At 41.2% G+C, this 72089-nt stretch overlaps 1 protein-coding gene across 1 annotated transcript; it reads right to left on the reverse strand.

Annotated features, from left to right (window-relative positions):
- Positions 1-22602: 22602 nt before the first annotated feature.
- On the reverse strand, positions 22603-34016 carry LOC122043014 (protein DETOXIFICATION 27-like). Its single transcript, XM_042603441.1, has 6 exons — positions 33701-34016; positions 33087-33628; positions 32912-32998; positions 32772-32828; positions 32372-32610; positions 22603-22793 (listed from the first exon to the last, which is right to left on the reverse strand). The coding sequence occupies exons 1-6, from the start codon at positions 33971-33973 to the stop codon at positions 22759-22761; spliced, it is 1233 nt and encodes a 410-aa protein (XP_042459375.1). The 5' UTR covers positions 33974-34016; the 3' UTR covers positions 22603-22758.
- Positions 34017-72089: the final 38073 nt, after the last annotated feature.

Here is a 72089-nt window from a genome sequence, read left to right on the forward strand (position 1 = left end):
GGAATGAACAGAGAACTGCACAAATCCTAATACACAGCAAATTTCAAAGACTGTTCTATTCATGCCAATTTAGTAGCACCACTCATTCTGATACTATCAAAGCTATCTCATCCAAAATCAAGAAAAGTATAAACATAACATTAAGATCATTGTTTCATTGACCTAACTTCCCAAGCAACCTAACAACCAGGAATTATCTTATACTCAAAAAAAGACCAAAATCAATAATCCTTCTTCATGTTCAATGCTACAAAGATTTGCTACTAAGAACTTATGAACATAGCTTTTCTTCACGTTCTGTTAACAAAGCATACTATTCTGCAGTAAACTATAACATCAACCTTAAAATTCAAAGCTCCACTGAACTCAAAACACCATTCAATCCTCCAAATAACTTCTCGATCAGGCATTTGATCAAACAGGTATTATGCAGGAATCTCACAGCCTCAACAACATAAAAGAAATCAAATCCAAATTCGTTCCTAGCCATGTGAGAGCCATGAAAATCGCGAACAGAACCCCACTTATAAATCCGAATCCTCACCTTATCGAACTGGTCACATAAACGTAAACCAAAACAAACAAATTCCATTTCCTTTCTTTGAGGTACACGGCAACAAGCCAAAAACCAAAAACTTCACAGCAAACTTCGAAAGCAAGAAGAACGAGAATCCGGAACTACTCCTACTGCAGGTGAGTAGCAACTTACCTTCGTTTCCTTGATTCACAGCCGAAGGAGGAACTTCTAATTCTTCTAGGGCTTGCGGCGAGCTTGAAATCTCGGTCTTCTTCGCGCCTTCGAGTTCTCTTCGACGAGGAGACCTCGAATCTGTGAAGAATCGACGGAGAGAAGTGCTCATCGGCCGCCGGAGACGAAGCCCTAGCTTCGTTTTCCTTCGCTCGGGCAGAATCGGCGCCGACGCCGTTCGTGAGGGAGAAGAGGAATTTTGAGAAAAACTTAATTTCTCTCTTAACTTATCCCTTTTTATAACCTAGGGTTATTTCTGTTATCAATTATACCTTAAATATTTGTCGCTGCCTATTTAATTAGCAACGATCGCTATCCCAGTTGGTCCGTTGGGCTTTGCTTGAAGTCATAGGTTTGGGCTTCGATTCTTGGCCACACCCCTTTTTCTCCGATTTATTTTAAACATTCCATCTACTGCATATATACAATTCGCTCCATATAAGTTTAACAAAACGAACGTAGCCCGTCTGGTCGGCTGTGTCAGGTTACAACCTTGTTCGGGTCCGAGCTCTTGGGTTCAAAACCCGGCTTCAACATATATATTTTTGTCGAAACTTACTTCGCTTAGTAAAAATACCAAACGACCTCCAAAAATTCCATAAAAATACTCTAAAAATTTCTAAAAATCTCTAGAATATTTCTATAGCATTTCTAGATTTTTATAAGAACTTTTAGGACTCCAAATCATGAAATTTGGGGTGTTACACCAGACCGATCCACACTCTCCTGGATCGGTCTTAGTGACCGATCCACACTTTCCTGGACCGATCAGAATCCTCTCTGATCGGTCCACAAGACTGATATCAGAATTTCTGATTTTCCTCTCGAAATTCAGAAACTCCTAGAAAATTCCAGAAAATTCCAAAAATTGTAAAACTTTGAGGATACATTCCTCATAACATATACTATAAAGAAAAAATAGTTTTCTATGAAAATAACTTCCATTTTCAAATCTTGATACAAAGTTCAAAAGATTTTGAAATAACTCAAAGTTAATCAATCTTTGTATCAACTTACTCAACGATGAATGCTATCGCTAGAAAAGCTTCATCAAGGTTTTTCAAATCAACTTTAAAATGATTTTAAACCCTTTAATTTGGGACCACAATCTTAGGGCTAAATGTACATGACTTGTACACAAGCTTTCCCTATGATCCCCAATTTCGAATTAAGCTCATCTAGGTACAAGAACTATGCACCTTGATCCTAACTCATGATCCTAATATCTCACACACATCTAAGGTGTATCAAACACATCCAAGTCAATTTTGATGTGAGATATGAGTTTAGGTCATCTTAGGCTAAGTTCTCATGCATTTTCTAAACAACAATTTGATCTCCATATCAAATTGTGTTGTTGTCCTTAAATCAAATTAATTGATTATAAATGCAAGAGATGATGACATGACATAAAATAGTATCATAAATGGAACATGTGCCAATGTCATGATGTCATGGCATAAAGTGTGAAACTCTAACTAAAGCATGACATATAAATAACCTAAGCATTATCATGACATTTCAAATGATACTAAATTAAATATGATGTCATGACATGACATATGACAAACAATATATGGCAAATAACATGTAAAGGTATAGGAAATATCTAATTCTAGCCTTAGTTGCCATTTTTGATAATTTTGATCATTTTGCCATAGGTTCTATATTCCTAAGTGTAATAGGCCTAAAATCATATACCAAGGATGTTTAAATCACTATGTGCCAATTAGATTGACTCTAGAAAATTCCTCAAATTTGATTGGCACATTCTAATCACCTTAGGAATAATTCTTAATTTCATTTTCAAGGCTTGATTATACCTTGAAAAATCCTAAAGTGCCACTTTTTGCCATGATTAGGTTAACTACCTATTCAAGTAAGGTTGGCACACCCTAACTAATCTAGCGTGATGAAATCTTGCTCCTAGGAACCCAATACCTATTGGAGCTCATTGGGTTCACTAAATATTCACTAGGGATGACTTCTCTAGCAACCCTCCTAATGACCCTCCTAGGCTTTGAAGCCTTTGTCATTTGGGACTCATCAAGATCAACTCTAGGGGTGACTCCCCTTGTGACTTTGGTGTTGTTCTTCCTAGCCCTAGGTTTTGTTCCATAATCGAATGGAACATTATGATAATTGGGCTTGACTACTTGGAACTTAGGTTTGTGACCCAAACCTTTCTTGTCCTTGGACTTGGGTTTTTGACCCCTAGACCCTAGAGTCAAATCCTTAAGAGCCTTTTCTGGAGAGTCAAGTCTTGACCTCAAGACTAGATTTTCTTTCTCTAATACCTCAAGCTTTAATTTATCCTTTTTCTTTGAGGTATTCCTAGGCATGTGTCTAGTTGATTTGGGATTTCTACCTAGGTTCTCCCTAACCTTAGATGAGTTAATCCTAGGATTGACATTTCTAGTGTTGTCCTTACTTAGGCTAACATGTTTAGCACCTAAGCACATATATTGATTCCTATAATTAACATGCTTATCATTCTTGACAATAGCAATAAGGCTACTAGCATGCATCCTACTAGAATTGCAAGAATGTGCCTTAGAGATTACCTTAGGGTTTGCCCTAGCTCCCCCTATACATGTGCTCGATCTCTTATCCTTGTGAGGTTGCCTCCCCCTCGGACATTGGCTCCTAAAGTGTCCCCTTCGCTTGCATTGGAAGCACACCACGTGCTCCTTGCCCTTGCATATCGGGACTCCGGCTTCCTTGACTTTTGGTGCCGGTGGAGTCTTCCTAATCCTCCTTGGACACTTACTCTTGTAATGTCCATACTCCCTACACTCAAAGCACATTATGTGTAATTTATTTGAAATTGAAATGTTTGAGTTACCTAGGGTTGAGGATGGATGAAGACTTTCTTCTTCATCCCTTCCGGAGGTAGAAGCTTCTTCCTCTTGCTCCATTCTTGAAGAAGAACTCTCCTCCTCTTCTTCCTTAGATGTTGAGTAGCCCTCAACTTCTAATTCCTCTCCTCCATGATGTGAGCTACTTGGCTCACTTGACTACTCTTCATGACTTGAAATGGAGCTTCCCTCATGGAGCTTGGCCAAATTGTTCCACAACTCCTTGACATTGTTATATCCACCTACCTTACACAAAATGTCATTAGGTAATGAAAATTCAAGAGTTTTCGTTACCTCATCGTCGATTGTGGATTGGTGAATTTGCTCCTTCGTCCACTTTTTCTTCTCTAGAGTTTTTTCGTCTTTATCTACCGGATGGGTAAACCCTACTTGCACACAACTCCAATGAACTAGGTCAGTCATAAGAAAGTACTTCATCCTTATCTTCCAAAACGCGAAGTCGTCGCGATCGTAGAAGGGTGGAATCGTGACGTCTTCTCCAAGTTGATCCATTCTCTAGCTTGTGCTCCCCCGGGTGTTAATCCGACGAAGAGCAACCTTGCTCTGATACCACTTGTTAGGATCGTCGTACTCAGCTAGAGAGGGGGGGTGTGAATAGTCGACCCCAAATTGCTCGTTTCTTCCTACGGTTAGGGTTAGCGCAGCGGAAATAACTAAATAGAAACGCAAAAAGGAAAGATCAAACCTCAAACTCAAACTCGACGATGTAACGAGGTTCGGAGATGAAACTCCTACTCCTCGGCGTGTCCGTAAGGTGGACGAAGCCTATCAATCCGTCGGTGGATGAAACCCCGGAAAACTAGCTAATATAAACTCCTTCTGGGTGGAGAAACCTCACCACAATAACTCTTGCAACAGCAAGATAGAAGTACACAAAATACAAAGAAGCACAAGACAATATGAATGTAAAACAAACAAGCTTGCCTTCTCGTCTGGAGATCCGTTGATGAAGCAGCAGCTTCACGGATGCCAGCAGCAGGGAAGCTCACGCGAAGTTTCAAGAAGTATGAGCTCAGCAAAGCTCGCAGAAGAAACCTGGAAGAACTTGCAGAAGCAAGAAGAACAGCTTGTAGAGTCGCTCGACTCTTTATATAGCTGAACCTGCAAACCTGTGAAGGCAGAAGAAGACACAGAAGACCGAGATCTAGCCGTTGTCACTCACAACGGCTAGTCCTGGATCGATTAGGCTCCAACCTGATCGGTCCACACTGTCCCTGATCGGTCTTGGGGACCGATCAGGCTATGTGCTGATCGGTCCAGGAGGAGTCTGATCGGTCCCTGGACCGATCAGCCTTTCTCCTTCTTCTCTTCTGTTTGCTTCCTGATCGGTCTTCAGACCGATCAGATAATCCACAGAATCATTCTGTTTGGTTACTGATCGGTCACCAGACCGATCAGCCCTATCACTGGATCGGTCCCCAGATCGATCCAGAGCTTGGTTTTTCCCAATACCAAGTCCCAAGTCTCCCACACCAACATCCGGTCAACCTTGACCTGTTGGTACATCATGCTTAGCATCCGGTCACTCCCTTGACCTGCTAAGACTCCCCACCAAGTGTCCGGTCAATCCCTTTGACCCACTTGGACTTTTCTTTTCGTGCCAAGTATCCGGTCACTCCCTTGACCTACTTGACCTTCTCAACACTAGATGTCCGATCATCCTTGATCAATCTGGATTTTTCCTTGCCCGGCTTCACTCACCAGGACTTTCACCTAGCTTCACTCACTAGGGTTTTCACCTGGCTTCACTCACCAGGATTTCTAATCTGCCCGGCTTCACTCACCAGGACTTTCCAACTGCCTGGCTTCACTCACCAGGACTTTCCCACTGTCTGGCTTCACTCACCAGAACTTTCACCTAGCTTCACTCACTAGGGTTTTCACAACTGCCTGGCTTCACTCACCAGGACTTTCCCACTGTCTGGCTTCACTCACCAGGACTTTCCCACTGTCTGGCTTCACTCACCAGGACTTATCCGTCTGCCTGGCTTCACTCACCAGAGAATGAGCTACCGAGCCCTCTCTGACCACAGTTCGGGGAACGAGCTACCGAGCCCTCTCCGACTTCCATCCGGTCCAGAGAACGAGCTCCCGAGCCCTCTCTGACCACAGTCTAGAGAACGAGCTACCGAGCCTTCTCCGACTTCCCATGTGCCAAGCTTCCATACTTGGACTTCTCCGTGCCAAGTCTCCATACTTGGACTTTTCCTATGCCAAGCTCCCTGCTTGGACTTTTCACCATGCCAAACTCCCTGCTTGGACTTTTCACCATGCCAAACTCCCTGCTTGGACTTTTCTCGTGCCAAGCTCCCTGCTTGGACTTTTCCGAGTCAGGTCAACTCACCTCAGGTCAACTAGGTCAACCTTGACCACGGGTTGCACCCACAATCTCCCAAGCTTGTATCCTTGTAAAACATCAAGATACAACTTTTCTATTCACGTCAAACATTGTCAAACATAACTCGTCAAACATCAAAACACAACTCAAGTCAAGTCAACTCGAGTCTGGTCAACCAGGTCAACCTTGACCTAAGGTTGCACCAACAATTACAACGTGTTGTAATACATGTTGACCTATTATCGTTCCAGATCTGATTAGTTCTGCTTTGTTTTAATAGATTAGGATTTACAAAATTCAAAAATTGTTTTAAAAATTGACTATTTCAAATTCTAGGTTAAACCTGTTTTCAAAACTTTCCTACTTTTAGAATTTCAAAACAATTTTAGCCTTAGATTAGAAAAATCCCCTTAGAAATCATGTTCCCTTAGGAATAGTATTTGAGCATCTCACCAACACCCTAGGTTTACCTTGCTTGTGATTGACAATCATAGAATGGGGTGAGATGTATAGGCCAGTTGCCTGGACTCAAGGTGCTTATGTCAGTGCATCGATATAAGTCTAGGCGTTAAATACAAAACATATATTAATCAAGTTAAGTTATTCAGTTTAGTCAACCACTAACTGATTACAATGAACTTAACTTGACTAACCAAGTGAAAGCTACTATCTTCTGATAGTTAGTAAGTACCTAATTGGTTAGACAGCTGTTTTAGATGTCAGGTTTAGGGGGAGGATTAAATCAACACTTAACACTAAAATTATTTTATCCACCTTAAACATAATATCATTTCTAAATTTCTTAGTCTTGAGATTGAATTTAAGTTTTCAAATTTAAAAGTTTTTACAAACTTAGTCAATATTGAAAAGTAGATTTTTCAAACTTAGTTTTGAAATCCTTAATTTTGAAAACTTATGTTTCAATTTTTGAAAACTATCTTTTATAAAACTAAGTTCTTCAATTGGATTTTATAAACTAAGATTTTAAAAATTGAATCTGTTGCAAACTTAATTTTAAAAAGTAAATTTTTCAAAACTCAGCTTTGAAACTTTGGTTTTGAAAACTCTTGTTTAAAAAATATTTCAAAGTTAAAACTTACTTTGAAAATTTAAACCTTGATCTTAGAACTTTGGTTTTGAAAACTCATGCTTGTAAAGTGTTTCAAAGTTGAAACTTATCTTTGAAAATAAAAAAAAAATTGAAAATTTGGAACTTAAACACTTATGTTTGAAAATTAGACTATCTAAATTTAGCCTTCTCAAACTTATAATTGAATATTAGCCTTTAAAATTTGTTTTTCTCTTAAGTTTGCAAATTCATGTAACTTTGCAAAAGTTATCTTTCAAAATGTACTAAATACTATATTATGTTGCTAAATTAGCTACTTTTCAAAACTTAGCTATTTTTCTAAAAAACTAAAACAAGTTTCCAAAAGATTAAAACTCCCCCAAGTTAACTTGACATCAATAAATTCTTCTTCACTTTGCTTGTACTCTATATTGTTGATTATGTCCTTATTTGATGAATGTCAAAGGGGGAGGGATAGGTGGCAAAGTTAGAGTAACCAAATGTAAATTTGAAAAACTAACTTAAAATCTTAAAAACCTCAAAAATCATGCTTGATTTTTGCATATGTTTTAACTAACTTAATTAGGTTGTCATTCTATCAAAAAGGGGGAGATTGTTGATGCGGTTAGCACTAACGGTCTAACTCAGGTTTTGACGAATGACAAATTAAGTTAAGTTAGGTTTGTCGTTATCTAACACCCTGATCGAGTGTGCAGGCTAAGTCCAGACAGGTCGACGGGATGACCGGATGTCTGGCACGAAGTTCAAGTGGGTCGACGGGCTGACTAGACGCTTGACGAGAAGTCCAGGTAGGTCGACGGATTGACCAGATAGCTGGCGAGACGTCTAAGCGGGTCGACGGGCTGACCAGACGCTTGGCGAGAAGTCCAGCTAGGTCGACGGGCTGACTAGATAGCTGGCGAGAAGTCCAGACAGGTCGAAAGGCTGATCGGACGTCTGGCAGGTGAGTAAAGGTAAGTCACTAGAAGAGAGTGACTGTGAGGACACGTTCCCGGGAAGGGAACATTAGGCGTCGATCCGGCTTAGATCCATTTCGGATATCGAAGTCAAGATCGTGACTAGATTCCGGTCTCAGAAAGACGGAATCTAAGTCATACCTTTTATATTGAACTTATAAACTGTACTAACACTTTGTTTTGCAGGATATACATTATCTATTTGCCTCGGACTAACCTTGTTTTGCAGAAAAGGTGTTCCCTAGAAAAATGTGGTCCGGGCGCCAGGAGGGGATCCTAGCACCTGGAGGTCCGGGCGCCCGGAAGGGATCCGGGCGCCCGGGAGGCAATTTTATCTTGAACGCGTCGTCGCCACATGGAGCTCACTGGTTGGACCTGCCACGTCTTACCAAGGCGCCCGGAAGGGATCCGGGATGCCCCGAGCCTCATATAAAAGGAGGGTTAGGGGTGGAGCTCAAAACAACAACTGACAAGAAATTCTTCTACTGCTTGCTCTGCTGCTCTGCGCTCCTGCGACGCTAACAAAGCTCCGACAACACACTCTTCCCTTTTTGGTTTAATTTTTTATTGGTATTGCTTTCATTCTCATTAGCATTCCTGTACTAGTTTGTAATAATTATCGAATTGCTGGTGGATTGCCTAACAAAAGCACTCGACGAGTGCGAGCCTTGGAGTAGGAGTCGACACAGGCTCTGAACCAAGTAAATTGAACGGTGTTAGCCTTGCTTTCTTCTTGCTTACTCTATTTCCGCTGTGCGTTTATACTCGAACGAATTTTTTCGATATTCACCCCCCCCCCCCCTCTATTGAATCTTACGGTCCTACAGAGTGTTGTCCTGGAATTGCTTTATACTAGAGCTATGCAAAATCCTGGAATTACTTGTATTGCATAAGTTTGTATTGTATAAGTTAAATTATGAGACTATAAGTTGGTTATATTACTTGTATTTTATGTAGATTTATATGAATAAATCTAAATCAGAAGTCTGGAATTCTGGAATTGAGTTGTCCTGGAATTGCTTTATATTAGAGCTATGCAAAATTCTGGAATTGCTTGTATTGCATAATTTTTTATTGCATAAGTTTTATTTCTTAGACTATAAGTTGGTTATATTGCTTGTATTTTATGTAAATTTATATGAATAAATCTAAATCAGAAGTCTGAAATTCTGGAATTTAGTTGTCCTGGAATTGTTTTATATTAGAGCTATGCAGAATTTTAGAATTGCTTGTATTGCATAAGTTAAATTCTGAGACTATAAGTTGGTTATATTGCTTGTATTTTATGTAGATTTATATGAATAAATCTAAATCAGAAGTCTGGAATTCTGGAATTTAGTATTGTCATGGAATTACTTTATATTAGAGCTATGCGAAATTCTGGAATTGCTTGTATTGCATAAGTTTGTATTGCATAAGTTGGTTATATTTCTTGTATTTTATGTAGATTTATATGAATAAATCTAAATCTGGAATTGATAAGTTTTGTTTAATTTTTCTCTTGCAGCTAGGTACATAACTCGGCCAATTCGTGAGGCTTGAGATTTTTTTTGCAAGGAGTGAGCTTTGTTAGGTTGCATGTAGAATGCCTTGCTAATGTGTAAAAGTCATATGGATAACAGTACTGGAAAACATGTGATTTATGGTTTGATACTTTTGTTAGTTTGATGAGTACAACTCATTTTGTATATTTTGTAATATATGTGGCTACAAGATGATTTATGGACTTTTATTTTGGATTTAATGTAGTAAATATTTAGTTTTGTATTGGTTGTTTGGTATTATCATGTTACAACATGAACATTAAAAACAACGGTTCGAAACGTTGTAAAAAATATGTAAACCACAACGGTATTTTTTTTTTGTGAAAAGTGATTAAAGACACTAGTTTTATCCATTGTTAAAACATATTAAAAATTATATACTACAATAGTTTATAACTGTTGTAAAGTACAAAACTAAATAACCTCGGAGAATCAGTAACAAACCAAGACTCGATCCGGTACGCGCTCAACGCCTTTCCTAGGTCTCCAGAATGAGCGTCCTTAGTAAATGCATACTACATCTCTAAGGACTTTGAGGTAAGTAGTTTAGAAAATTTATTTTCTACATTTGAACTTCACGAATCTCGAATTGCAGAGCCTAAACAATTAGAGAAGCCAAATCTCAATATTGCCCTACAAGCCGAAAAGGACGATCCCGATTCTGAAGCGTCGATCGATGGAACTAAAGCGGTGTTATTGGTAAGGAAGTTAACTAAATCTATTAAAACTAACAAATTTAGATCGCAGTCAAGAAAGTATCAACGTAATAGAATGACGGTCCGTTGTTACAACTGCAATGAAGAAGAGCACATCAAGGATAACTGCCCAAAAATAAAGAAAAGGGACAAGGAGAAGTCTCAAAGACCGGTGTCCTCGAAGTGCAAGAGTCTAAAGGCTACATGAGATGAATCGTCATCCTCGGAATCAGAAGTTGAAGCATTCTCAGGAGTAGCATTGATGGCCAACCATCTTTTCGAAGAAACCAGTTCGGAGATGAGCATAGATGAAGGGAGAGGATCATTAGAAGAAGAAAGCTGCGATGAAGGGGGAGCATCAGAAATAGAGGTAAGTCAGGTACGTACACTAACTCACAAGCAGTCTTTTCAATTCATTAAAGTACTCACTAAAGACTTAGTTAAATTAGAAAAAGAGAATAATGAGTTGAAGTTAAACTTAGCAAAAGCATGCTCACTAGAAATGTACGATAATTTAAAATTAGAGAATGAGAAATTGAGAAATTGAAAAATGATTATGCATGCTTAAATAAATTCCCAAAATCAAAACTCAAGTTATATGAAAAATTAAACTGGTACATCAGAAAACATTAGGGACAACTTAGAAAAATTTCCAGAAACATTGTACCCCCTAAATTCTTGATTAATCCAGTAGGAAGGAACCTTTACTGGGTTCCAAAATCTTTTTTAGACTAAATTTTTTTAGTTAAAGCTTTCGGTGAGAAAATTAAACGTTAAAATTTCTTTATGAGACTTTGTCTAAGGAAGTGGTTGTTGCTTCAATAATCAAGAAGGTCTAGTGTCTCGCCACGACCTAGAAGCCAAAATATTGAAATAAAATATTTAATTAACTTTCTGTTAAAGTATTAAAATTAGAATTAAATAATACTTTAAAAAAAAATTTCAAACATTTTTTTTTAATTCTTCAAAAATATTTTTACACTTAGAAAAATATTTCATGCATAAAATTTTTACTTAGAAAAATTCTCAAACTTGTTTAAAAATTGCCTAAGTTAAAATTTTCTTCTACTTATTTTAAATCTTATTTAAAAATTTTGTTTACTTAGAAATTATTTTGAAAATGATTTCGTTTAAAAACTTGAACTTTTCCTTAGAAAACTTCTACTTGAAAATTAAGACCCAATTTTTTTGCTGTGATCAAAGGGCTCCCATAGGAATAAGTTTAGGGAGAAGGAACAAGTTTAGGGAGAGTTAAGTTTAGGGAGAGGTGTTGTAAATTCTATTATTACAATCTTGATGCTTAAACTGTTAGTTTAGTAATTTCTATAAAATTACTGTTTTGTCTATTTTTTCCCTAACTTGAACTTGGGTTGATGCACATCAAAAAAGGGAAGATTGTTGGACCCCAAGGTTGTTTTGATGTGATCAACCAAGTTAGGTTAGGTCATGTTTGTTATTTGATCCTTGTGTGCAGGAGCTTAGGAGCACAGAAAGTCGAGCGAAAGACGCAACTAGCGAGAAGGACAACACGGGGAGGGAGCCAACGGGCTCGGTGCGTCCGGAGGACGAAAGAGCTACTGAAGAGTACACCGATGGACGAGAAGAATGTGCACGGCGTTCGAGGAACGAGAAGCGGGTCGGAAGCCTGCTCGAGGAGAAGGCCAGAAATTGGATTCAGGTGAGCCCTATTTCGGTTGGCCACAATCACCCAAGTGATCAAAACTTCGGAAGCCTTCGTGAAGATAAAGAAAAGCTGAAGAAACCATTGGAGGCACCCTCAACAGTGTTGAAGGCGCCCTAAACGTTGAAGGCACCTTCAACACTGATGAAGGCGCCTCTAACATTGAAGGCGCCTTTAATGTTGTTGAAGGCGCCTTCAGTCTGGTCAACTCGACCGTTTGCGCGCAGATAAAGTTTTATCTGCTCACCTCGGCTAGAGACGCCCTCAACCTCGTTAGAGGAAGCCTCAAGGCTCGAGATAAGTTTTCCAGAAGCTATATAAAGGCCCCTGGAGCTAGGAAATTATCATTCAACTCTGTATTAAGTTCCTAGAAACTTCTGAGCATTTTTAGTGTGTAAAAAAGGCTTCTTCGCCTATAGTGAAGGAGACATTCTAGTAGAGTTGTTCGACTGTCTTAGATTAATAACCTTCTTGGTTGTAACCAAGTTAAATTTCTTGTTTCTCTTTTATTATTGTTATTTTATTTTATTGTTGCTATTATTTTAAAGTTGAAAGTTTTGAAAAGGGTATTTTTTTTATTGCAGGTAATTCACCCCTCCCCTCTTGCCAGCCCTGCTGCATCGACATTATCTACTACTGCAGCCGAGTATATAGCAATGGGCGAGTGTATAGCACAACCATTATAGATGATGAATACATTAAAAGACTTTAACTTAGAATATAAAAATATAAAAATCCATATTGATAATATTAATTCAATCAACTTAACAAAAAATTCAGTGCATCATTCAAGAACCAAACATATTGAAATAAAATATCATTTTATTAAAGATCACGTCTCCAAAGGAGACACTGAGCTCAAATATGTTAAGTCTAAGTTAAATTTGGTTGACATTTTCATCAAACCACTCCTTGAAACTGAATTTAGCAATGTACGATGACAACTAGGAATGTGTTCTATAAAATAGGACCACTGTATTTTGTGTTTTCTTTAAAAATTTTAAAACTTCTAAGGAAAACTCTTTACTTTTATTTTCTTAAAATTCCTAATTTCTTATATTATTAAAATTAATTTTAGTCTTAGTCTAGATCAGATCCATAGAAAGTATGTTCCTATAGACCTATGACTTAAACATCTCACAAACACACTAGGACTCCCTTGATTGTATATTTCAGAACTTAGAACGGCGTGAGATGCATAGGCCCTTTGCCTGGACTTAAGATGTTTATATCAGTGTATTAACACAAGTTTGGGCGTAAAATACCAAATAGAACAGTGATCAAGTTAAGTAATCCATTTTAGTCAAACACTAACTGGATAAAATTACTTAACATGACTAACTAAGTGAATACTCCTATCTTCTGATAAGTAGTTAGTAACTACTAGTTAGACATGTAAAGATAATTTCTAGATGTTTATATTTTTCAAATAATATCATGTCCAGGGGGAGGATATTTGAAAAACAATTTCAAACTCTATTTTTGAACTTAAAACTATTTTAAAAATTCTTATTTTGAAAATCTTAAGGTTTTGCATTACTTCAAAACTTTATTATGAAACTTTAAACTTTAAACCTCAAAGTTACCTTAAAGATTTTTGAAAAATCTTTAGCTTGCTAAAATCTCTGATACCTTGGAAAGATTTTGAATAGTTTTTTTTTCCAAACCTTTTAAAACTATAGATGAAAATAACTCTTAGAAATTTAAAAATATTTTCAAATTATACTTTGAATTTTCTTATTCTGAAATTCTTCAAAGCTTATTATTTTAGAAATATATTTTGCAAAGTACTTTCCAAACTACTATTACCCTATTTAGTATATTTGGAAATTACCTTGAAAGTTTCTTAAAAGTTATCTAACCTTTAACACTTTCGTAAAAGTTAACTTTTAAGACCTAGTATCAAACTTCAAAATTTTGAAAAATATTTTAACACTGAGCATATTTTGTAAAATGCTCTTTCACTTAGCAAACTCTATTAAACTACTTTACAAACATTATATTTCCAATCTAGTTTTTCAAATAATTTGTATTTGAAAAAGTTAAAAATTCTTTATCTCTTTCCCCCAATGATCCTGAAAGTTTTTTTTTTTTTTACCAAAGTTCATTACTTTCACTAACTGCTTTACTTGACTCATTTATCTACTCATGTTTTTTGATGAATGTTAAAGGGGGAGAGTTAGGGTTTAAGCTAGAAAATAAAAGAAAATAAGAATAACTTAACCCTAAAATGATTAAGAGAACAAAACAAACTATCTCTTAAAAATCATTTTCTGTGCTTATTTTGCATATTTTTTCCTAACTTAACCCAGATTATCATTGCATCAAAAAGGGAGAAATTGTTGGTGCAGTTTACACTAATGGTCTAACTCAGGTTTTGATGCATGACAAATGAGTTAAGTTAGGTGTTTTGTTGTCTAACTATTTTATCTAGTGTGCAGGAGTTAATCCAGATAGGTCGACTGATCGATCGGATATCTGGTGGGAAGTCCAGATAGGTCGACGGACTAACTAGATATCTGGCAGGAAGTCTAGATAGGTCGATAGACTGACCGAATATCTGGCAGGAAGTCCAGATAGGTCGACAGACTGATAGGATATCTGGCAAACTAGTAAGTAAAGGTAACTCACTGAGGAGAGTGACTAAGTGAGGATGCATTCCGATTGGGGGGACAATAGGCATCGGTCTAGGTTAGGTCCATTTTGGATCTCTAATCTGGGACCTTGACTAGTTCTAAGTCCTGGGAGGACAGGAACTAATTACTTCTCATTATTATAACTATGTTAACTTTGTTTTACAGGGTAGATGTTTTAGATTTGGACTAACATCTTTTTGCAGGACAAAAGAGAAAAAATCTTCGGATGAATAATACTCGAAGGCGCCTTCAAGGATGATGGAAAGCGCCCTCGAAGGCACCTTCAGAGGCTTTGAAAGGCACATTCCACAGGATTAACTTTGGACATCATCGTGGATAAGAGCCGGGACGATCGAGATCAGATTTATTATGTTAGAGGCACCTTCAATGGTTATGGAAGGCGCCCTCCAAGCCCTTTATAAGGATGCTCGTCCAAAGCTTCAATAACAACATTGATACGAGCTTCTACGCATCCAAAAAGGCTTTCCGATTGCTCTGAACTCCTGCTATGACTCTGCTACAAAGCTGCTGCACCTGACTACTGCTCCGAAGAATTTAGATCACAGCCGGCAAACCGACACACGAGCTCGTTTACATCAAAAGTGTTGGTAACGAAATTATTTACCTGTACTTAATTATTGCAAAAGAATAAGTGCAATGTGTTGCACTTATTCCATCTTTCTGTACTCAATTGCCTCTTCCAGAGGTATCGGAAGAGGTATTTAGTAGATTACCCATTGATAGGTCCGCGGGACTTGGGTCTTGAAGTAGGAGTCGTCGAAAGCTCCGAACCAAGTAAATCACCTATGTTTTTCTATGTCATTCACTTGCAATTTCATACATATTTTTCACTGCACATACTCGTGTTTTTTAAAACGATAAAACAAGTTTTTGAAAATCATGTGATTCACCCCCCTCTAACGTGCGTATTGATCCAACAGTAAGTTATATAGGCATTTAGACCATTAACAACACACATTTACTTGCATTTCTCATATTTGATTTATATTATCACACTCCTTTTTCTTATTTTATTATCATGCTACTTGTTTTGTTCAGAGATCTTCTCCTCTTTGTGTTTTTATTGACAGGGTGTGATAAGAAGTGAAATTGGACAAAGAACGCCTGACGGAGAACTCCTAAGACTCAGGAAAGGGACAGATCGTGCCTTGAGGCATAACCGTGCCATTCTTCCCAGTGATTCACATGGGCATGCCATGCTAAATGGCACGGTCGTGTCACTCTCATAGAAGCTCACAAGGGCAAACCGTGTCAAATGACACGGCAGTGTCTCCCGTCCCAGAAGGTCACACGGGGCAGGCTGTGCCAAACGACACAACCTTGCTTCATTAGTTTAGCCAAGCTCATGATCTGGTCGTGCCTACCAGGCACAATCGTGCCTTTTCATTCACCATGTGCATGGGTTGGTCTTGCCGAAAGGCACGACTGTGCCTACCTAGGGCAAGGGTCACACAACCCTACCTATAAAAGGGGATTTTCCCCCTTCTTCAAGGATCTTTGGTTTGGGGCTCCACCTCCTTCCTTGTGAAAGGATTTTCCCCTCTAGGGGAAATCTTAGAGACTCCGTTTTTGTCAATCCGCACGATCTATCTACCTCCAGAGCAAGGAAATATCTCGAAGACACCAACAAACTCTGTGATAAGCATTTCTTCTCCTCTATCTTCTGTTTAAAGTTGTAAGAATGTTTTGTTTTGTATTTTTGGTTTGTTATTCCTTTGCAATGGAGTACATCCTTCTTGTTGTAGAACTAGGGAGTAGTTATGATGTGAATTGATATAAAACTTTTTGAATTTACCCATCTTTTATTTCTATGACATGTTTGTGCTTGGTTCTTGTTCAATTGAATGCATGTGTGAATCCTTATTGTTAACACTTGTTGTTTAATTTGATAAATGTATGGATTAGTCATCGTGTAGTAGGAATACTCGAGATTGTATGACCAAGGGTTCCTTAGTGACAGAGGATAACTATTAAACTAGATATCTTGGGTGTTCCCTCGAAATAGTGGTTAAATCCATACAAGGGGGACTCTAAGTAGTGTTTAATGGGGTTCCCCCTCCCCCCCCCCAAAAAAAAAAAAAAAAAAATTATATGCTAGGAGGTGATACAGTAATTTAGATCAATGTTATACTCCCCTTGATCAAAGTGACGATTGACGCTCGACAGTGAAGGCAAGTTGGCAGCGACACACAGGTTCGCTGGCTACCCCTGGTGGCAGCGAGCATAGCAGTGTGCGAGTTGCTTGGAGAGGGAGACGATTGACAACGACATTGAGAGAGAAGAGGGGAGAGCCAATGAGATGGCGCAACGCTCGTGAGGAAGGAACAACATCGACATCACAAAGAGCGTGTGGGCATGGGAGAGGGAGAGTTGAAGCTAGATTGCCGGAGCTCGGTTGGAGATGTCCGTGGAGACAGCGTGTCGACAAGGGAGGTGATTTGTCCGAATATGAGGTCAGATGTGCGCGGCGACTACTGCGCGAAAAGCAGCGCCACGGCGCATATACACGAGGGAGGAGAGGTCGGCAGGGGTGCGAGGTGCCGACAGTGGAGCACTGGGGTAGTTAGCACGATGACAGCCGTAAGGGCATCACACGTGCGTGATGGGGAAGGCAACGGAGAGGTGAAAATAGTAGAAGGCAATATATTCAATTAACTCTCATTTTAATTAGATATTCTAAACCGATTTTACATCTTACCCATTTATTCCTATAAAACATAAAAAGATTTGTTTAAAATCTAGAAAAATTTTATTAATTTCTATAAATTCATATAAACATATTTTCCTCTTAATTTCTCACCAATATCAATTTACTTTTCCTAAATAAATTTAATTAGGTCCAATTTTAATTATTTTAATCTATACATATATTTTTAGTATTTTACATATATTATAGGATGATTCTGCTTTCCTCCAGGAGCTTAGCAAAATGCCCTGGCATTATTCATCGGCACCATCATATCTACTATATTATTCACCGTTATAGTCTGATATGATGCTTTTGATTCTTTTGCTGAGGTAGTTCTCAACTTCAGCTTTATAATTTTTGAATGTGTCAAGTAACTTTGACTTTTCATAGATGAGATATGGATAATCACAATACGAAAAATCATCTGAATTTTATAAAATACGGTTAATCATTCCAAGCAGCCATAGGAAATAGCTTATAAATATTTGTGTGTATAAATTCGAAGATGTTTGAGATTCGGTTGGCTTCAAATTTCTTTTATTGGTTTGTTTCTCCTTTATACAATTCATACAATCTTCTAAATTAGTCTAAAATTTTGACTAACACAAATCTATCTATTCTCCACCTAGATATATGACCTAATCTCTTGTGTCATAATATACACAAATGCTCACTAACTAATTTTCTCTTTACACCTCATGTACTTAATCGCAAGAATTCATTAAATGAAGCAATGGCATCAATAAAGTAACGATTATCATAAACAAATAAATAATCAATTCTATCGACTTAGCAATTTGGTTATCCAATAGTCGAGTCTATTAGTCGATTAGTAAATATATTATGCACTATTTGTACAATAGTCAAGTCCGTCAGTCAATTATGAAACCTCGCTACAAGAAAACTGATATTTAACAATGACATATTTCATCGCTAACATATCCATTTTTGTCAATAACAAATATTTACGACGATAACTTTTCATCGCTAGAATCATCGTTATAAGGTTGTTGTAAACACTTAATAGCGACGAATATTTTATGTTTCATCGCTAATATGTTAGCGACGTGATGAACTCGTTGCCAAACCATGTTAATTCGTCTCCAAAATGTTAGCGACGAATTAATATAATTCATCCCTAATGTAATTGTTTGCGACGAAATATAATTAATTCGTCGAGACGATTTTTTTAATTTGCCGCTAACCCAAATTTTACCGCAAACGTTTATGATATGGAACGATACACTTGAGTGGTTAGCGATGAATTTGTATGAAATCATTGCTAACGTGTAATATTAACGACGAAATAATATCTATATTCGCCGCTAATAATACATGTTAGCAACGAATTACCACAAATTCGTCGCTAAACCTCATTTTTTTTTAAAAAAAAACTTTTTTTTTATTTTCAATCATATCCTGTATACAAATTTACAAACTTACACAATCATCACAACTCTAACAATAATATTCACAACAATCACAACTATAACAATAATATTCACAAACTTATACAAGTACTAACTCTAACAACAAATTTACAAATAAACTCACAAACAACTCATTCTTCTTCAAAGTATAAGTTCACAACTCTAGCAGCATTTACAATCCAGAGATGCAAATATTCAACATCAAAGTCTAACAATAAGTAACATAACAAATAAAGTACACAACAAGTAACAAGTTCAAAACATCAAGTTCACATCCAAAAATCCGCAACATCGACATCTACAAGAAATAAACTTCACAACATCATGTATATATCCAAAAGTCCATAACACCAAACTCTAAAATCGAGGAGGAGGAGGAGGAGGTGAAGCCAAAGATGAATCATGGATCAAGGAATCTAATGCTCCAGGTGCCAATCGATTAAGAATTTGTTCAAACATATCTTGTCTTAATTTTACTGATGCTAACTCATCTTAGGTGCTTGCTAATTGAACTTTGGTGTTTGCTAACTCTTTTTGGGTGGATTCAAGTTCTTCATGTAATGCGGTGTTAGTTGATCTGGATGATGAGATAGCATTTGAAAAAGTGGACCTAACTAGCTTTGGCTCATTTCCAAGTCCTCTAATGTATCCCGAACGAGTACCGAGGACTTAATACAAGTTTCAGTATGTTTTAAGATAGTATATGATTGTTTAATAATTAGTAACTACGAAAATCCTAGAAAAGAATAACAAGTAGCAATAATTAATAATTATAGAAGCAACTCTTAGATTGGAAGGGAAAATAGAGAAGTTATAAAAATGTCCCAAATAATATTAATGTTTAAATCTAAGTAAATAAAAGAATCAATCAATTAATGCAAGCAAATAACAGTATATGAAACAAAATTAAAAGAAAGGAAAATTGACTACAACAATATGTTATTTCTTCCATATTGGAGGTGATATTTGAATTGAAATTTATAAGAGACAAATAATATAACAACTTAGAAATAAGTGAATAAGTGAACATTGATGCAACAAAGTTATCCCATTCAGATATGAAACAAATTCAAGGGAAAAAACACACTAGTTGAAGATCAATCAAGCACCAAGGATCCATCAGATGACAATCAAAGAGGGAGGTGAAGAGAAATGGTTCACTTCTCACTCTTATTTGAAGAAATTTGAGAATGGAGTGGATTGAGTGCCCACTAGTTTGGATAGGAAAGTTAGGCTCTAAGCATGTGTAAATCTGATCCCTTCAAATGCCGGCAGCGTCAACCAACTACTTTGATGCTAAGAATCTCAAACACGTCTTCCTTTTAAGAAAATGACATAATAATAAACATAAATTCATAGTAAATATGTTATTTTAACGACCCTCCTAGTGCCAGTCCCACGGATATGGAGGGAGGTCCATGTAAGTACACAGGTCATAGGCGCATGATGGGATAAATCACAGGTCGTCAATTCCTGAGAATCGATCCTGGCCATTACATCAAAAATGTCATGCACCCACCATATTGACCATATCTCGACATGTGAATTTACAATGCATTACAGTACTAGTGAGTTCTATTGACCTTAATCCTGCACATGTAGGTACCAAATGGATTTCCTTGCCCTCCCTTATTAATATAGCTAGATTGTCCTAAAGCAACTCAAAACATGTCATTGAATCTTTAAAAAAAACAACTGGAGCGTAGATGAAATACATGGCCAAACATAAACCATAGGAACTATGAAAACAGTAGAAGAAATTCAAGGCATGTGAAGGGATGGACATGTAAAGGATTTAGTGAGCATAGAAGTGAAATGAGTATTTATCATCTTTGATTCAAAATTTAAGAGCAAGATAATTAATTTCTGTAAAATGAATAACAAGACAAGCACACTGCTAACAAGATCAATCATATGGAGAGAAAAAATTAACTTATTTGCACACATAAGATATGTACAACATGATTTAATTATTTTGTCAACAAAAAGCTTAACATAATTCATCAACTATGCTAAGGTGAGGAATTTAGCTCTACACTGAGAACTTGACTTCTTAAGTTTTACATCCAATTCGTCCTTTTAACTTCTCCATCTTATTCGGCCATTTGAGGTCTTTATACAGCTTGTATTCTTGAGCTTTATGTTCAGTAATGATCCCGGGCCAATATGTTCATGATCCCGATAATGGTCCCTCTACGATCGATCATAATCCTCGTCTAGTAGCAACCAAGCGGTTGGCATCAATATCTAACAATTAAATTGGAATTGAAAACTGCAATCATAAAATGACCCCTCTATTTAAGAGATTGTGATTACAATCTCTTCATGTCATAACTTTTTATTTTCAGTACTATATTATACCAGGTCGCTCTCTAGGGGCTCGGAACACAGGGAAATCTAAGAACTTGAAGAGAATAAATACAAGTTTGAATGAGCACCAAACTGAAGTAATTGTGTGTGTAATTTCAAGATGGGACTGTGTGGACACACGCCCGAGTAAGTGCAATTATATGGAGAGAAAATATATATAGATAGCAGTACCTTTTCGCAGCGGCGTCAGGGGAGAAGGAGAGATCACGCACCCTAAACCCTAAAATCTAATCGCGGCAGCGTCGGAGGAGAAGCAGAGAGCGCACGGAGGAGAAGCAGAGAACTATCGTGGCAGTCTCGGAAATAGGGCACGGGTTAACGGCGAATCTGGAACTTTCGCCGTTAATCCTAATTATTAGCGGCGACAATAGAAAATTAGCTGCAAATATATTAGCGGCGATTATTCTGATTACAGTTTCGCTGCTAATAATACGGGTTAGCGGTGAAAGTTTCCAGGTTCGTCGCAAATAAATAGGAATTAGCTGGCCGTTAATACTAAACTTTTAGTGACGGATATACTAAACACGTAGCAAAATTAATGACCTTACGAAAAATTAAATTTTTAATATTATTATTAACAACAAACTTATATTTCACTGCTAATAATCCAATTTAACTATAAACTATAATTTCGTCGCTAATATTTCATCACTATTTTACTATTTTCTTATAATGCCTATTATGCATTGTCCAATCGGCCAATCAACTACTAAATCAACTATGCATGGTTCATTCACAACTAATACCTCAGTCAATTGCTCCTAATAAATCATGATGTCCATTTATACAAATTTAGGAGGAGGAGGAGGATTATTATTGTGTAGTTATCTTCCATATCTAATTAAGAATTAAAAATTTTAAAATTTACTTTATCGAAAAGAAAGATTCATGAATTTTTAATTTGGAGATATATATATATATATATATATATATATATATATATATATATATATATATATATATATATATATATATATATATATATATATATTAAAAAATATAAATTCCAAAAAAATCTACCATACCCATAAATACAATTTTAATAGAAAAAAAAAAATCATAAATTTCATATATATCAAAATCAACCAAGCCGCTATTTTATTATTGCAAAATAAACATATTCATAATTAAGAAATCATCATATCATGCAACATAATCTTCCAGAAACATATTCTTAATTATGTTTTATGTTAAAAAAAAATCTTCAAAATAAAACAGATTCTTAATGATTATTAAACATGGAGACTTTGATACCACTTGTTATAACAAGATTATCCTTTTATGAATATAATTGTTAGATATAAGTATGGAAGCGTACTTGAATCAATACGGTTTGGTCTCACAGAATAGGAGGGTTAAAAACCTAATCGTGTGATCAATTGGCCATAACCCCCTTATTTATACATATAACCATTAGGTCATCCTTTGATCTTTTCTATTTTAACTCATCATAAAAATAAAAATTACTCAAATTATTTACACATTAATGGGTAATACTCTATCAGATATATTAAAACTCAAATATTTAAAATTTTACTCGATCACTTTTAATTGAACTTAATCAAACATATTATTTCATATATAAATTTAACAATATAGATTAATGATTCAACATTAATTTCTTCCACTTTAGGGAGATGACAACATTGAATTCATGGCTTACTCGAGCTGTTGCTTGCTGCTATACTTCTTCATTCTTGAGCTTGCTCTCAGAGCCTGCACATTAAACAAATTTTTGAAAACTAAATAAAAAATTCTTTTTTTCAATGAATAGAGAGCTAAAATATGAAAAATGATTTTCACCTCTTTTTCCCAGTCACATCTGTTGGATATTGAGGCCTTAAATGGACCAAAACGATTTAGAGGAAGGAAGCCATCAATTGTTGAAAGTCGTAATTGACTTCAAAATTGAAATCTACGATTCGCGTAGATAGATTTAGACTATTAATTTGCTCAAAACCGATTAAGGGTGAATGAGAAATTAATGTTTAAAGTCAGCCCAAAATAACATTTATTATTCATTAATAAAATACATGGGAGAATAGTCCCACATCGGAAATTCTCGATGTGTATTCTCTACTTATTAATGAAGATGTGTTAATGGAGTTAACACAAAAATAAAAGGACAGGTTACCCCTTAGCCCAGGGCGAGCAGCGTGCGAAATGGGCGTTTTGTATGCGCACTTTGCACTTTGCACTTACGCATCGTCGCAAGGAGCATTGAGGAGCTTAAATTTATGCTCCAGGTGACATTGCAGTGCCTACGTGGCACTCGGGTGACGTGACATCCTCGTGGGCAAAGGGAGATGTGATCAACGTTGATCAAATAGGTATGATGGATCGCTTGTGATGCGATCTAGAGCGTTGGATCGCAAAGAGTAACGATCTGACGGCCTTGGATGAGACTTGATCTGAAGCATCGAATTAATGGATCCAGATCCGATGGCCGATGACAATAGGCGGGATCTGAGGGTCACAACTCCTCAGATCTGATGGATGAGATTGAAGTGGGCTTGGTGAAGGGTTACAACCCTTCAGAATGGATGATCTAGATCGATTCAGCCCAAGGAACACATCCACTCACCCAAAGGACAATCAACCTCTTCTTTCAGTATAAATAGAACCCTCCAGATGATAGAAAATTCACTCAATTCACTCAATCCTCTCTTCTCTTCCTCAAGCATTCATCTCATCTTGTGCATTCAAGAGTCCAAGAAGTCTACTAGAAGGTTCGCTGGTCTCGGAAGTCGGAGTGCTACGATTCCGAGACGTTCGTCGTCGTTGTATCTTGGGAACGAATTGCAACAATCCGTTAAGCACCGTAGTGGAGCAATATCGTTTACAGAGATAGTGTCGAACACTAGCCTCGACGATCAGTTTGCATACTCCAGAAGCTACCCGGGGATCAACAGAAAATATATTATATCAACTGATATTACTAACTAATCAGACGGACTCACTGCCATTCCGACAACCATTCCGCACGGAGAAAAGCCAGAGAAATTCACCGGAACCGACTTCAAAAGATGACAGCAGAAGATGTTGTTTTATCTAACAACGCTAAACTTTGTACGGTTTTTGCACGAAGACACGCCAGCCGCTACGGAAGGTAGTAAGGCTGCTAGCGATGCGTGGTCTCACGGAGATTTTCTATGCCGCAATTATATACTCAACGCCTTGGACAACACGTTATATAACGTATATTGTTCTCTGGAGACGGCGAAATCTTTGTGGGAATCCCTTGAGAAGAAATACAAGACCGAAAATGCTGGATTGAAGAAATTCATCGTCGGTCGGTTTTTGGATTTCAAGATGGTGGACTCAAAAAGCGTCTCATCTCAAGTCCAAGATATGCAATTAATACTGCATGATATGGACGCCGAAGGCATGAAGTTGAACGAGACATTCGCAGTTGCTGCGGTAATTGAGAAGCTCCCTCCGTCATGGAAGGATTTCAAGAATTACCTAAAGCACAAGCAAAAGGAGATAGGGCTGCAAGACCTGATCCTGAGGCTACGAATAGAGGAGGATAATCGAAAGTTATCCGACTCCAGAGGAACCAAGCGGACTATAGACGAAATGTCCAACCTGGTCGAGCCGAACGCCAAAAAGCTGAAGCAGTTCAAAAAGAAGGCTCAAGCTAAGAAGTTCAAAGGCTCCTGCTACAACTGTGGAAAGACATGACACCTATCCAAGGACTGCAGACGCCCAAAGAAGCCAACCAAGGGGCCAAAGGATGTTGCGAATTATGTCGCAACCTCTCTTGAGGACTTGGATCTCACTGCGGTTGTATTTGAAGCCAACTTGGTGGATACCAACCCGAAGCAGTGGTTCATTGATACTGGAGCAACTCGTCATATCTGTTCCGATAAAGCGATGTTCTCCAAGTATACTCCAATAAATGGCAGGAAGCTCTATATGGGTAATTCCACGACGTCGCCAATTGTTGGACTCGGAAAGGTTGTTCTGAAGATGACGTCCGGAAAGGAGCTAACACTCATTGATGTACTCCATGTTCCCGACATTAGTAAGAACCTAGTTTCTGGAGCGGCATTGGTCAAGGCCGGATTTAGGCTAGTGTTCCAGTCAGATAACTTTGTACTTACGAAGAATGGTGTCTTCGTAGGAAAGGGGTACCTAGAAAAGGGTCTATTCAAAATGGTTGTAATGCCTGTACTCCGAAATTTTGATGGTAATAAAATAAATGCTTCTAGCTATGTTGTTGAGTGTTTTAATTTATGACATGATCGACTCGGACATGTGAATAATAATACTCTCAAACGTCTCGTCAAATTAAATTTATTACCAAACGTCAATGTTGACGGAACACACAAATGTGAAGTGTGCGTGGAAGCGAAAATGACGAAACTACCTTTTCATTCGGTGGAAAGGACAACAACTCCTCTAGAGTTAATACTGTTGGTTGCTACTCGGAAAACCTAGAGGTTCCACTGTACAAAAATTTTGTACAAAGATCTGAACCCTTTCCTAGCTACCATGTGTTCTTTTAAATTAAATTTTGGATCGCCTGCGGAACTTAACACGTTTGATCCAAAACTTAATCTATTTGTTCTTTTAGGTTTAGACTTGGATCTCCTGCGGAACTTAACACGTTCGACCCAAGTCTCCTTAAGTTATTAATTCCATTAAATATTAATTTCCATAATTGGTTCCCAGTACTGACGTGGCGAGGCACATGACCTTCTTGGATATGGGAGCAACCACCACCGACTAGACAAAACCTTTTATAGAAAGCTAATATTTAATTTCCTAAAATAACTTTAGGTTAACCAAAGAGAATAATCAAATCACAAGGAAAAGAAAAAAAAATAAAAGAACACAACATCGAAAAACATATTCGAAATTCTAGAACGTAAGCCTCTTGTATTTGGTATTATTTCCATAAATAACTAGTATGATGCGGAAAGAAAAATTACTAGTAATACCTTGTAGAAAAACCTCTTGATCTTCTACCGTATTCCTCTTCTAACCTCGGATGTTGTGTGGGCAACGATCTTCCGAGATGAGAAACCACCAACCACCTTCTCCTCCTAGCTAGGTTCGGCCACAAAGGAAAAGCTTCACCAAGGAAGATAATCAAAACACTAACCAAGCTCCAAGAGATACTAGCTTTCTCTCCTTCTTCTTCTTCTTCTCCGAGTAGTATCCGGCCACCACAAGAGCTCCAATAGAAAAGGGAGATTCGGCCACCACAAGAGAAAGAGAGGGAGAGGATGACCGGCTACACCAAGGAACAAAAGAGGGAGAGAAAATAATAGAGGTTGTTACTCATGAAGTCACCCTCACCCCTTCTTTTATATTCCTTGGCCTAGGCAAATTAGGAAATTTAATTACAATAAAATTTCCTTAATTTCCTTGACATGATTTAATTGAGAAAAATAAAATAAAATTTCCCAATTAAATCTACATTGGCCGGCCACATCATTGGAGAACAAATTGGACAAGTTTCAATCAACAATTAAAACTTCCTAATTTATTTCCGGAAATTTTAAAATTAAAATTTCTCTTTAAAAATCTCTACATGGTTAATAAAAGAAATTTCTATAATTTTAATTTTATCAACATGTGAATAATTTTTAAAGAGAAAATAAAATATCTCACCAATCTACAAATAAGGAAAGAGATCTAATCTCTTCCTTTAATCTTTTGTAAATTTTACAAGAGAGATAATTTAATTTTAATTCTCTTTAATAAATTATTTCTTCCACATAATAAAAATTAAAATTAAAATTAAAATTATTTTTAATTTATTTTGGCCGGCCCTACTAGTTTGGATTCAAGCTAGGGCCGGCCACCCAATCTTATACCTAGGCCGGCCCTAGCTTGATTCCCAAGCTAGCTTGGCCGGCCCCATTGGGTGGGTATAGAAGGTGGGTATAGGTGGGTATAGTACTCTATAAATAAGAGGCTACGATAGGGACCGAGAGGAGGAATTGGTTTTGGTCTCCCGATAAAATTAAGCATCCCGTGTTCGCCCCGAACACACAACTTAATTTTATCAATAATAATTCATTCCACTAGAGAACTATTATTGAACTACCGCACCAATCCCAAATTACATTTTTGGGCTCCTTCTTATTATGAGTGTGTTAGTCTCCCTGTGTTTAAGATATCGAATGTCCACTAATTAAGTGAGTTACTGACAACTCATTTAATTAATATCTTAGTCCAAGAGTAGTACCACTCAACCTTATCGTCATGTCGGACTAAGTCCACCTGCAAGGTTTAACATGACAATCCTTATGAGCTCCTCTTGGGGACATTATCAACCTAGTATCTCTAGGACACAGTTTCCTTTTATAATCAACAACACACACTATAAGTGATACCATTTCCCAACTTATCAGGCTTATTGATTCATCGAACTAAACCTCACCCATTGATAAATTAAAGAAATAAATATCAAATATATGTGCTTGTTATTATATCAGGATTAAGAGTACACACTTCCATAATAACCGAGGTCTTTGTTTCTTTATAAAGTCAGTATAAAAGAAACGACCTCAAATGGTCCTACTCAATACACTCTAAGTGTACTAGTGTAATTATACAGTCAAGATAAACTGATACCTAATTACACTACGACCTTCTAATGGTTTGTTCCTTTCCATTTTGGTCGTGAGCTACTGTTTATAATTTATAAGGTACTGATAACATCATCTTCTGCATGTGACACCACATACTATATTATCTACAGTATAAATTAATTGAACAACTACAACTAAATGTAGACAATTTGACCAAATGTGATTCTTTATTCATAATGAATGTTTACAAAGCTTAGGCTTTCAGTATACACTCCAACAAATACATAGTGATCTATGTGACTTGAAATTTGTGCAAACTAGAGGAGGTAAAAAATATTTTATTACTTTTATCGATGATTGCACAAAGTTCTGTTATGTCTTTCTTTTAAGAAGTAAAGACGAAGCCCTAGAGGCGTTCAGAACCTATAAAACAGAAGTTGAAAACCAACTTGACAAACGAATTAAAATAATTCGAAGCGATAGAGGTGGAGAATATGGTGCACCGTTTGATGAATTTTGTACAGAATCTGGCATTATCCATCAAACAACGGCGCCTTACTCACCTCAATCAAACGGTGTTGCCGAACGTAAAAATCGGACACTAAAAGAAATGATGAATGCCTTGTTGATAAATTCAGGCTTACCTCAAAACTTGTGGGGGGAAGCAATATTATCGGCAAATCACATTCTCAACAGAATCCCTCATAAGAAAAATGATAAAACTCCATATGAACTATGGAAAGGCCGCGAGCCATCGTACAAATACCTGAAAGTGTGGGGGTGCTTGGCAAAGGTCGAAGTACCTAAACCAAAGCAAGTAAAGATCGGACTTAAAACGTTCGATGCGATATTTGTCGGATATACCCATAATAGTAGTGCATATCGTTTCCTAGTTCACAAATCAGACATTCCTGATATACATGTGGGAACAACCATAGAATCTCGGAATGCGATATTCTTTGAAAACGTATTCCCAAATAAAAAGGGAAACGTTGAAAGTGATAACAACGGAAGTTCAAACAAAAATGACGTTACCGAACTTAGCTGTTATAAAAGGACTATTGACGATCAAAGTGAAGAGCCACGTCGTAGCAAACGGGCTAGAGTTGAGAAATCGTTCGGGCCAGATTTCATGACTTTCATGTCAGAAATGGAACCAAGAACATTAAGTGAAGCTCTCTCTAGACCCGATGCTCCAATGTGGAAAGAAGCTGTCAATAGTGAAATTGAGTCTATCATGAATAATCATACTTGGGAATTAGTAGACATTCCTTCTGGTAATAAACCATTAGGTTGTAAGTGGATACTAAAACGTAAGTATAAAGCTGATGGACCAATTGACAAGTATAAGGCCAGACTTGTATCCAAGGGGTACAAGCAAGAGGAAGGCCTTAATTACTTCGATACATACTCACCGGTGACAAGGATTACGTCCATACGAGTGCTAATAGCCATTGCAGCACTGTATGACCTTGAAATACATCAAATGGATGTTAAGACTGCGTTCTTAAATGGTGAGTTGGAAGAAGAAATTTATATGGAGCAACCCGAAGGGTTCATGACTCGGAAATGAGAAAAGGTGTGTCGACTTGTTAAGTCGTTGTACGGACTTAAGCAAGCGCCTAAACAATGGCACGAAAAATTTGACAAAGTAATGCTGTCAAACGAATTCAGAATAAATGAATGTGACAAATGCATTTATGTCAAAAACACACCTGAAGGCTATGTAATTCTCTGTCTATACGTAGACGACATGCTAATAATGGGCAGTAATCATGATGTAATCATGACTACAAAGAAAATGTTGACCAGAAATTTTGATATGAAAGATATGGGTCAAGCAGATGTTATATTGGGAATTAAAATTCTCAGGACATCAGAAGGGATAGTTTTAACACAATCCCATTATGTAGAATCTGTATTGAAAAAATTCAATGCGTACGATCTCTCTACAGTGAAAACACCTATGGATCTAAGTCAGCACTTAGCGAAAAGCCATGGTGAGACCATATCGCAGTTGGAATATTCTCGGATAATAGGCAGTTTGATGTATCTCACAAACTGCACACGTCCGGATATTGCCTGTACGGTCAACAAACTGAGTCATTTTACGAGTAATCCAAACGACACCCATTGGAAAGCATTGATGCGAGTTCTCAGATATTTGAAATATACTATGAACTATGGATTACATTATGGAAAATATCCCGCTGTGTTGGAAGGATATTGTGATGCTAATTGGATATCAGATACAAAAGACTCCAAATCCACTAGTGGATACGTATTCACGATCGGTGGGGGAGCAGTATCTTGGAAATCCACTAAGCAGACTTGCATTGCTCGGTCAACTATGGAATCCGAGTTTATAGCACTAGACAAAGCAGCTGAGGAATTTCTTGGAAGATATTCCTAGCTGGGTGAAACCTGTGCCTACCGTACTAATCCACTGTGATAGTCAATCGGCGATTGGAAGGACACAGAGTAATATGTATAATGGAAAGTCACGACATATACGTCGTAGACATAATACCATTAGGCAGTTGATCTCGAATGGAGTGATTGCAATCGACTATGTTAAGTCCAAAGATAATTTGGCAGATCCTCTAACGAAGGGGTTGAGTCGAGATCAAGTATACTGCTCATCAAGAGGAATGGGATTAAAAAATCTACAACTAAAAACGACTGTAGCGGTAACCCAACCTTGTTGACTGGAGATCTCAAGATCTTGGTTCAATGGGACAACGAAGTTACAGAAGTTGTGGTCCAGCACATTAGATAGTTTATCTCTATCCCAATCCTAGGATGAATTTGTGCTGTCCTACCTCATGTAGTGAGGTTAAGCTTATGCTTTTAGTGACTTCTATACCTGATAAGGTGGAGTATGGTAGGATACTCTTGATAGAAGTGTCACCTATGTGAGTGTGAAGACAGGCCGCTTCAATGAAACACTCATGAATCCAAGATGGTATCCATGGCCGAAACGGAACCAACCATGAGAACCTAAAGTAGGTGAGATAGATCTCTGTGTGGGTGTTATTGTCTAAGTATACACCAACAGCTGAGCAGTTCAAGACATCACGTTCACTGCGCAGCCTAGTATACTCGATAGCATTTCACTACGGAAGGTTCAAAGCCACAAGCTACCTCTCCCGATGCAGTGACTTATCGATTGGACTCTTGTAAAATGTCAGCATGCATACACGCACTGCATTAATTTCCATTCATGTGAGGGATTGTTGGATATTGGGGCCTTAAATGGACCAAAACGATTTAGAGGAAGGAAGCCATCAATTGTTGAAAGTCGTAATTGAAATCTACGATTCGCGTAGATAGATTTAGACTATTAATTTGCTCAAAACCGATTAAGGGTGAATGAGAAATTAATGTTTAAAGTCAGCCTAAAATAACATTTATTATTCATTAATAAAGTGCATGGGAGAATAGTCCCACATCGGAAATTCTCGATGTGTATTCTCTACTTATTAATGAAGATGTGTTAATGGAGTTAACACAAAAATAAAAGGACAGGTTACCCCTTAGCCCAGGGCGAGCAGGTGCTCGCACCTGTGAGCCCGCCACGTGCGCAATGGGTGCTTTGTAGGCGCACTTTGCACTTTGCACTTTGCACTTTGCACTTTGCACTTACGCATCGTCGCAAGGAGCATTGAGGAGCTTAAATTTATGCTCCAGGTAACATTGCAGTGCCTACGTGGCACTCGGGTGACGTGGCATCCTCGTGGGCAAAGGGAGATGACTGGACAGTTGACTTAGGGAATAGATGGCTACCGTTGATCAACGTTGATCAAATAGGTATGATGGATCGCTTGTGATGCGATCTAGAGCGTTGGATCGCAAAGAGTAACGATCTGACGGCCTGGGATGAGACTTGATCTGAAACATCGAATCAATGGATCCAGATCCGATGGCCGATGACAATAGGCGGGATCTGAGGGTCACAACTCCTCAGATCTGATGGATGAGATTGAAGTGGGCTTGGTGAAGGGTTACAACCCTTCAGAATGGATGATCTAGATCGATCCAGCCCAAGGAACACATCCACTCACTCAAAGGACAATCAACCTCTTCTTTCAGTATAAATAGAACCTTCCAGATGATGAAATATTCACTCAATTCACTCAATCCTCTCTTCTCTTCCTCAAGCATTCATCTCATCTTGTGCATTCAAGAGTCCAAGAAGTCTACTAGAAGATTCGCTGGTCTCGGAAGTCGGAGTGCTACGATTCCGAGACGTTCGTCGTCGTTGTATCTTAGGAACGAATTGCAACAATCCGTTAAGCACCGTAGCGGAGCAATATCGTTTACGGAGATAGTGTCGAACACTAGCCTCGACGATCAATTTGCATACTCCAGAAGTTATCCGGAGATCAACAACATCTAATGGTAATGAATGCCAGAATTAATGTCTGAACTGCTGTTCCACCCACCATTCCAGCCCAAATACCCTACCATGTTTTTTATTTTATAATTACAGATTATTTTTTCTGAAATTATTATTTTTTATTTTACGAAAAAAAATAAAAAATAAACCAGAACTCCTAGATCGAAGACCCAACCCAAGAAAACTCCAAGGGGAATTCCAATTAAATAATAGCTCCCAATATTGACATACTTTTGACGATATAGATAAAATGATGCCTTTCATATTATTTTAATACGAAATGCATTTTTAGTAATAATAAAAAAGAATGCACTTTTATACCTTTATTTTCTAAAATAAAGTTTCACCTGAGAGAACTGGTTGGATGCTGTTGAGCAAAATGGTGGCTGCCAATATCACAGAGAGCTTGTCCACAGCTTCGATCACGATCGGGCTCGAGGTGAAGATGAGGGCGAATTTGTCATGGAGGGACATGATGAGGACCCAAAAGAAGAGACCGATCACCGACGAGGTCGTAACCGATACAACGGTCGCGAACTTCGCAGCTCTACCATTGCCCGCCCCGAGCTCATTGGCCACTCGCACTCTGGCGTAAACAAAGACAAATTTTATCTGTGATAGACGATAATGCCACTTATCATTGGGTTGGCTTTAATAGTCAATAGTGGGAGCCCACTGCAATCAATGCAGGAAACAGACGCTCTGACGACTAGAAAATTTTGAATAAGAGTGAAGCGATTTGCTTACCCAGTTCCGGCAAAAAATCCCAGAGGAATCATCATCTCCCAGCCATTTATGTTCATGCTGCACGAATCACGCCGGATTATTTATGTGTGTTTTCCCCGCAAATGATGAACTAGTTGTGATAAAGAATCGCGATGTTTTACCAAATCGAGATTGCGTCGACGGCGATCTTGGCGTTCTTAAGATTCCCCGTCAATACGACCAAGATTCTGTAGTACCAATTCTCCAAGCTGAAATCGGAGCAGAGTTAGAGTCAGAGAGGAAAGATTTGTTGTTTAATCAGTTGTATGTGGATCGCCGGAAACAGAGAGAACGGACCAGAGCATGACGCCGGAGGCGGCGGAGAGCTTCGTGAATTCCCAGAGGTCGACGAAGGCCTCGAGAGAGAAGCCCTTCCAGGTGTCCGTGCAGCCGCCGCCGACGACGTAGGCGAACTGCATGGCGGCGGTGGTCAACCACGAGAAATTGAGCGCGAGCGCGGTGCCGACGAGGCCGAACTTGAGCCTGGCGACGAAAAGCCAGGTGATGAAGAGATGGACGAGGAGCGCGGCGAAGGAGAAGACGGCGTTGACGTTGTTCTTGAGCTGGCACTGGAGGAATCGAGCGAGCGGCATAATGAAGACGAAGCAGAAGTGGGTGGGGATGAACAGGATGGACACCGCGCCGGCCTGCGCCGCCAGGTCCGGAGGCTGGCCGGTCAGGAGGAGCGCTTGCGTGGCGAACAAGTACATCGGAAGGAGGAGGACGGCGCAGAGGAAGAGCACGATCCAGGACCGCTGCAGGTAGATGCCGAGCATGTGGAACTTCCTCGCGCCGTAGGCTTGGCCGCACAGCGTCTCCATGGCGCTCGCCATGCCCAGCTGCACGATCGAAGCTTACAAACCTGATGGAAGATAGGGTAAACAAAAGCATTAAGCTACCGCCCGCCGTACCATCAGACCGAAGTTAAAGCCGAGGATGACGGTGTTGGCGATGGAGATGGAGGCGAGCTCGAGTTCGCCGAGGTGGCCAGCGAAGGCCTGCGTGATGACGTTCGTGCTGTAAAGGGCGACCCTCCCGAAGATGGCCGGTCCGACGATCTGCCACAGATTCTTCGACTCAATCCAACTCCGCTTCGCCAGTCCGGCGACCTCCTGATCCTCCTCGTCCGGATCGCCACCTGAGCGATCTAAAAGAGCAACCGTCTGGCCTCCATCACTCTCCATTGGCCTCCTCTTCCTCCGCGCCGTGTTCTGTGGCGGGGGTTTGTGAGGATATAAGGACAGGAGGACTACTGAGTTGAGGTGTTTGTGGAAACGTGTCGCTCTTCAATTGCTGGCTTTGGATTGTCGTTCTATTATTTTTTTTTTCAAAAAATATATATATATATATATAATTAAAAAAAAATTGATTTTAAAATTTAAAACACTAAATACATATAATATATTATATTAAGTGAGTATTTAAAATTTAAAATTTTAAACACTATAACTTAAAGGAAAATCTAAATCATATAGGAAAAATCTTATTGAGTCAAATCCATTATTTCAGCTCCTAAATCTTAAAATTTTGAATCCTAGATATATATAATATACCTGAAAAAATAAATAAAAAAAAAACTTCTACTGACTAGGGGCGTCTGGAGTGAATTCAGGCGCCCCGAGTCCTCACAGTCGCATAACATTAAGTCCCCAAGGGGCCAAAATCCGCTTGGGTTGTCCGGACTCAGTGAGAGTCCTCCAACAGTCGCCGATGAACGAGATGTACAAGGTAACAACCCGTCACCGTGGCAACTATATGTCATGGACGTTGATTTTTGTTATTTGTTTTTTCCAATTCCCAATTATACCAATAAATTTTTTTCTTCAGAGTTTAGGGGTTAAATTATAGTATTAAGCATAAAAAAAATTCATATATATAAATATATATATATATATATATATATATATATATATAGTTTTCTTCTCCTCCGGTGAAAATATTGTGGTTTGGTGACGTGGAACTTGCCACGTCGTCATACGCTGCGGTGAGAAGTTTTTTGATGCGCTCCCTCGATCTCCTTCATCGCGAGCTCTCTCTCGATTGGTGAGCTCTCGTAGACGCAAGCCCTCTCCTTCCCACAAAATCTCCCTCGCCGCAAGTCCTATCTCAATCGGCGAGCTCTCCCTCACCGCAAGCCCTCTCCGAATCCGTGAATTGAATCGTCTCTCTCACCGAAGCTCGGACATGAGCTCTCTTTGCGACAACTCGCTACATTCCTGACCTTGCGAGCCCTCTCCTGATCAGCGAGCTCTCCCTCGACGCAAGCCCTCTCCTTCTTGTCTGATATACAGGCCGACGAACTAGGGCATCGCTTGCCGACGCAAGCTCTCCCTATGCCACAATCAACCCTCAACACCATACCACACAGCTAGGTTTTCTCTCGCCTGGAAAATCCTTCTCCGGTAAAAGTCGATTTTTGTGCGATTTGTTTTTGTTACTCAAAGTGTATGGGCGTTTGAGATATTTTTTTTGCGATTGAGATCACTTTTACATTTGAGTTATGTCTTAGATCAGGATATTGTAGCAATGTCCATAAATGAATCAAATTTTAGGTAGAAATACTAAAGTTTATCGCACTAAGAACTATGATACCTGAAGGGCAAGAACTCATGTAATTCTCTATTTCATTTTTGGATTATGATATCATAGAGATCGAATAATTATAATCAGATGCAAATCATATTTGTTTCTTGCTATTTTTTTGACCTTTTATAATACACATTATGGGGAGAGAATGATAAGTCTTGAGTGTACATATGTATAAGCTGATGCTATTGTTTGCAATATGTTTGATTCAAATAATTTTTACTTTTATATCAAATTAAACAGGTCGGTGTCGTAGCTTGATTTGAGTACTCAAATGATGAGCTCTTTGATTTGATTTTAGCTTCCTATATTCGAATTTTCAAATTTATATTATACGAGTAGAATTTATGTTTGAAATGTTTGTTTCTTGTAATGTAGGGAAAAACATATGTGATTTTTGTTTGACGGAACCTCGGTATTATGATACTTGGGAAGAAACTCATACTCAAGTTTACAAATATAGCGGTGTATTGCAAATATCATATCTCAATAAAGAGGGAGCATTTAAAGCTTTTAATTCATACAATGACAAACAACATGCTTTCTTTGCCCCTACTGCCCAAAAAAGTTCAAGCTCAACTTTGGGGTCAACTTCAACTGTACCTTCAAGTCTTGGTGAAAAAAATGAAGCAGAATGAAGAACTAGCAAAGTTGATAAAAATAAATAAAGTCAGCTAGATTTAGCTGATGAATATCGTTGTAATGCAACTAAGATCGTCGAGATGTATGAAGAAATTAAAAAAATGGACTCTATTCATATCAGTGATTAATTAATAGACTTTATTTAGTTGGATGAATATATTTGACGGTAGATTTTTTTATTTAGTTGGATGAATATATGTATTTGACAGAGTTTCCCCATAAAAGTGATAAAACCTCTCACACAACAATCAAAAGCCAGGACTTCAATCAGACACTCAATGAATGCCCTTGTAAATAATCTACTATATGTAAATAATGAAATAAATATAACAATATTTATATTCATATGACATATAGCATGTCACGGGAGATGAATTGTTTTTAGGTCATAGCTGATGTTAAACTTTGCTAGTTCTCATATTGCTCCTTTAAGTACTAGATTAGTGTTGGTATCAAAATCACCTTCCTTATGAAGGTTTGAAAACATCTCCAGATTGCATAATGACAATAGTCTTTCACTTAGGTTGCCCTTCATTTAGAACCCAAGAATTCAATTCAATCATCCCTCCATGAGGTTCCAGAATTCTTGTCATTCATCTGTGATCAGTTTGAAGTGAAATTAGATATATCAAGAAGGAAAATAACAGTATGCATAGATATATCAAGCCCTACGTAGGGCTTGAAATTTCAGACCCTGCGTAGGGCCTGATGCGCAGGGGCCTGATATATCAAGTCCTACAGTGCCTACTATAAGGCATGAAATATCAGACCCTACGTAGGGAAGAAAATAGATGGTGGAAGACAAATTGGAGGAGAAAGGGCGCAGAGGAGCTAGACAGAGTATTGTAGTATAAATTTTTTGAGTATTGTTTTACTAGACGAACACTACACCAGGATTTTTTTCAATACAAATGAAATTTCTCCATTCGTTTCGATAACATTTAAGATCTTTGAAAGACTTGGAATAAGAAAATGCTTTATGAAAGATATCTAAGAGAAGAAGTATTAATTGTAGGAAGTTGCGGCTGGAATCAATTTTACAAGATGGTGAACTTGATGTGTAGCACATACAAGTTTTTCATATATGATCAACTACACGCGGAGCACATACAAAAGGAAGGTGACGATACATTTAATACAGAGTTTCTTGCTATTTTGTAACTTCATTCTTGGATTACAATATAAGTGCTCGATGACTAGAAACCATGTCTGGATTTTAACACTACAAAATTGATGCAGTTGTTCCTTCATGAATCAAGCTGTAGAAGGTCCAAGCTATATGATTCATGTAAGTAAAAGATTAAAAGAGAAATCCTTCTTTTCTAGCATTCTCAGTAACAAAAAATTTAGAAACTATAACTCAAACATGAGTTAATTAAATTTCATGCCAAATACAGAATGGATGACAAGTTATGGCATGCCCAACCTAAAATGGAAGGTCGCTTTGCAGCACAATGAAGTTAAGATGGTAACAAGTTTATTTTAACATCCATTAAATACTGGATCTTCAAAAAGATTGAACTAATTACTAAAATCAAATTACACTTCAAACATACACAACATATAGTATGTATATTATTTCCATTTCATTAGAAAGTACAATATGTTGAACCCCGTGATTGTTTTAATGTGATCAACCAAGTTGGTTAGGTCCTGCTTTATGTTTGACCCCTGTGTCTAAGTGTGCAGGAGCTTAGGAGTGCAGGAAGTCGAGCAGAAGACGCAGCTAGCAAGAAGGACGACACGGGAAGGGAGTCGACGGGCTCGGTGCGTCTAAAGTACGAGAGAGCTGCGGAAGATTACACCGGTGGGTGAGAAGAACGTGCGCGGCGTTCGAGGGACGTTAAGCCGGAAGGAAGGCCGCTCGAGGAGAAGGCTGAAAATTGGGTTCGGATGAGCCCTATTTCGGTTGGCCGAAATCACCCAAAAGAACGGGATTTCGGAAGACAAAGCAAAGAAACAAGTAAGTTGGAGAAAGCTGCCAGCCAGCTTGAAGGCGCCTTCAATGCTTGTTGGAGGCGCCTCGAACCTGGCAGAAGTGAACGCTGAGCTTTTGGATAAAGTTTTATCCACTCTCTCGATGGATGCGCCTTGGACCCCTATTGAGGCGCCTCAGACATCCGAGATAGGATTTCCAGAGGCTATATAAAGGCCTCTGGAACTAGGAATTAGAAATCAACTGTTCCATCAACTCTGTAATCAATTCCTGGCAATAGTTCTGAGCTGTAAGAGTGTAAAAGGCTTCTCCGCCTTCAGAGAAGGAGATTTTTCTACTGCGCATTTTTCGTCGCCCTGGATTAACAACCTTCTTGGTTGTAACCAGGTTAACTCCCGGGGACCTCTCCTTGATATATGACGAGAAGTAAAAAATGAATCAACCCCGCACCATGAAGACTGCCTTATCATTTGCATGACTACAAGAAGAGAAGATCAATGAGGAAGGAAGAAGAAATAACAAGGTAATTTGTGAAAACACATCGCATTATTCAACACCCCGTAGATTGACAAAAGAAGAGATCAAGGAAAGGATGGTAAAGGGATTATGCTAACATTGCGATGAAAAGTGGCACCATGGTCATCAATGCAAGCAAAAGAGGATACTGATGATTGAACCAATAAAGAACTCTGAGGAAGAAGATGATTTCGATGAAGGTGAAACACAAGATAATATCAACGAAGTACAAGATGAGTCTATGGCAATATCAGTTCATGCCTTAGAAGGACTACAAACTCCGCAAATGATGAAGGTAAAATGATTCAGTAAAAGCAACCAGTAATGATACTTATAGATTCAGGAAGCACTAACAATTTTTTTGACTCAACCTTGATAAGAAGGTTTAAACAAAAAATAGCAAGCATCTACATTTGATGTTAAGATGGCGGATGGAAGATCACTTACAAGTCCACGAAAGTGCGATGGTATTAAAATTTTCTTACCAAATTATGAATTAATCACAGATCTCTTTCTTCTACCCCTAGATGGATGTGATGTTGTACTTGGAGCACAATGGTTGAAAATATTAGGAGACATAATATGAAATTTCTCTCAACTAACAATGCACTTTCAAGATCAAGGAAAAGAAGTTTGCATCAAAGGCAAGAGACAAGATACTATCACATCAATTAGTAGTTATCAGGTAGAGCGGTTAATATTAAAGAAAGATTGCTCCATTTTTCTCATGCAACTCTCCATCAAAAAGGATCCTAAAGGTACCTCACATACCCCTCAAGAATTAGAGGCACTTCTTTCAAAATTTTCTATGATATTTGTTGAGCCAAAGGGACTTCCTCCATCACGTTCACATGATCATCATATACCTCTAATACTGGGGAGTGCACCAGCAAATGTTAGGCCTTATCGCTACCCTTACATACAGAAGGAGGTAATTGAGAAGATTGTACAAGAGATGCTTCAAGCTGGTATTGTTCGCCCAAGTGTAAGTCCATATTCTTCTCCAGTACTACTTGTATGAAAGAAAGACGGAAGTTGGCGAATGTGTGTAGATTACCAGGCACTCAATAAAATTACAGTGAAAGATAAGTACCCTATCTCCATCATTAATGAATTAGGAGGTTCCTCATTCTTCTCAAAGTTGGATCTTCGCTCAAGCTTTCATCAGATAAGGATCTATCAGCCAGACATTCCAAAAATAGCCTTTCGGACTCATGATGGTCATTATGAATTTTTAGTTATGCCTTCGGTTTAATTAATGCACCTGCTACATTCCAAGGTTTGATGAACGATATCTTCAGGCCTTACCTCCATAAGTTTGTTTTTATTTTCTTTGATGATATCCTTATTTATAGTTCATCGCTTGAAGATCATTTGCATCACCTTTATAAAGCACTCACTCTTTTGCATAAGCATTCTCTTTTTGTGAAAAGATCTAAGTACATCTTTGGGACAACTAAGGTAGAATATCTTGGTCATATTGTAAGCCAAAAAGGAGTAGCTACTGATCCCTCAAAGGTGCTAGTTATGAAGGAGTGGCCCACCACAAAGAATATCAATGCATTACATGATTTTCTGGGTCTCACAGGTTATTATCATAAATTTGTAAAAAATTATAGAAAGATTAGTGCTTCACTAACAGCTTTGTTAAAGAAAGATGCATTTAGATGGTGTCCTGAAGCAAAAAATGCATTTCATAATTTAAAGAAGACTATGACGGCAACACCAGTTCTTGCACTACCTAATTTCAATAAGCAATTTGTCATTGAAGTCGATGCATCCGGAGTTGGAATCAAAGCAGTACTTATGCAAAAAGGACAACCATTAGCTTTTACTAGCAAGGCACTATCTCTTCTACATCAATATATATCAATTTATGATAAGGAAATGTTGGCTATCATACATGTCGTTACAAAATGGAGACCCTATCTTCTTGGCCGACACTTTCAAATATGAACTGATCATAGGAGTCTTAAGTTCATCTTGGATCAACGTATCTCAAATATGGATCAAGAGACTTTTAGGATATGATTATGAAATTGTTTACAAGAAGGGAACAGAAAATACAGTAGTTGATGTTTTATCTTATCTTCCTAACCAAATAGAGTTCGCTGCTATATCTTTAGTAACTTGCAAAAACTTGGACAACATAAAAAGAGAGCAAAAGGAAAATTCAGCGGCACAGGCTCTCATCCAAAATATATTACAAAATTCATCGCCAGAATCTTCCTTTTCTTGAGATGGAGAAATTTTATGATATAAAAACAAAAACTTCCAACAAACTCAGTTGAAAAGGAAGTAATATTGGAGGAATTTCATTGTTCACTAATTGCAGGGCATTCTGGCTTCCTATGCACGTATAAACAGATTTCAAGAGCTTTCTATTGGAAGGGGATGAAGAAAGACACCAAAAACTTTATTGCTGAATGTGATATATGTCAAAGAAACAAAAGAGAAAATGTAGCAAGACCATGTCTCCTTCAACCCCTTCCCATACCTGAACAAATATGGACTGACGTTTCCATTGATTTTGTAGATGGGTTACCCACTTCACAAGGACAAACTACTATCATGTTGATCGTTGATCATCTAACAAAATATGTCCATTTTGTACATTATCACATCCTTATATAGCTGCCCGTGTTGCTCAAGCATTTGTTGACCATATAATCAAATTACATGGTCTACCAAGATCTATTGTCACTGATAGAGATCCAATTTTCACAAGTAAATTTTGAAGAGATTATTCCAATTGCAAGGGACTAAACTTAATTTTAGCACATCCTATCATCCATAGTCTGATGACAAACAGAGGTGGTTAGTCGATGTTTAGAGAATTATTTACTTTGTTTAACTGGTGATAGACCTAAGGATTGGGTTCGTTGACTTCCATGGGTAGAATGGTGGTACAATATGACCTACCATTCAGCTACTAAGATTACCCCATTTGAGGTCGTTTATGAATGTATACCACCCTCAGTTAGCTCATACACGCGTGGGTGAATAAATGTGCATCAAGTCGACCAAACCCTACGCACAAGGGACTAAATATTGCAACTTTTGAAAAACAACTTATGCAATGCACAAGCAAGAATGAAGCAACTGGCTGACAAGTATCGTTCGGAAAGAGAATTTGCAATAGGAGATTGGGTTTTTCTAAGACTTCAACAATACAAACAATTTTCAATTCATCCTTCAACCTCTATGAAGTTGTCACCGAAATTTTATGGCCCTTATAAAGTGATAGAGCATATTGGACCTGTTGCTTATCGCTTGGAGCTTCCACAAGATTCTAAAATATACCCTGTATTTCACGTGTCTTGTTTAAAGAAGAAATTAGGCAATAAATTTACTCCTCAACAACACCTCCATGAAGTGAATTCAAATTGTGAAATTAAATTTCAACCTTATGCTATTTAGAAAGAAGACTTGTGAAGAAGAACAATCAAGCGACGGTTGAACTATGAATTCAGTGGGACAATTTATCTATCGATGATGCAACATGGGAATTATATGATATCATTCAAGAAAATTTTCTAGAGTTTATTGATAAACAACTTTGAGGACAAAGTTGTTTTAAAGGGCGGTGGAATGATGAAATCCTTTAATGGATCTATTCAAATAAATCTTTTAACTTTATTTTCTTTTCTAAAATAAGTTTTAGACCTTTTTTTTTCTAGATAAGTTTTAATAAGACATTTTCTCTTAAAAATATTTTTTTATTTTATTTTTCTTTTAGATCTTTTCTTTTGAAAAAGTAGTTTAGGTCTCTATTTAAAGAGGCGTTATGTAATTTTGGATGACAAGTAATTTCCCTTTTGATTAATCAATTTCATTTAATTATAAGAGATCAATCCCCTCGAAGTAATCACCTTATCCTCTTTTACATTTTTCTCTTTTGATTTTTTCACGTGATAGACCTTCGGTTTCCTATCAGTAACATAGTCAATTGAGAAACTATATATCATCACCAAAGCATCCTGAATTGATTGCTACAATAGTGCAATTGATGGAGAAACGTCACCTCCTTTTTCTCCGGTAAGTCCTAACTGGGTCTAGAAAGCATATCCCTAAGTTCCAAACTAATCTTCTTTTGATTTTGACCCACGACTGTGTTCAACGCACCATTTTCTTATCCTCTGTGACCACTAAGGAGCTAGGTTTCCGACGACATATTCTCTGCGGCTATCTCTAGTGGGAAAAAATGTAAAAATGGTTCGGATGATTATTTATTTTTAGACCGTTTTTTTATTTATTTTATCTGATTCGAACAATTGTGGCACATAGTAGACGAAGGGCAAATCACGAATCGGGTACGTGATTTATTTTAGCATTCATAAACTTTGATTTGAATATTTCGGAACTTTAATTCCGTGGTTCATTAAATTGCCGTAAAAAATAAGGATAGCTTAAAAAAGAAAAATATGACTTCGACTAAAAAGAGATATCCATTTTCACTTTTATTTATTCTTTTATTCCTCACCGTAAATGGAGCTTTATATATGGCTTTGTTTACTTCCCGGTATGAATTAAAAAACAAAAAGATTAGCCGTTGAAAAAGATTAACAACAAGAACAACTAAACCGTGGAAAAGGATTAGCAGAAATAAAAAATGAGAAGGAAATGATGCGAGCCCACGGCCAAACTACAACCTCAGGCTTGCAATTTGCTATTGAGGTTGTTGAGATAGTTAGAGAGTAAAGAAAATTCATTTCGCTTGATTTTAGAGGGACAAGAAGATAGAAAAAACATGATTCAGATTAACTTTGAATCCCTTCTGATACGATTGGCAATGGAGGGGCCCAAGAGAAAAGGGTGAGAAGGGTCAAGGCCATATAACGGTCAAAAAGTCAAGAGGACGTGACGGTCAATAGTCAAGGTGACTTGGCAGTCAATAGTCAAGGTGACTCGACAGTCAATAGTCAAGCTGACTAGGCAGTCAGAGGCAAGCATATGGGGTAGTCAGAGGTCAGGCAGACTTGTCGATCAAGGGGGCAAAGTAGTTAAAAGACAAAGGGAGACGATAGGCGAAACATCGGGCACAGGTCGGGATCGGCAGAGCTGGGTAGAGGCAGCCCGATCTACAGGCCTGCGATTCGAAGGCCTGGAAGTGCAAGTCACAAATCACAGATCGGAATCGGCAGAGCTGGGTAGAGGCAGCTCGATCTACAGGCTTACGATCGAGGGCCAGCAAATACTCACGGGTCAGGATCGGCAGAGCTGAGTAGAGGCAGCTCGATCTACAGGCCCGCGATTCGAAGGTCCGGAAGTGCAAGTCACAAATCACAGGTCGGAAGCGGCAGAGCTGTGTAAAGACAGCCCGATCTACAGGCTTATGGTCGAGCGCCAGGAAATACAGGATACAGAGTACAGACCGTGATTGACAGGGTTGTTCAAGGTTAGCCCGACTGACAAGTAATGCTTAGAGGCGGGATCTGGTCGAGGGGTGTGAGGTAGATGCAGACCGCGATAAATAGGATGAGCTAAGCTGTGCAGGAGTCGGAGGATCACAATTGTCCGTCAAGGGTAATCATTACATACCAGTGAGATGTGCGAAGGCGGAGGTTCATAAACGAAAAGATGCCCTCATAACCAATAGTAGTCTGACAGATGTCCTTCGCTACAAGACAAAACCCATGTGTAAAGGCGGAGGTTCCTAAACAAGAAGATGCCTTCACGACCAATAGCAGCACGACAGGTGTCCGAGATATACGACAAAGCCCAGCGTCTAACGTTTTCTGACAGGGTTGCAGGTTCTGGAAGCAAGGCGGGTGCATAAAAAGGAGGGGATTCCTCGTACGCGGGGACACGCTCTCTGGTGAATTTTTCCACAACTTTTCATTTTCAGTCATTTCTTTTCGGCTCTCTACTTTTTCTGGGGAAAAAGGACCTGACTTGAGCGTCGGAGGGCCTGATCCGGGGACTTTTTCCCTGGGTTCCGGTCTCTAACGTGAGGAGGGAGATCGTCTGAGTGTGTGCAGGATCCTGCAGCATCGTCAGCCGCCCCTTCGTCCGACTCAGCTTTCGGACAGGATCAAATTTGGCGCCGTCTGTGGGAAACACAACAGCCTGATCCGAAGCGTGAAGATGGAGGACTCTGGTCGAAGCTCCAGCAGGAGGATTAATGTTACCATGACCGCGGGGGAGTACGACCTCTTCAAGGAGGTCAGAAAGCGAGCCGCCTCTGAAAAACAAGGCACGGTTTCACGACCTCGCCTAGCACCTGAAGCGTCCAAAGAACCAGCTCCTGTTTCCGACAGGAGCTCAAAGAGAAAGCAACCGGAAGAACTCCCTCGTACTTCATTCCGAGAGCCTCGCCGCAACTATCATCGATCTGGACCTCGAGAGCATAGTCCGAAGAAAGAAGAGCCGCCGGCGTCGGTGGCGGAGAGCTCTTTACATCCACCCCGGGATTCAGGAAAGGGGAAGGCTATAATCTCTGCCAGAGATCTGCCTGAAGATCCGGATGATAAGGTACCCTTCTCAGCTCAGATCTTGAGGGAAAGCCTACCAAGGGGTTATCGAGCCCCAAACATCGGAGAATATGATGGGAGCAAGGACTCGGAAGAGCATCTGCGGAAGTTTAAGAACGCGGCTATGTTGTATCAATACAGCGATGTCGTCAAATGCCGAGTCTTCCTACATACCCTATCAGGGTCGGCGCAGAAGTGGTTCGATGGATTGCCCCCAGAGTCCATCAACCGCTTCATGGATTTTAAAATGGCCTTCCTACGTCGTTTCGCCAGTAGTCGTAAGTATCAAAAAACCGACCATTGCCTTTTCGCTCTTAAACAGGAGCCGACCGAGCCTCTGCAAAGCTACATCAATCGGTTCAGTCAGGTGGCCAATGATGTCCCCTCCACCACCTCAGAAATATTGATGAGCGCCTTCTCCCACGGATTGCAAGAAGGGGAATTCTTCAGGGACCTCATCAAAAACCCCGCCCGGAGTTTTGACGATATGGTGGAGAAAGCTTCTTGCTACATCAAGGTGGAGGAAGCTCAGGCCGCTAGGAGGAATGCTGAAAAGACGGTGGCTCCTGGCAACCGACCTGAAAGGAGAGCACCCCAACCAGCTCAGCCCTTTCAGCGCGTTCAACCCAGGCCTGCTCCTCAGCCCGCCCAGGGAGTCAGACCAGCTCCGCGAGTTGCTGCCATACATGCGCCCAGGCCTGGACCTAGGGGAGTACCATATTACACATATCATCGGTCCAGGACGCATGATCTCAGTAACTGCTTTCAATTCACCCGTGACTCCAGGCGAGCTGTAGAGCAGGGCTTGCCTCCCCCGGAGTTAGCCCCCCAAATACAGAGAATGGAGGAAGAACGGGTCGTAGCCGGACGTGCTCGTCAGACCCGGCCCGACCTAGCCGGTCCTTCTGACCCAGCTGGTCCCGTGGAAGATCGAAGAGATGCCGGAGAGCTAGAAAATCGGGGCAACGCTGCTGTGCGAGAAATCGGCATGATTTCAGGAGGGCCCACTGACGGGGACTCAGGCCGAGCCCGTAAGTCACATGGTCGGCGGTTATATGTAGGAGCCGTGGGATGCAGCCACGAGCAGGCGGCCGGCCCTGTTATTAGCTTTGGGCCCCAAGACTTGGAGGGTCTGGAACTGCCCCACGACGATGCTCTCGTAATCAAGGCCATTATTGCTAATAGCCGAGTGGCTCGGGTCTTTGTGGATACCGGGAGCTCGGTCAACATTTTGTTTAGAGCTGCGTTCGAGGAGATGCAGATTGATGCCGCTGAGCTCCAACCCGTAACCACTTCTTTGTACGGGTTCACAGGCAACGAAGTCAAGCCCATGGGTCAGATCAAGCTTGCCATCTCCATGGGCACTGAGCCACTGGTGCACACCCGGAGGAGCACCTTTATAGTGGTGGATTCGCCTTCCTCCTACAACGTCATCCTGGGAAGGCCAGCTCTGTATGAGTTCCGGGCTGCTGTCTCCACTTTTCACCAGAAGATCAAGTTCCCGGTCGGCGAGCGGGCCGGGGAAGTCAAGGGAGAGCAGAAGATGTCTCGCAGCTGCTACATTGATATGGTCCGGGTGGAGGCGCGCAAAAGCTGGAGGACGCGGAATGGTGGTGTACACGCTATCCAAGAGGAGCCTATGCCTATTGCCGAGGAGCCTATCCCTTGGGAAGAGATTCAGTTGCACCCTGACAGAGCAGAGAGCATCACTCGCATTGCTAGCGACTTACCGCCGGAGCTTAGGTCGGAGCTGATACAGTGTCTGAGCCGTAATAAGGACGTTTTTGCTTGGTCACCGGAAGAGCTGCCCGGAGTCAAACCAGAGGTAGCCGAGCACAAGCTGCATTTAATGCCTGAAGCCAAGCCAGTCCAGCAGAAGAAGAGAAACTTCACGACCTGAATAAATTATCCGAGTGAAGTGGATCACCAGAAGGCGTGACATGTTCGAAAGGTGCGCTCCTGTCCCGGCTTTCTAACGTTGTATTGGTAAAAAACCTAACAACAAGTGGAGGGTGTGCAGACTTTCGCGGCCTCAACAAAGCCACCCCTAAAGATCGTTATCCTCTCCCGTGGATCGATGGTGGATTCAACTGGCCTGTGAGAGGATATGCATGATGGACGCTATCAAGGATATCATCCCTTGGCTAGGAGGATCAAGAGAAGGTTAGGTTCATAACGGCTGACGGACTTTTTGCTATACGGTCATGCCATTTGGACTCGGGAATGCTGGGCTACCTACCAAAGGATGATGGACAAAGTCTTTGAAGTCAGATTGGGCGGAACATCAAGTCTATGTTGATGACATCCTAATCAAGTCCCCTCGGCGCCCAATCTCATAAGAGATGTAGAGGAAACTGCGGGACTCTAAGGCAATATGATGTAAAGTCAATCCTCTCAAATGCTTGTTTGGGGCCAAAGGAGGAAGTTTCGGGTATCCGTGATTGAACGAGGGATAAGCCAACTCGAGAAGGTTCAGCACTTGAACATGCGCATCCCTCGAATCAAGGAAACACGTGGCTAGTCGGCAGGATAACAACGTTGTCTCGGTTCATCTCCAGACCGCAGACGAGCCGCACCTTCTTCAAAGTGCCTGTGAAAGCAGCCAAGTTTCTGGACTAAGAATGCACACAGCCTCGAGGAGCTAAAGCAAGACTGAGTCTTTGCCATCACTGCTTAAGTCATAGGAGAGCCCTTTGGGCCTACTTGTCACCACCCCGAGGCCGCAATGTGTTGGTTAAAGAGCGTGACAATGTACAACTGCCAAGGTATTTTTTCATCATCTATTGAAGGGGCTGAGTCTGTGACACGGCTCGAAAAGTTGGTTTACTGGACTTGTTCTCATGGCTCAGCGCCCGACCGCATTTTTTAAGATCCCATCATCGCCCGACAAACAAGACAATGGGTCGAGCTCTCACCAAGGTGGAGGTAGCAGTGTCGGCTTATCAAATGGGCAACCGAGCTAGGGAATATGATATACAGTATGAACATGCGATCACAAGCAAGCTCTATGTTTCTGACAAAGGTTTATCAAGCAGACTCGGAGGAGGTATGGAAAATTTATGTAGACGGGTCGGCTACCCATCATGGAAGTGGTGTAGGTGCACTTCTAATATCTCCGCAGGGAGACATTATGCAGCTGGCTGTACGGCTAAATTTCAAAGCTACCAACAATGAGGCAGAATATGAAGCCCTATTAACAGGTCTGCAAGCAGCTCGGCATGGAGGGGCCAGCCGAGTCATACTATATTCAGATTCCCAGCTAGTAACTCAGCAGGTGACCGGGCATTTTGAGGTAAACAATGAAAAGATGTGAGTTTACAAGGAAGCCTATGAAAAGGTGAGGGAAGAGTTTAAAGAAGTCACAGTCACTAAGATTCCCAGGGCTGAAAATGAAAGAGCGGATGAACTAGCTAAAATAGCCAGCTCCCTGACCACTTGGGCGCTTGACAGATCTATAGCACAGACCTTCCTTATAGCTCAGATAGATCTGCAAAATAACCTGGGAGAAGTAATTGATTGGAGGGCGCCCATAATAAGCTTCCTCCAACAAGGAATTGTACCCACCAACTTAGAAGAGGCGCGTATGCTCAGGAGACAGGCTCATTCTTATGTTATGATCGGAGATCAATTGTACAAAAAGTCTTTCTCCAGGCCTCTGCTCAAGTGCTTGAATACGGAAGAAGCAGATCAGGCCTTGCGGGAGATACGTCTGGGGTGCTGTGGCAATCACGCAGGTGGAAGAACGCTGGCCCGGAAAGTACTATTGGTCGGATATTTCTGGCCTACCCTGCAGAAGGACGCACAGAAGCTGGTGAATACTTGTTTGTCATGCCAGAGGTATCAGAACCTGACGCACCGACCCACAGAGCTGCTGAGAACTTCTATAGTGTCTTGCCCATTTGACCAATGGGGTATGGATATCGTAGGACCTTTCCCGATGGCTACGGGGCAAAGACGTTTCTTGCTGGTAGCAGTAGATTACTTCTTCAAGTGGGTGGAAGCGGAAGCCCTGGCCAGAATCACTGAAGATGCGGTGATCCAGTTCTTGTGGAAGAATATCTTTTGCAGATTCGGCCTGCCTCATAAGTTAGTGTCGGATAATGGCAGACAATTTCAAGGACGCAAAATACAAAATTGGTGCAAGGGGTTCAGCGTAACTCAGGCCTTTACTTCGGTGGCTCATCCTCAAAGCAATGGTCAGACAAAGGTAGTCAATCGGGAAATAGTGCGAGGGCTCAAAGTCAAGCTGGATCACACGGGAGGCAGTTGGGTGGACGAGCTGCCGAGCATTTTATGGGCCTATCGTACGACACCCCGAGAAAGTACAGGTCTGACACCCTTCTATTTAGTGTATGGTAATGAAGCAGTAGTACCTCTGGAGGTCGGGATACCGTCCGTGAGAAGAATGATGTATGACCAAGGGAACACAGAACGACGGCTGGCCGAACTAGATTTTATCAGCGAAATTCGTGAACAAACAGCTGCCAGGTTGGAAGCCTATAGACAGAGGATGAGACAAAACTATAATAGAAGGGTGATCCCCTGATTCTTCGGAGAAGGAGACCTCGTCTGGAAGCAGATGAAACCCTTAGGGGAAGTGACGAAGTTAGTACCTCAATGGGACGGGCCATACAAAATTATGAAGAAATTGGCATCGGGGGCCTATTATTTGCAGGACGCTTAAGGAAGGAAGCTGGATCGACCTTGGAGTGCTAACTACCTACGACCATATCGGGTTTAAGGGGGCTAACTCTGTCGGTGTAAGCCGGGTCAGGCGAGGGGCCTGGAGACAGTAGGATAGTCAAGTAAAAATCCAAAGATGCATATGTACATGTAAAAATTCCTCAGTTTAAGCGGCTGGTACAGGTCATTTAAAAGGAGAAAAAATCTCATCCGGAAAGCCTTGAATGATTTTGTCTTGATCCAAAAAGTCTGCGGGAGGGATGGAGTTCAGGAAATTCTGCGCGTGAAGCTGTCGGATAACCCCAGTCGCCGTGTATGATATGGTCGCGGAAAAGCGTGCCCCAGCCTGGGATAAAAATTCAGGAGAGGTCAGATAGGACATTCGACTTCGCAGGCAACGATCCTCCTCTCCTTCTTGATAGATCGCCAGGGCAGCGGATACTCCCGTCAAAACCGCCCGAGACTGGGATAGTTCCTCCCTCAGCGCCCTCAGCTCAGCTCCTTGAGCTTCCAACTGAGCTGCCTGAACCTCCAGTCTATTGTTCTTCTCCTGCAGAAGAGTATCTTTGGACTGTGCTTCCTGAGCCTGGTGGGCTAGTTGTTGCTGATACCCCACCTTAGAGGCAGCTCTTTCCTCCCTCATAGCTCGGAGTTCATCTTTGACCTGCATCAGGGAACTTTTCTGCCGGACGGTCTGATTAGTTAAGGCTTGGATCTCTGCTCTCAATGCATAACTGGCTTGGGCGGGGTCATTCAGTTGCAGCTCTAATTCAGAGACTCTCTCTTGGAGTTCTTTGCTTTCGTGATGGAGGGCGTGGAAGGATTGGTTCAGCACCAAAGATTCTGCATGAGTCTGGATGGAAGATATAACCCTCAGTTAAGGCAAACTAATACCAAGTGTAAGGTGAAGAGTACTTACTTTAGCCCAGGACTTCGAGAACCTATCCATCTGAACTAATGGCGACGCGCTATCCATTTGACTCATGCTCTCCGCCCACAAACTGCCGAGGCAGCCTCTCATCATCAGAATGCTCGTGGGGGCGTCGTGTCGATGAGCTAGAGCAGCTTCAGAGGGGATAGTGGTCCTGTAATGATGGCGGGCGGAGGAGGAAGGTCGAGAAGGGCCGGCGTCAGAACCAGGAGGAGCAGGAGGTGGCTCGGGAACAGGCTCAGTTGGCGCGGGGTCATGACGATTGCCTGGGCTGTCTTCCTCAGCAGGAGTGGGGGCAGAGCGGAATACAGCTGGTCTTCCCCGGTAAGGGTTGGGAGAGGCTACCAGATAAACGAAATAAAAATGAAGAAGGGAGTGGGGTCAGAGTCAGCCACGATGGCAGCAGGGGGCAATATGGCAGTAAAAGGAACAGGATTAAGTGTTTATGAAGTCGGGCCTGGTCTTCGACGCCGCCTGTGAAGCAGGGGTTGGTCGTTAGAGTCAGAGTCATCAGAGCGAGGCTGACCCTGTGAAGAGGTTGCAGCACCCCTGTCTGTGGCGTCTCGCCCGGACGAGCTTCGACCTGCGCGATGAAGGGCTGCGCGACCACGTCTAGAGGCCCGGGGGGCTCCTCGGAAGACGCAGCTGGCCGGACGGCTGGCTTGATCACAACCCCGGCCTCGGTTCGGGGCGGCATGTGAAGGAGAAGCTGTGTGTGAGGCGGGGGTTGGAAGCGGGCTGACTCGCTGCCCCAAATGAGGTGGATCCAAGATGAGGAAGTAGCCTCCTATCCAAGATCACCCGATCGCGTCGCAGTATTCCAGATCATCGAGGGGCAAAGGCAGAACCTCTGAGGCGCGATGCAGAACCTCCGCTGTAGGCACCAATACGAAAGGTCATTCTCACAAAGAAAATGGTCGAAAGCGGGGGAGGGAGGCTCAGCCTGAACTTACCTAAGGAGCGCGGTGTTTCAGAGGAAGTGGGGCTCAGCCGGAAAAAGGAAAGTAGGTCTTCAGATAGCAGTCTTGTCAGCTTCAAGCGCCAATCCTCCATCAGGGTTGCAGCCGTAGCAAAGGAGAAGTCCATGTGGAATTCGTCTAGCACCGGAGTTAGAGGGAGCTCAGATTGCCAGTGCATAGGCCAGCATGTTTCTTCGGGAAATCGGAGAAAAAAAAAAATTTTCCTCCAGTTAGCACTGGGAGGAGGAAGAGGAGAGAAGAAAGCAGTATGACTGCGAGCTTGGAAGTAGAAAAGACCATCGGCGTGCCGAGCAAGAGCAAAGAAGCAGTGAAAGAGCGGAGCGGACCAGGAAACCTCGCAAACTTCGCAAAGTATTACGAAGCCACATAAAATCTTTATGGAGTTGGGAGTTAGTTGACCTAAGGGGATCTTAAAGTAGCGGCACACTCCAGACAGAAAAGGATGCGGGGGTAGACGAAGGCCAGATACAAATTGCTCAGTGAAGAAAGTACAAGAACCAGGCGGAGGATCGAAGTACAAGTTCACACCAGTAGGGATGATGGGGCGAAAGCTAGTAGGGATTTCGTAAGTGTACCGTAGGTCATCCCAATCCAACTTAGCGAAAGTCGAAGCGCCTGGGAAGTGCTCTGCCAACAAGGAGATCCAAGAAGGAGAAGCCATTGCAGAAGAGATTACCTCAGAAGATGGGAAGAGCAAACGAAAAGAAGAGGTTTGGAGAAAAGGGAGGGTTGCGGCAAAGTCTGCGAGAAAGTCAGTCGGTGGCGGCGATGTTTGAGTATTCCGCGGTGATGGCGAATCACAACAGAAGGGAAAGATTACGAAGATACTTATAGGTATGGTGGAGGAAGGACACTTTCGTAAGTTGGCAACGGATGGTTGATGCAGGGGCGGAGATAGACAAGGAACGCCCTGTGATGGTCCTCGAGAGTATAACCAGGGGGCATTATGGGAAAGGCAGGGGCTCGAGATACGAAGTGCCTCCTAAGGTGATTGTTCCAAGCAGGACAAAAGTGTACGGAGGGGCCACTAGGAAGGTGGGTAGATCAAATCAGCGGGCTTCAGGGACATGCAAAATAAAGTCTAGCCCTGACCGGGCTAGGTATAAAGGCAACTATCGGAGGAAGAGCGACGTAGCTGAGCAAAATAAGCAAGGGCGAGCGGATTAGCAGAGATCAACCAAATCCACGGATGACCTACTAAGAAAAGAAGCAAGCTAAGGACACATGAAGGGGAAGCCATACGATTATCCAGACATAAAGGCAGATAAGTATAATCATCCAAAGTTCAATAGGACCACGCGAATAAGTACAATCACGGAAGATTCAGCGTTATCACATGGAAGTTAACATTACAACATGTCGCCAATCACACAACATCCGAGGAAGAAGGGGCAGGGTCACTGGAAGCCAACGGAAGGGGCCCGGGGTCGGCTGGCACTAGGGCGGAAGACGCAGGATCAGCGGACGCTTCAGGAGCAGCAACAGGAAGGGCCTGGGCAGAAGTATCCACGGGAGCCGGATCGGCCGCAGGGTGAGGAGCCTCCAGGAAGAAGAGTCCATCATCCGCTTCGAAGGAAGGAAAAGTTTCCTGCGGCAATTCCCTGGATAGGCGAGCTGTGTCCAGAAAGGTGGCAGGAGGTGCCGAGCGTAGAAAGCCTTGCTCGAAGGCCTGTTTGACCCGCCCGCGGCCCCGTGACACAGCAACAAGACCATCCAGCGCCCAAGCTTTTGGAGGAAAAAGGAAGAGCTGACATAGGCCAGTCTGTAGGCTTTCAGCCGCCCTGGTTCACCGGCCTGGTACACTTCTAGGCTGTTCTTATTCTTGGCAGCCTCAGCGCGAGCCACAGATAAATCGCTCTGGCCCCGAGACACTGCTTCCTGGGCCTGCGAGAGCTCCGCTTGCAAAGATAGAAGAGTGTTTTGACAAGCTTCCCACTGAGTCCGCACGGTTGCCTCCCGGCTAGTGGTAGTACCAGCCAGGGCCTGGGCATCGGCCAACCCCATTTGCAGGAGCTCCTGACTTTGCCGTAGCAATCTCAACTCCGCTGATCGGGAGAGCAGCTCTGCCTCTTTGTCCTTCAGCTCAGAAACTGCTGCTTGATGACGCTCCGCTTCAAAAGCCAAGGAAGACTCACTTGTCTTTAAGGCCGCCTCCAACTTTTGAAGTTTATCGAAGGCGGCATGGGAAATGGCTCGGGCAGAGGCCGCAGATTCCCCGGCGACACGCAGATAAGCATCCAAGCTTCCAAGGGAAGGCTCAAGAGGAGCTGAGGAAGCCACAGGGGGCTCTAGTTCCTGAAGACGTGCCTTGAGCACCGTGTTCTCTCGCTGAAGCTCGGCCGCTCGCTGAACGACACTCAGACTCGCGGAACAGGTCTGCAGGTGGCCATAGAAAGGGAAAGGGGGTTATAGAAGCATATGAATACCCAGAATAGGAAGAAGAGGAGCTTACCGCTACCAAGGAACGAGCGATTTGATCAAACCCCTCCAAAGGGGAACTGCTCTCCCAGAATTGGCGGTTGGCTGATTGCCAGGTGGTGGCCAAGTCCCCATAGAAATCGACCCTACCAAAGATACAAGATAGGTCGACAGCGGGCGCGTAAGCCGGGTCGGTCTCTGAAGGAAGGCTCCAGGAAGCCTCGAAAGCTAGGTCTGCGGAAGGCAGGTTCAGAGTCGGCAGGGCTGAGCTCATAGGCGCAAGAAGAGGAGGGGCTGGGGGAGTCAGCAAGCCCAGGGGCTGATCGCCAGAGGACGAAGGCGGGGCAAGTAATACAATCTGGATTGGTACCGGAGCTGTCAGGTCCAATGACGGGTCTGCCACTTCCAGATCAGAGGCCTTCTCCCGGGCCAAACTTGTCTCCTGGGTCGAGCTCGTATCCGAGGACCTAGAGGGGGAAGAGATACTCACTACACGTTGACGGCGAGGGAGTGGAGGAGAAGTTGCAGTGACCAGGGCCGCTCTCTTGCCCTTGCGCGTAAGGCGCAGCTTTATAGTAGGAGGGAGTGAAGGCACTTGTCCTGCTGGCGATGGCTCAGATGCAGGTTGATCAGAGATGCGGGGTAGGGATGAGTCTGCAGGGCTGGGGGCAGGTGGCTCAATAAGCGCCGAGACGGCTACCGTCTCTGAGGTTCGGGGTCCCGAAGGCTGTGGACCGGCGGAAGCAACGGGGTCAGAAGATAGGCCTTGTGTTAGCTCCGCGTTCAGAGCTTGCAGAACGGCCACCGAGGGTGTCTCCTGATTGGCAAAAGAGCGGAGGATGGCAGCCACTATAAGAATAAGAGGAAAAAGCACCTCAGTTAGCGAAGAGCGGCATATAAAAAGTAACAACTTACCAAAAGGAGCTCCGATTTCTGTGGAAACAGGACTAAGACCAAAAGCGTACAGAATGCCTTCTAGCATCAATACAGACAAGTGAACAACAACACCGCTCAGCTTGTCCGTAGCTGCGGAGCAGGCAGGCTCATGAGCGTGCGAAGGGAAGTCTGAAGCAAGGATGGGACGCCATTGGGAAGGCCCGGTTAAGGGGACGGGGGGCTTGAGGAAGAAAAAGCGAGATCTCCAGCCTTTATTGGAAGAAGGTAAGTCATCAAAAAACTTATAGCCCGGCTTGGCCTGAACGTTGAATACCCCCGCCTCGGCCTGCCGGAAGAAATAGAAATGATGGAATAATCGAGCGGTCAAGGGAATGTGATAAATGCGGCACAAGATGATGGTTCTGCAGACGGCTCGGAATACATTAGGGGCAAACTGAGAAATGCTGAGGCCGCAGTACTGACACAGCTCGGAGAAGAAAGGGTGTAAAGGAAAGCAAAGGCCGCCTAAGACTTGATCCCTAAAGACGGTGACAAAACCTTCGGGAGGAGAAGAGGGGTGTTCAGTGGGCAAAGGGAGACGAAGCTCATACGAGGAATCTAATTTCAAATGGGATTGCAGTAAAGACAAGTCGTGATGGTCCAGATCAGAGATATAGCATGAATACCAGAAGGTTTCCTTACCGTCCATGATTGTGAGGAGTAGGCAAAGGAGGAGGTTGAAGACAAGAGGGGTCACAGGTCGGGCGCGAGCAGGAAGACGAGAAGTTGCACTACCAGAAGCGGCCACGAACAAGAGAAAGAGGATAGCGAAGCGTCGAAGTGAAGACGGCGGACTGCCTTTAGGGTTTATAAAGCCCATTCATTCCTAGGAAACATCGAGAGTCGAGCCAAGTATCTTTTTGGGTAATACGCCCCAACGCCGTCAGATGGGAAGTAAGCGCCGGAGGGTGCGAAAAAGGGTCGAAAGCTGGCATCAGGAGGCGTGAGCAATAAAGGCGCCGGACAGGTGTCATCGCGAGAGGAAGCGCATTAAAGATTGACATGGCGAGGTAATCATGAAGGGGCATGGCCCCAAAAAAGGGGCATTCTTCATGAAAGGCCCGAGGCTAGACGGGAAGTCTCAGAAGCCAAGCAATTCAAAAGGGTCGCGAATGAGATAAGGCAGGTCAGCAGAAGTGAATGTCAGATCAGAGAAGTATCAAGGGGGCCTGTGGGGGTGTTGCTTGCTCGGATCACCCGAGCAAGTAGCTCTGCGTAGGCATCCCCTGATCCGATCAGCTAACCAAGCACATCGCGAGAACTGCGGGGTCATCATAAGCTGCAAGGGCACTGTGGCCCAAGGGTTGAGTAAGGTTTTTACGCTCCCTTCTCTATTCTTAATTCTATACCATACATAATGCAATTGCAGGGAGGAACGCGACGCGAATGAGTAAGCCCAAAGCTAGCAATAACGACCAGATCAACCAAAGCAATGAGGTCGGCATAGGCGAGACGGATGAAGGCGGAGAAGAATAATGCATCTATGTCTTCGCCGTTTGGAGTCCAGCTGGTCTCAGACCAGCACCATCGCCACCGGTCTCGGACCGGAGTATCATTACTGGTCTCGGACCAGCACCATCGCCACCGGTCTCGGACCGGAGTATCATTACTGGTCTCGGACCAGCACCATCGCCACCGGTCTCGGACCGGAGTATCATTACTGGTCTCGGACCAGCACCATCGCCACCGGTCTCGGACCGGAGTATCCCAGACTCTCGCCCCAGTGCGAGTTATAAGTGAGCTCTGTTCTCACGCCCAACGACCTTTCAGGTCGGCTCCCATGCGAGAATTAAAGGTGAGCCTTGCGCTCATGCCCAACGACCTTTTAGGTCGGTAGTCCCAAACTCTCGCCCCAGTGCGAGTTATAAGTGAGCTCTGTTCTCACGCCCAACGACCTTTCAGGTCGGCTCCCATGCGAGAATTAAAAGTGAGCCTTGCGGTCACGCCCAACGACCTTTTAGGTCGGTATCTCCAGACTCTCGCCTCAGTGCGAGTTATAAGTGAGCTCTGTCCTCACGCCCAACGACCTTTCAGGTCGGCTCCCATGCGAGAATCAAAAGTGAGCTCTGTCCTCACACCCAACGACCTTTCAGGTCGGCCCCCATGTGGGAATCAAAAACCATCTCCCCTGCGAAAATCATGAGCGAGCTCGGCGCCCACGCCTAACTACCTTTCAGATGGATATGCCTCATGATGAGCGGAACGTTTCCCAATAATCAGGTACGGAGTACGGGAGGCCATCCACCCTACCCCTAAAGCATCAATATTAACTGCGGAATCAGGTTTTGCACGTTCATTGCAGTTTTAATTTTCAAGCACTATGTTGGTTTTATTATCCAAAATTCATACATAAAAATGAGTCATGATGCAACTCTTGGCTCTTACATATGGCCCAGTTTCTAAAAATGCTTGCTAGATGAAAATTGAGCAGGAAAGACTATGCCGGAAAAGGACAGATATACAAATACAACAGTACAGTTCAATAAGCAGGCGATACAGCTAAGGCTACAAGAGTGAACGTTTTGTGGCAAAGGAGCCACTGAGACAACTATGGCCTGAACTAGTGTTAACTCGGGGAAAGGATTGGTCATGGAGAATGAGCACTGCAGTGTGAAGAAATGTCTGGAGACTCAGGAGCCTCTGGGGCGTTCAAGGCTCGAGCCAGCTGCACGTGTAAGGATCTGATGACTGTTTGCTGCTGAGCGATCGTGTGTTGCTTATCGTCGAGACACGCACGTAGGAGAGATAGCTCCGCTTCATGCTCTTGCTGCAAACGTTCCTGAAGACTAAGTTGGCGCTGCAGGCTAGCCTGGCATTCCTCTTTACTTGCCTTCTCAGCATGCACGCAAAACTTCGCGAGATGATACTGGGCTTCCATGGAGTGCAGGGCAGCTAGCTGACGAGCTCGATCCTTGGATACGCGCTCCAGTTCACGTTCTTTCTCGGCAAGTTGTAAGGTGAGCCGATCTATCCGCATTTGGGAAGGTGGTTGATCAACCTCCTAAAAAAAAGGAGAATGCATCGCGTGGGGAAGAAGCTGGTAGAACGCGGGTTAGCAAAAGAAAGTAGGAAGGCGTGACAGAAGAAGGATAGAATAAAGAAGTGACCGTAAGGCTCTTTATAAAGAGGATGGGTAGCCAAGTCAAAGCAACTACGTGGGCACGATACCCCAAGCGACTAGCAAAGCAATAAAGGAGGCATGACATCCCCGGTGACGCGACACAAAGGTTGATGTGTGAGGCAGGAAGCAGAGCGCGCAGAGGTGTGGTAAGACACAGAGATAGGCTGAGGTCATAGAGATATGCTGATGTGACGGAGATATGCTGAGATCTTAAAGATGTGCTGAGGTCTAGTCAGTCAGACTGTCGTCCTCCTTCGACTAGACTTGTGAGGGAGGCTTGTGATACGGTTGGCAATGGAGAGGCCCAAGAGGAAAGGGTGAGAAGGGTCAAGGCCATATAGCGGTTAAAAAGTCAAGAGGACGTGGCGGTCAATAGATAAGGTGACTCGGCAGTCAATAGTCAAGCTGACTAGGCAGTCAAAGGCAAGCATATGGGGTAGTCAGAGGTCAGGCAGACTCGTCGATCAAGGGGGCAAAGTAGTTGAAAGACAAATGGAGACGACAGGCCGAACATCGGGCACAGGTCGGGATCGGCAGAGCTGGGTAGAGGCAGCCCGATCTACAGGCCTGCGATTCGAAGGCCTGGAAGTGCAAGTCACAAATAACAGATCGGAATCGGCAGAGCTGGGTAGAGGCAGCTCGATCTACAGGCTTACGATCGAGGGCCAGCAAATACTCACGGGTCAGGATCGGTAGAGCTGGGTAGAGGCAGCTCGATCTACAGGCCCGCGATTCGAAAGCCCGGAAGTGCAAGTCACAAATCACAGGTCGGAAGCGGCAGAGCTGTGTAAAGACAGCCCGATCTACAGGCTTATGGTCGAGCGCCAGGAAATACAGGGTACAGAGTACAGACCGTGATCGATAGGGCTGTTCAAGGTGACTGACAAGTAACGCTTAGAGGCGGGATCTGGTCGAGGGGTGTGAGGTAGATGCAGACCGCGATAAATAGGATGAGCTAAGCTGTGCAGGAGTCGGAGGATCACAATTGTCCGTCAAGGGTAATCATTACATACCAGTGAGATGTGAGAAGGCGGAGGTTCCTAAACGAAAAGATGCCCTCATAACCAATAGTAGCCTGACAGATGTCCTTCGCTACAAGACAAAACCCATGTGTAAAGGCGGAGGTTCCTAAACGAAAAGATGTCTCATAACCAATAGTAGCCTGACAGATGTCCTTCGCTATAAGACAAAACCCATGTGTAAAGGCGGAGGTTCCTAAACAAGAAGATGCCTTCACGACCAATAGCAGCACGACAGGTGTCCGGGATATACGACAAAGCCCAGCGTCTAACGTTTTCTGACAGGGTTGCAGGTTCTGGAAGCAAGACGGGTGCATAAAAAGGAGGGGATTCCTCGTACGCGGGGACACGCTCTCTGGTGAATTTTTCCACAATTTTTCATTTTCAGTCATTTCTTTTCGGCTCTCTGCTTTTTCTAGGGAAAAAGGACCTGACTTGAGCGTCGGAGGGCCTGATCCGGGGACTTTTTCCCTGGGTTCCGATCTCTAACGTGAGGAGGGAGATCGTCTGAGTGTGTGCAGGATCCTGCAGCATCGTCAGCCGCCCGTGGGAGCCGAATCACCCACGACTTTCCGTCAACAACCAGGCCGTCGCGACCAGCCTTCGTCCGACTCAACTTTCGGACAGGATCACCTTCTTTTCCTAATTTTGTATAAGTAAACAGCCACAGATTATTCAGAATTCTTCATTGTGCCAGACACCGACCTTATTGGTATATTTTTGATACAGAAAGTTGCTATTCATTGAGATTCATCCCTGTTTGTTTTTTTTTTTTAAATCTAGTAGAATTTAATGCCAATGGTAATATACTTTGCCATGTCTGTCTTTAAGTTTTGGATTGCATGTGTAAATCATTTCAGTGCCAGTTGAAATATTTATTTCTTTTGGATTTAATAGAATACCTTCCAAAGAAATAATGTAGATGGCCAGATTTATCTTTTTTTTTTATTTTCTTAAATATTTTAAGTAAGGTTCTCATAAATTTATTTATTTTAAAATTCTCCCTATAGTAATGACTTCTATGGAAATAAAGCTTATAACCTTGCTTGAAACGACCTACCAAACTCTTTCTATCAACCCTTCTCGACATGGTGGACTCTTAATCACTTTAAAAATATGCCTAAATATTAAGAAGTCTTTTATCAAAGTGATGATACCCTCTTTTAGGCTTAATATGATTCTTAAAGCATGTTTAAATGATTAAACAATGGTTAAGAGATTCTATTCTATTTTAGGTTTCAATGCATTAAAAGGAGCTAAGTGAGAGATGAGGATAATCTTTACTGAGATCTTTCATTTAATTGTCTTGCATTTTAGGTCGGATTAGACTTGCTTATGCACTTTAAATTATAGTTAATTGTTTGTTAGGATTGTAATGAATGTTGCATTCCACAGTGCTTAAGTAGTTTGACCTTGAGGTTGTTGGTGCAGAAGTATCCGACGATCGAACCTTAGTTTTGATAATGGCAAAGGATTCAAAGTTAAGTTAGTGTGTGATCTAACATGTTTTGAATGAGTATTTCAGGAAAGTCCTAGCTGCGGTTAGGCAGGTAGAAAACCCTAGGGGGTGGTAACCCTAGGTCATAGGGGGTGGTAACCCTATGCGGAAAGTCTTGGCAGGTCGATGGCTTCAGGCAAAAATCCTAGGGGGTGGGAACCCTAGGTGGAAAGTCCTGGTGTCGCGAACCAAGTGAAAGACTGGACTAGCCGGGAAACGGATGTCCAGCAGGAAGTCCGGAAGCGTCGAGTGCTAAGCAAAAGTCCAGTCAATCTGGAAGATCGACTGACAACAGGTAAATCTCCTGAGTAGAGTAGGTGAGGACGCGTTCCGACCTAGGATTTCCGGTTGGAAATCCGAAGTCAGACTCGGACAATCCGAAGACTGTCAATTCTTCTTTACAATGTCTTATCTTATTCTAACACTGTCTTGCAGGGGATTTTGCTCGGACTAACCTTTGTTTGCAGGTGAGGAACCTGCTGGAAAAAGGCTGTACGGGCGCCCGGGATGGATCCGGGCGCCCGGAATAGGTCCGGGCGCCCGGGACCAAACTTTAGCCCTGCCGCGACTTCGCCACGTGGAGCATCCTGGTTGGTTGGCCACGTCACACTCCAGGCGCCCGGAAGGGATCCAGGCGCCCGAAACTTCATATAAAAGAAGGGTCGAGGTGCAGCTTCAATAACAATCTTCACAACAATCTTTTAAGCAATCTCTCTGCGACAAACTGCTAACGACTCGATCCAGAAAGTGCTGCAACGACACCCTGACAACCCGGAGCTTCAGATTTAGTTTTTGTTGTCGGTATAATCTGTTTACTGTCTTGAATTGTAATTAGTCTGTAATATTTTTATCGTGCTTATAGTTGTTGCCCACGGAAAGCGATCAAGGATCACGGGCCTTCGAGTAGGAGTCGCCTTAGGCTCCGAATGAAGTAAATCTCCTTGTCTCTCTGTGTTTGTTATTTCTTTATTCCGCTGCGCTTTTACTCATTTGTTTTACGAATCGAAAGAAATAGCCACGAACGCTATTCACCCCCCCTCTAGCGTGGTCTCGATCCAACAATTGGTATCAGAGCGGGGTCCTTTTGAATTGGTGCAACCACCTTTCAAAACAAATTTTTCGTGGTATTTTATATTTTTCGGGGGTCAATTAGAATCTAGCCTTATAGCTTTATTCTAATTCTTTTATCGAATCGGCTTTTGCTCGAAGTTGGTACAACACCACTCGAACTCGTTATTATTACTATTCTTTATTCCCGCACTACTAATCCAAGACTTAGTCTTGGAACATATATTTTTGTTGTTCTTGTTGCATATTACAAATGGCTCAACAAGAGGGGTTCAGTACTGTTCGTCCCCCACTATTCTCCGGAGATGATTTCGGTTACTGGAAGGGAAGAATGGAGACGTATCTGAAGATCCAGTTCGAAACATGGATGATCATTAAGACGGGACTTCAGCTACCTTCCGATGACAACGGCAAACCAACTCCCTGCGAGAAGTGGGACGCCCCTCTAATCAAAAAAGTGGAAGCCGACGCCAAAGCTACCTACACCCTCTAGTGCGGCCTTTCCAAAGAAGAACTTAACAGGGTCGGCCCGTTCTCTTCCGCAAAGGAGCTCTGGGAAAAGCTAGTCGAACTCCACGAAGGCACTAACGACGCCAAGGTAAGTAAAAGAGATCTTTTACTTAATAAATTATATAATCTAAAGATGCAAGAAGGCGAGACGGCAAATTCCCTACATGCGAGAATCCAAGACATCCTCAATTCTCTTCACGGAATCGGGCAGAAGATAGAGAATCGGGACGTCATAAGGTATGCTTTAAACTCATTTCCAAGGAACACATTGTGGGCATCAATGGTAGATGCCTACAAAGTTTCCAAGGACTTGTCTTCATTAAAATTAGACGAACTATTTTGTGAATTTGAACTTCATGAGCAGACTAATGCACAGCCAACCGAGAAAGGTATTGTGTTGGTTGCAGGTACAAGTCGAACACGGGAACCGAAATCACGACGAAGAACGGAACCGGAGTCGGAAGATGAACCAGACTCAGACGATGTAGACATTGAAATTACAACCGAGCTGATAAACCTCGTAAAGAAGCTCTACAAGACGAAGGGCTTCAACAAAAGAGATCTAAAGAAGGCAGTGAAAACGAAGGAAGGTTCACAGAACTCAAAGATGAAGTTTGAAGTTACATGCTACGGGTGCAACCAAAAAGGGCACATCAAATCCAACTGCCCTAACCTAAAAGAGGTCAAAAAGCAAAGAAAGAAAAAGGTCCTTAAGGCAACATGGGACGAATCTTCATCGGAGGACGACGACGACGAGCTCGAACAGACGAGTCTACTCGCATTAATGGCCCGGGACCAAATCGTCGAATCCGGAAGCGAGAGCGAGTCTGAGGCGGAGTCCGAGCAAAGCCACGGATCCGTATCCGTTTCCGAAGGACCAGACCCCGCTGTAAGTATCTCTCGGTTAAATATTTTAGTTAGTTATTTATTGCGCAAATTAGCTAAGTCAAACCTGAAAGTTAAGTCACTTCTAAAGGAAATAACTGTCCTTAAAGAAGTGGCTGACACTAAACCCTTACCTGACCAGAGTCAGACTGAATTTCCAATTCAAGTTCAAAAACTTGAGGAAGAAAATTCAAGTCTAAAAAATCAGGTTAAAGATTTAAAAATTACCTTAGAACGGTTCTCTTTGGGCTCCAAGAACTTGGACTTAATTCTTGGGACACAAAGGGCCATTTACAATAGAACTGGGCTGGGATATAAAAGTAAATATAAATCTTACTTATCCTTAATATACAAACAAAGTAGCAACTCAGTCCAAGCATGGGTCCCCAAGTCCAAATTGATCAATCAAATTGGACTTGGTCAATACTGGGTCCCGAAAGATCAAATACACTACCTCGATAGACCATATCGAGGCCATGATCCAGGGGGAGCAAAAAGAAAAACGATATTAAAAATTTAAATTAAAAAATTAAATTTAAAAAAAAACTCAAAATTAACCTATAAAATTCAAAATTCGAAGTTAAATAATAAATTCAAAAATTCAAAATTCGAAATTACATAATGAAAATTCAAAATTCAAAATTAAATAATTAATTCAAGAATTAAATTCAAAATTCAAAATTAAATTCAGAAATTCAAAATATCGAAATTAAATAATTAAAATGCAAATTAAATTAAATCAAATTAAAATCAAGTTAAATTCGAAGTTAATTAAATCAAATTAAAATCCAAAGGAAGGCTCCAGATTATCTGGCACCTCCGAACTTAATCCACCCGATAAGGGTAACCAAGAGCAGACTACCCGGCAGGGTAATTAAGGTTAGATAAAATGGGCTAAGTTTAACTTGACCCACAGTACTGGTGAAGTTTTTGGATGATAGTACGTTAGGGAAGCTTGGGCATCGCATGTCTAGGAAGATATGGCTTCGACCTGGTGCATTTGGCCAAGTGGAACTGACCGAAGCTACCCTTAAATGGATCCTAACTAGTTAGACCAAGGTTTAGTATTAAGCTCAATGGGTAGGACTATTTGGAAAACCTCGAAGGCATAGTTACTTTAATGAGTTCCTTGTGACTCACTATAGCCCAGAAGTTTATCCAAAGAATGCTTACTTGTTAAACCCAAAGCTAAACCTGAATCAAACACAAAGTTAAACCCACTCCTTAAACTGAACCTCAATTCATCTCACAACAATTATAGGATTACCTGATCGAAAATTTAGATCGGGTGAGATGACTAAGCAATTAAAACTCAATTTCAAAATTATTTTAATTTCAATTTCAAAATTACTTTAAACTCAATTTCAAAATTATTTTAAACTCAATTTCAAAATTATTTTAAACTCAAATTCAAAATGATTTTAAACTCAATTTCAAAATTATTTTAAACTCAAGTTCAAAATTATTTTAAACTCAAAATTATTTTAAACTCAATTTCAAAATTACTTTAAAACTCAATTTCAAAATTATTTTAAACTCAATTTCAAAATTACTTTAAAACTCAATTTCAAAATTATTTTAATTTCAATTTCAAAATTACTTTAAAACTCAATTTCAAAATTATTTTAATTTCAATTTCAAAATTACTTTAAACTCAATTTCAAAATTACTTTAAAACTCAATTTCAAAATTATTTTCAATTTCAAAATTATTTTAAACTCAATTTCAAAATTATTTTAAACTCAATTTCAAAATTACTTTAAAACTCAATTTCAAAATTATTTTAAAACTCAATTTCAAAATTATTTTAAACTCAATTATTTTAAAAACTCAATTTCAAAACTATTTTAAAACTCAATTTCAAAATTATTTTAAACTCAATCTCAAAATTACTTTAAACTCAATTTTAAAATTATTTTAAACTCAATTTCAAAATTATTTTAAACTCAAAATTATTTTAAACTCAATTTCAAATTACTTTAAACTCAATTTCAAAATTATTTTAAAACTCAATTATTTTAAAACTCAATTTCAAAATTATTTTAAACTCAATCTCAAAATTACTTTAAACTCAATTTCAAAATTATTTTAAACCCAATTTCAAAATTATTTTAAAACTCATCTTTCAAAAATCTTTTAAATTAAACTTTAAAACACTTTTCAAAACAATTATAACAATATGACTAATTATTGTTAACTTAGCCTGGGTAAGATAAAATTCTAAGGAGTCTACTTCAGTCAAACTATCTTTCTATCCATTAACAAGAAACCAATTCATTCACTTTATGTGTAGGAGTTGGATCAATGGATGTTGGATAGTGGATGTTCCAGACATATGACTGGAGATAAATTGAAGTTTTCAAAGCTCAAACTAAAAAATTTAGGATCAGTTAATCGGAAGAGGTAATATCGAACTCAGCTCCGATTTTATTATTAGAAAAGTTTTGTTAGTTGAAAATTTCAATTTCAACTTACTAAGTATAAGCCAATTGTGTGATAGCGGATACTTAGTCACTTTTGACAAAGCTAGGTGTTTAGTCAAAAATATTGAAAATCCTGAAATCACACTTAAGGGACTTAGGAAAAACAATATGTACTCAATTAATCTACCCACATCCTCAATAAAGTGTTTTATAACACAGGAAGAGGAAACTGACTTGTGGCACAGAAGACTGGGTCATACTCACACTAGACTCATTTCAAAAATGAGTCATAATGGTCTAGTTAGAGGTTTGCCCAAACTAAAATTCATTGAAAACTCAATCTGTAATGCTTGTCAACAAGGAAAACAAACTAAGTCAACACACAAATCAACAAATCTAGAAAGAACCAACTCATTACTTGAGCTCCTTCACCTTGACCTATTTGATTCACATGGAGCCAAGTCACTAAGCAAGAACCAGTATTGCTTAGTAATAATTGATGACTACTCTCGGTTTACATGGGTAAGATTCCTAAAAATAAAAGATGAAACCTATGAAATATTTAGTAATTTTTGCAAATTAATAGAAAATGAAAAAGATACTAAAATTAAAAGAATAAGAAGTGATCACGGGGGAGAATTTGAAAATCATAGATTTACTCAATTTTATAAAATAAATGGATACCTACATGAATTTTCATGTCCTAGAACCCCTCAGCAAAATGGTCTAGTGGAACGTAAAAATAGAACACTACAAGAAGCCGCTAGAACTATGTTAAATGAATATAATTTAAATCACCAATTTTGGGCTGAAGCAATAAATACTGCGAATCATATTCAAAACAGAATTTTAATCAACAAATTTCACAAGAAAACCCCTTATGAACTATATTATCATAAAATTCCTAACTTAAATTATTTAAAAATATTTGGGTGTAAAGTTCACATTTTAAACACTAAAGATTATTTAGGAAAATTTACACCCAAATCTAACCCAGGAATATTTTTAGGAAACTCCTCAAATAGTAGAGCCTATAGAGTCTATAATCAAAACACTCTAAAAGTTGAAGAAACAACTAATATAATATTTGATGAAGAAAATAATTTACCAAATATAAATGAGAATGTTGATCCAAGAAATATAGAAGATGATGAAATTCAACCAAATCTTAATAAACCAGAGGAACCAGGCCCTGACCCAATTATAAGACCAACTAGGGCCAGTACTTCTCACCCACCTGACCAAATTTTGGGTGATCCAAACCTAGGAGTCAGAACTAGATCTTCCTATAGAATCCATAGTCAGATTGCCCTAATTTCTAAAATCGAACCTAAAACAATAGAAGAAGCACTACCTGACCCGGACTGGATCATAGCTATGCAGGAGGAATTAGCCCAATTTGAGAGAAACCAAGTCTGGGACCTTGTACCTAAACCCATAGATAAATCAATAATATACACCAAATGGGTTTTTAGAAATAAGTTGGATGATCAGGGTGATATCATAAGAAACAAAGCCAGACTAGTAGCCAAAGGATTTAGTCAAGTTGAAGGATTAGACTATGATGAAACCTATGCACCGGTAGCTAGACTCGAATCCATTCGAATGCTATTAGCTTATGCAGCAAATAAAGGGTTTAAATTATACCAAATGGATGTTAAGTCAGCCTTTTTAAATGGTTTCATCAAAGAAGAGGTCTATGTAAGCCAACCCCCAGGATTTGAAGACTTAAACAATCCTAATCATGTATTTAAGTTAAAAAAGGCCTTGTATGGACTTAAACAAGCCCCTAGGGCATGGTATGAACGGTTATCCAATCACTTAATATCCAAAGGCTTCAACCAAGGTCAAATAGATCCAACTCTATTTGTAAAAACTGTAGAAAAAGACATCTTCATAGCCCAAATCTATGTTGATGATATAATTTTTGGATCCACTAACTCTAAATTTCTAAAAGAATTTGTTAGATTAATGGAAAATGAATTTGAAATGAGTATGGTTGGTGAACTTAATTTTTTCTTAGGCTTACAAATAAAACAAACTAAAGATGGAATTTACATTTATCAAACTAAATATGCTAAGGAATTAATTAAAAAATTCTGCATGGAAAATTCAAAAATAATAAATACTCCAATGGCAACCAACATCAACATTGACTCTGACCCAGTAGGAAAACTAGACCCAAAATATTATAGAAGTGTAATAGGTAGTTTACTGTACCTAACTGCAAGCCGACCTGATATATTGTTTGCTGTAGGTATGTGCGCAAGATACCAATCATGTGCAAAAGAGTCACACTTAACCTATGTTAAAAGAATACTTAGGTATATTAAAGGTACTCTAAATATAGAACTCTGGTACCCTAGAACTTGCACCCTTGACCTTCTTGGCTATTCTGACTCAGATTACGCTGGATGCAAGTTAGATAGAAAAAGCACAAGTGGCAGTTGTCAATTTCTAGGGCAATGTCTTGTAAGTTGGTCAAGTAGAAAGCAACATTGTGTTGCTTTATCTACCACTGAAGCTGAATATATAGCCTTAGGTGAATGCGCATCTCAATTGCTATGGATGATGCACACTCTTAAAGACTATCAACTAGAATATAATAAAACAAAATTTTCAATTGATAATGTAAGTTCAATAAATCTAACAAAAAACCGAATTCATCACTCAAGGACTAAACATATAGAGGTGAAGCATCACTTTGTAAGGGATCATGTAGCTAAGGGTGATATTATACTCAACTATGTTGAGTCAAAATCAAACCTAGCTGACATTTTCACAAAACCCTTACCTGAACTTGAGTTTAGCTCACTTAGAAGACAAATAGGTATGTGTTGGGTAGAATAGATACTATAACTTTATATTCTTACTTATTTTTTTATAACTTCTAGGCAAAACTGATTTTCCAAAATCCCCACTTTGCTAGACTTTCGAAAGTTGGATCAACAGTAATTAAATCAAGTCTTCCAGCCTTAGTACAACCTAACTGGATCAATTGACCTGACTTGACTAACCAAGTGAACACTGTTGCCCTCTAGGCAAACAGCAAGTAGCTAAACGGTTAGACAATTGGTGAAGGAAATAATAAGTTTTAGCATGTCTGTACTTAAGGGATCTGATACCTGATCAAAATAAATCTTTACTCATGCTGGGACTATAGAGCTCTGATACCTTACTAAAACAAAATGACATTCTATCAACAAGAAAGGTTATCACTTCTCCTTTGCCTTAAGAATTTTGAAACACATGTCAAAGCAGTCCTTTCAAAACCTGTCTCCAAATTTTCTAGTTTGAATTGTTTTCTTAAATAGTTATTTAAGCTGAAACCTCTTCGAAAATTCGTCAAGTTTTTGAAAATTATTTAAATCTTTGAAAAAAAATTTTGTTTCCTTTGGAAATTTTTCTTTAAAAACCTGAATATTTTCTTTCAAGAAATTTTTTTTGAAAATTCTACTTGAAATTCTTTAAAGCTGAAAATTTTGTTTGAAAATTTATGAAGCAAAGTTTTTTGAAGTTGAATATTTTTGAAGTTAAAAAATTTTTATTTCTGAAGTTGAAAACTTTGTTAAATTTCTGAGGTTGAAAATTTTGAAAAATATTGCTATATTACCTCACTCCTTGCCTAAGTTAAAAGATTTTCTGCTAAAATTCTATCTTGAAAAATTAGGTTTTTCAAAACTAGCTCATTTTTGATATATGGCAAAGGTGGAGAGTAGAGAAATTCAAAGAAAGAAATAAAATAGAAATTCAAAGAAAATATTTTAGAGGGAGCCTGTATTAAGGGGGAGCTATGTTTATGCTTATTTTTTTATATCACGCTTCTTGTGCTTATATATAACTGCATAATTTTTACTTAACATTGAATTTCGGTTGCCATTATCAAAAAGGGGGAGATTGTTGGTGCAGAAGCATCCGACGATCGAACCTTAGTTTTGATAATGGAAAAGGATTCAAAGTTAAGTTAGTGTGTGATCTAACATGTTTTGAATGAGTATTTCAGGAAAGTCCTAGCTGCGGTTAGGCAGGTGGAAAACCCTAGGGGGTGGTAACCCTATGCGGAAAGTCTTGGCAGGTCGATGGCTTCAGGCAAAAATCCTAGGGGGCGGGAACCCTAGGTGGAAAGTCCTGGTGTCGCGAACCAGGTGAAAGACTGGACTAGCCGGGAAGCGGATGTCCAGCAGGAAGTCCGGAAGCGTCGAGTGCTAAGCAAAAGTCCAGTCAATCTGGAGGATCGACTGGCAACAGGTAAATCTCCTGAGTGGAGTAGGTGAGGATGCGTTCCCCGTAGAGGGAACAGTAGGCGTCGGGTCGACCTAGGATTTCCGGTTGGAAATCCGAAGTCAGACTCGGACAGTCCGAAGACTGTCAATTCTTCTTTACAATGTCTTATCTTATTCTAACACTGTCTTGCAGGGGATTTTGCTCGGACTAACCTTTGTTTGCAGGTGAGGAACCTGCTGGAAAAAGGCTGTCCGGGCGCCCGGGATGGATCCGGGCGCCCGGAGGTCCGAGCGCCCGGAATAGGTCCGGGCGCCCGGGACCAAACTTTATCCCTGCCGCGACTTCGCCACGTGGAGCATCCTGGTTGGTTGGCCACGTCACACTCCAGGCGCCCGGAAGGGATCCAGGCGCCTGGAACTTCATATAAAAGAAGGGTCGAGGTGCAGCTTCAATAACAATCTTCACAACAATCTTTTAAGCAATCTCTCTGCGACAAACTGCTAACAACTCGATCCAGAAAGTGCTGCAACGAGACACCCTGACAACCCGGAGCTTCAGATTTAGTTTTTGTTGTCGGTATAATCTGTTTACTGCCTTGAATTGTAATTAGCCTGTAATATTTTTATCGTGCTTATAGTTGTTGCCCACGGAAAGTGATCAAGGATCGCGGGTGATCCTGTCCGAACCAAGAGTCAGCGGACGCTGGGCACGTGGCGCTCTCTGCTGGATCCTCGAGTGCTCCGGCGAACCTGCAACAAAACCGAGCCGGGAGGGGTGCCCCGGCGACGGTCCTCCGACGCTCAAGTCAGGTAAGTGGTGGAGAAAGTGGCTGCCAAATTTGTATTATGCGTACCTTTGGCGAAGTAATAGCCTCTTTATATAGGACGGAGAAGGAACTGATGCACGCCCACCGAGGTGCGTACGTGTCAGCAACCCATACCACGGTATGCACTTGTCAGAGAGCTTACCTGACACCATGCTGCCACAGTCCGAGCATGTTCTTTGATGGGACGGCAGGACCACCCGTTGTCAGACTAGAAGTATGGCACAGCCATACGTCTGACTGGAGTGCCCGACCCGCCGGGCGGGCGATGAACGTCGTCCGGACGGCCTTGATTCTCTGCGCCGTCCGGGCGGCACCTCCTTCCGCTCGGTCATTACGCACTGCTTTATTTGAGCGTCGGACCCCTGGTCCCTACCAGGTGCCTTTTACTATCGATTTCCCTTTCTTCTGAGTTCGGTCGGCTGGACCCTTTGACCTCCCTCGCGTTGACTCCTTATGGGGTTCCGGATTTTTACCGCCGGATCACTTGCCTTCCTCTCGAGTCTAGTCGAAGGAGGCAAAGTCCGACTGACTGGACTGCCGATCTGTCGAACAATGATCATTGCCTTAGGCCGCTCGGCCAGGCATAAAGATGCTCATCCGTGCGGCGATATCTGTCTGTCCGGCGATACTTTGTCCATGCCTTGTATTTTCTGGGAATCGATGTTCGTTGTTCTCCCACACTACCCCTCACGTGCTCTGCGCACGGTAAGGGGAGCTCATTAAATGCGGCTAGTAACCGGCTGGCAAGTGGCGACCGTGCATTTGTCAGAGTATGGCGGTTACGTCACTTCCGATGGGACAGCTGCCGTTTGAAACGGACGATCCAATGACAACCTCGATATCGACGACCTGGATCGGACGGTGGAGATCGTTTCCGGGCGGCGATATAAGACCCTTGACTTCGTTTCCGCCGCATTTCATCTTCTTCGTTTCCAGACTCCTGTCATTCCCCCTCTCGTCGGCGACTTTGTTCTCAGACTTTCCGACGATCACACGGCTTCTTCCGGTCATCTTCCTCGCCTGTAAGAACCTTTTTCTCGCTTCAGACGCATTCTTCTTTCTGTTAATCATCCTTTTCAGCCGGTTTTCTTCCATTGCTTGAACCATCCTCTTCTATCCCGCATTCTGGCCTTTCGATCATGACCAGTACCTCGCAGTCAACCGGCGGTGCTCCGGGTCTTTGGTACTCGAACATGGAAAGTCGGTTCGACGAGGAAGACGCCATGCGCCTCACTCGAGCATATGACCTACCGACCGACCACGAAATAGTGTTAGCCACGCCTTCCGATCGGCCTAACGATCCTCCGCCCGGCACTGTTGTCTTCTTCCGGGATCAATTCCTGGCCGGACTACGTTTTCCTCCTCACAAGTTTTTCTTAGAAGTTTGCAACTATTTCCGCATTCCGCTCGGCCAAGTAGTTCCTAATTCTATTAGGTTGCTGAGCGGAGTGGTAGTTTTGTTCAAACTGAACGGCATTCCCTTAACCCCAAAAATCTTCCACTACTTCTACTATCCCAAGCAAGCCGAGTGGGGCACCTTTGTTTTCCAATCTAGGATAGGCTTCATCCTTTTCGATAATATGCCGAGCTCCAACAAACACTGGAAGGAGCATTTTTTCTATATA

This window comes from Zingiber officinale, chromosome 2A (assembly GCF_018446385.1).
Source record: "Zingiber officinale cultivar Zhangliang chromosome 2A, Zo_v1.1, whole genome shotgun sequence".
Taxonomy (NCBI): Eukaryota; Viridiplantae; Streptophyta; class Magnoliopsida; order Zingiberales; family Zingiberaceae; genus Zingiber; species Zingiber officinale.

What these genes read in the sequence shown, in the direction of transcription:
- LOC122043014 (XM_042603441.1), bottom strand. Translation starts at nt 33,973, where the DNA reads ATGGAGAGTGATGGAGGCCAGACGGTTGCTCTTTTAGATCGCTCAGGT. An exon ending in GCCTCCGGCGTCATGCTCTG is followed by an intron (nt 32,999 to 33,086) that starts GTCCGTTCTCTC and finishes CTCCGATTTCAG; the next exon opens with CTTGGAGAATTGGTACTACA. An exon ending in GTCGACGCAATCTCGATTTG is followed by an intron (nt 32,829 to 32,911) that starts GTAAAACATCGC and finishes TGATTCGTGCAG; the next exon opens with CATGAACATAAATGGCTGGG.